Source organism: Dipodomys merriami, unplaced genomic scaffold (genome assembly GCF_024711535.1).
Source record: "Dipodomys merriami isolate MVZ:Mamm:240054 unplaced genomic scaffold, mDipMer1.0.p SCAF_28, whole genome shotgun sequence".
Classification (NCBI taxonomy): domain Eukaryota; kingdom Metazoa; phylum Chordata; class Mammalia; order Rodentia; family Heteromyidae; genus Dipodomys; species Dipodomys merriami.
In genome coordinates, this window is record NW_027204270.1 from 10,761,651 (window position 1) to 10,830,984 (window position 69,334).

Here is a 69,334-nt window from a genome sequence, read left to right on the forward strand (position 1 = left end):
GACTCTTATCTCCAATAAACTATTCAGGAAAGGCCAGAAGTGGAACTGTAGTTCAAGTGGTACAGTGCTAGCCTTGAGCCAAAGAAGCTCAGGGCGGGTCAGCTCCCAGGCCCTGAGTTCAAGCCTAGGACCAGCATATATACACACACACACACACACACACAGAGACATATTTATATGGGCTGTGTAAAATAGGTAGGTTTGATTAGGTAGCTGATGAGGAGAACACCACATGGTATTCAGGCATAAGCCGTGCATGGTGATGGCACACAGGACTCAAGGGTGAGCTGATGACTCACCTGGGTTTAAGTAGGGAAGGGGTGGGGAGAAGGTGTGGCCAGGTAAGGGAAGGTGTGGTCACACTGGATGAGGATGTGACCTGGAGGCCTAGGACCTCACTCCCCCCCCTACCAATGGGAAGTGGGGGGGGGGCCCAGGATGTGACCTCAGAGGAGGGGGAGGTGACTGCTTCCAGGTGTGCCAGTTACCTAGGTGACACAGGTACTGGGCAGAGACTTACTCAAGAGGTGGAGAGGCCAGGGCCTGCATGGCCCTGGGCAGACCTTACAGGCTGTTGATATAGTTCAATAACAGAACACTTGCTTAGCACTCACACGGCCCTTGGTTCAAACCTCAGCAACACACACACACACACACACACACACACACACACACACACACACACACACAGTGGTAATAAAGGCTAGAGATGGGGAGAAATAAATATGAATGAAATGATTTTAAAGCTGGGCACTGGTGACTCACACTTGTCATTCTAGCCACTCAGGAGACTGAAATCTGAATATTGAGATTGGAAGCCAGTGTGCATAACAAAGTCCATGAGATTCTTATTTCCAATTAACCACCAAGAAATCTGGAAGTAGAGCTGTGGCTCAAGTGGTAGAGAACCAGGCTTGAGCAAAAGAGCCAAAGGACAGTGCCCAGACCCTGAGTTCAAACACAAAGAAAAAAAAATTAAAGTTTATTTCTTGGAACATGATTAATACCAAAGATGGGTACTTGGTAGAGGTAGAAGTGGGTTGAGAGTGTGGGTGGGGGTGGAGGAAGAGAGTACAGAAGTGAATCATGCCCAATATCTGGCAGCCAGGATCAAAGAGGCAAAAGAGACAGAAGCAAGTATAAATAGCTCAGGCAGGCAGAGACATCTGAAAATAACTCTGACCAAGTCACAACCAGGCACAAATCTTGCCTGCTTACACTGTTCAGGTTGAGATTGAACATATGACAGGTCATATCTTGGTGTACAAACATATTCTTTAGTTCACTGTGTTTAAAAAAAAAATTAGTTGGCTGGGAATATGGCTTAGTGGTAGAATGCTTGCCTAGCAGCATGAAGCCCTGGGTTCAATTCCTCAGTACCACATAAACTGAAAAGGCTGGAAGTGGTACTGTGGCTCAAGTGGTAGAGTGCTAGCCCTGAGTAAAAGAAACTAAGGGACAGTGCTTAAGGGACAGTGCTCAGGCTCTGAGTTCAAGTCCTACGACTGGAAAAAAAATTAGTAAATTGCTGAAATTTAAAGTTGGGGGATTTTACAAAAGATGTCCAGTTTAAGCCGGGCGCTGGTGGCTCACACCTGTAATCCTAGCTACTAAGGAGGCTGAGATCTGAGGATCTCGGTTCAAAGCCAGCCCGGGCAGGAGAGACCGTGAGACTCCTATCTCCAATAAACCACCAGAAAACCCGAAGTGGCGCTGTAGCTCAAGTGGTAGAGCGCTCGCCTTGAGCTGAAGAGCTGAGGGACAGAGCCCAGACCCAGAGTTCAAGCCCCCGACCGACCAAAAAAAAAAACAAAACAAAACAAAAAGATGTCCAGTTTATGAATTCTCTTAGAAAACAGGGAGATCTAGCAACCCAAGTCTGAATTCTAGGGAACATGAACCACACATAGAAGTTGGGCTTTTCTTCTCCAGGTCTCAGCTACCATAGAGCATAGGCCCAAAGAACTCATTTACATTACTCACCTGGCCCCTGATAGTGACCTGGGTTTGAAATCTCTGGACAAGGTCAAGATTCCTTAACTTGGCATTCAAAGCCCCATGATATCCATAACACCCTAGTTTTCCTTTCTCTGCGTGTGTGTATATGTGTGTGTGTATGTGTGTGTGTGTATGTGTGTGTGTGTATGTGTGTGTGTGTGTGTGTGTGTGTGTGTGTGTGAGAGAGAGAGAGAGAGAGAGAGTAAACCTGCATACACATGAACATTCATTCTTTTCTTTTCTTTCTTTTTTTTGATGCTAGAGATCAAACCCAGAGACTTAAACATGCCAGAAGCACTCTAGCACTGAGCTACATCTCCAGTTCCCTGCTTTCTTCAACTCAGGCTCTCATTGACTGACATATACCCTTACTCAAGGTCAAAGTGTAAGGCAATTACCACATGCGGATTAGAATCAGGGTCTCATTCATTCTCCATGCTCCCTCCTCTGCCTGGGTTACATTTTCCTTTCACCTCCCACTCTGGTACTGGAGCTTGAACTCAAGACCCTGCCACAATTCTGGAACATCTTTTTGCTGGCTTATTGGGGTTGCACTCTGAAGTACTTTTTTCTCTGGGCTATCTTTGAACCATGATTCTTAGATCTCAGCCTCCTGAGTAGCTGGGATTACAGGCCTGAGCTACCAGAGCCCATCTTCCAGGTTCTATCTTTTTTTTTTTTTTGCCTATCATAGGGCCTGAACTCTGGGCCTGGGCGCTGTCCCTCAGCTCTTCAGCTCCAGGCTAGTGCTCTACCACTTGAGCCACAGCACCACTTCTGGCTTTTTCTGCTTACGTGGTGCTGAGGAATCGAACCCAGGGCCTCATGCATGCAAGGCAAGCACTCTACCACTGAGCCACCTACCCAGCCCCCCAGGTTCTCTTTATAATAACTACCTTCTTTGGTAGTTAAAAGATACAGTCAACTGGGTGCCTGTAATCCTAGCTATTCAGGAGGCTGAGATCTCAGGATCACAGTTCAAAGCCAGCCTGGGCAGGAAATTCCCTGAGACTTTTATCTCCAATAAAGCATCAAGAGCTGAGAAGGTGGCTCAGTGATAGAGTGCTTGCCTTGCATGTATGAGGCCCTGTGTTTGATTCCTCAGCACCATGTAAGCAGAAAAAGCCAGAAGTGGCATTATGGCTCAAGTGGTAGAGCACTTGCCTTGAGCTAAAGAGCTGAGGGATAGCGCCCAGACCAGAGTTCAAGCCCCATAACCAGTAAAACAAACAAAAACAAAACAAAACAAAAAACAACAACAACAAAATAAAGTATCAGAAAACTGGAAATGGCACTGCGGTTCAAGTGGTAGACTGCTCACCTTGAGCTGAAGAGCTGAGGGACAGCGCCTAGTTCCAGAGTTCAAGCTCCACAACCAACAAAAAGAAAAGAAAAAGAAAAAGAAACAGTCATTAACTTGCTCTTGCTGTGTTGCCAGGCTGGCTGCTGATGCCTGGCCTCTAGGAATCCTTCAACTAGTCTTCCAATAGTTGGGAGGATATGAGTGTGTGCCATTGTGTCCAGCTCTAACACTTTTTTTTTTGTCAGTTGTGGGGCCTGAACTCTGGGCCTGCGTGTTGTCCCTGAGCTCTTCAGTTCAAGGCTAGCGCCCTACCACTTGAGCCACAGCACCACTTCCGGCCTTTTCTGCTTATGTGGTACTAAGGAATTGAACTCAGGGCCTCATTCATGCAAGGCAAGCACTCTACCACTGAGCACCTTCCCAGTCCCCCCACCCTTTTGTTTTGGTAGGTAGTGGGGCTTGAACTCAGGGCCTGGTCACTGTCCCTCAGCTTTTCAGCTCAAGGTGAGCAGTCTACAACTTGAGCTACAGTGCCACTTCTAGTTTTTTGTTGGTTAATTGGAAATAAGTCTCATGGACTTTCTTGCCTGAGCTGACTTTGAATCGTGATCCTCAGATCTCAGCTTCCTGAGTAGCTAGGATTACAGGCATGAGCCACCAGCACCTGGTGCTCAAACACTTATTAACTTGACTGTTCATTTATTTGGATAAGACTAGGCCAAAGTCAGCTAATTTGCATAACCAATGGACTAGAATGCTCAGAAATAGATATTGTGCTACTAGTTGCACAACCTCTCCTAATAAATCTCATTCATGATTTTTGCTTCATTTTTCTTAGGAAACAGATCTGGCAACACTGAGCTTGAGCTCCAGGGACCTGTGATCCAATGACACTGGTCACTTTACTGTTTCAACAGCTCTTGCTGTTAGACTTCATTGTGAATTGTTCGAGATCTTCAATAGCTCATCTGATTTTATATCTTCCAGGTCTCTCCTTGATCAGCTAACTCTATAAAATGACAACCTTAATAGGTCACATTCTATGCAATGATTTATTTCCTTCTACTTCTGTGTCCCTACATTCGGCTTCATTTGTGTACTAACCTGAGTGCTGACTTATTGACTCTTTCACATTATATAAGCTCAATGAGGACAGGGCTGGGTTTTCTGTTGTAGTCTCTGAATCTAACACAGTGCTTGCTACATAGTAGACATTCAGTAGGCAATTTTTCTTTTCAGTACTGCGATTTGAAATCAGGACATCATGCATGATACCCAAGTGCTCTTATCACTTGAACAATGTCCTTTTTTTTTTCTTTATTTCCATCCTGAAATGGGGATCTTTATCCCTTTTTGCCTGGCCTTGAAGCAAGTTAGATCAGGGGAAAATGAGGCATAGGGAACAGCAGCCAGGAATTCAAAGACAAACAGTGAATGAGATTGTTTGTTTGTTTGTTTGTTTTGTTTGTTTTTGTTTTTTGCATTTTTTTTTTTTTTGTCAGTCATGGGGCTTGAATTCTGGACCTGGGCGCTGTCCCTCAGCTCTTCAGCTCAAGGCTAGGCGTGAGCCACCGGCACCTGGCTTGTCCCTGAGCTTTTTTCTCAATGCTAGTTTTGAGCCACAGCACCATTTTCCATTTTCTAGGGATACATTGGAGATAAGAATTTAACAGATTTTCTTCTCCAGGTTGCTTTGAACTACAATCTTCAGATTTCAGTCTCCAATGTAGCTAGGAGTACAGGTGTGAACCATTGGTGCCTGCCTACAAAACATATTGAGGGAAGAAAATTACCTTGGGGACAAATAGCTGTCTTGGCAGGAGCAAATGATCAAGTCCATTCTGTGTTTGAAGGGTTGCCCAAATATTAATGACTAAGTTTATGAGGACAAGCTCAAAATCTCTGGCTCAATTGACAAAACAGTGGCAACAAGAATGACAAAAAAAAGCTGGGTGCCAGTGGATCACACCTGTAATCCTAGCTACTCAGGAAGCTGAGATCTGAGGATTGTGGTTCAAAGCCAGGCAGCAAGTCCATGAGACTCTTATCTCCCATAAACCACCAGAAAACCAGAAGTGGCTTTGTGGCTCAAGTAGTAGAATACTGGCCTTGAGCTGGAAGAGCTCAGGGTTAGTACCCAGGCCCAGAGTTGAAGCCCACAACTGGCAAAAAAAAAAAAAAAAAAAAAAAGACAAAAAGTTCCAGGTGTGTCACCTCAAAGGCGAGCCCTTACCCTAAGATAAATTTGAGCCACACCTCAAATTTCTCACCATAAATACCTGTGATGCTAGAGCAATCTTTGCACCTGTTACAAGAGGTGCCCAGGTCAGGTCTGGGTGCTGTACTATCTATCCTTCCTTCTCTTTGCTTTACTAATAAATTTTCTTGGCCTTTACCTAGATATGTCCTCAATTTTTATTTATTCATTTTGCAACATGAAGAATTCAGTACTCAAGGGCCAGGCAGAGGCCTGCTGTCTTTTGAAGATCTCCTTGGTGGATCATCATGGGTCACCAATCCAGTAATACTTCCTTGATGACTCTGCAGAGGCAAGTCACTATCATCTGTTCTAGTAACAGCCTGGCTTGAACTCGTCTAGTCACTGTCCCTGAGCTGCTTTTGCTCAAGGTTAGTGCTCTACCACTTGAGCCACAGCTCTGTTTTCAGCTCCTTCAGTAGTTTAGTGGAGAGAAGAGCCAGGTGCTGTTGGCTCATGCCTGTAATCCTAGCTACTAAGGAGGCTGAGATATGAGGATCTTGGTTCAAAGCCAGCCCTGGCAGGAAAGTCTGTGAGACTCTTATCTCCAATGAACCACCAGAAAACTGGAAGTGGTGCTGTGGTTCAAGTGGTAGAGTGCTCGCCTTGAGCTGAAAAGCTGAGGGACAGTGCCCAGGCCCAGAGTTCAAGCCCCATGACCGACCAAAAAGAAAAAAAGAAAAGAAAAGAAAGAAAGAAAGAAAGAAAAAGAGTCTCAAAGACTTCTCTGCCTAGGCTGGCTTTGACTTACAATCCTCAGATGGCAGATTCCTGAGTAGCTAGGATTATAGGCATGAGCCACCATTGCCCAGCAGGCTGGACTTTAACCCATGATTCTTATGCCTCTGACTCCTGAGCAGTTGGAATTACAAGTATGTACTATCTCCCCAGAAAGTTTTATTTAATAATTAAATGAAGACTGGGAATATGGCTTAGTGGTAGAGTGCTTGCCTAGCAGGCATGAAGCCCTAGGTTTGATTCCTTAGTACCACTTATGCAAAAAAAGCTGGAAGTGGTGCTATGGTTCAAGTGATAGAGTATTAGCCTTGGGCAAAAGAAGCTCAGGGACAGTGCCTAGGCCCTGTGTTCAAGCCTCAGGACTGGCACAAAAATAACAAAAAAAATTAAAATGAATAAATGATTATATACATCTAGAAGAGTCATGTCTCCTTTATAGACCAGTGATTTTTAGTGCAATTCATCATTTTATTATTTTGAAAGTTTTAGAAATGATTCATGTTTTAAAATGTATTTATCTATTTTGCCAGTCCTGGAGCTTGAGCCATAGCACCAACTGTAGCTTTTTGTGTTTTGTTTTTATTTTTATTTTATTTTTTTGTTGATCATGGGGCTTGAACTCTGGGCCTGGGTGCTATCCCTGGCTCTTCAGCTCAAGGCCAGCTCTCTACCACTTGAGCCACAGCGTCACTTCCAGTTTTCTGGTAGTTTATTGGAGATAAAAGTCTCATGGATGCCGGGCGCTGGTGGCTCACACCTGTAATCCTAGCTACTCAGGAGGCTGAGATCTGAGGATCGCGGATCAAAGCCAGCCCGGGCAGGAGAGACCGTGAGACTCCTATCTCCAATAAACCACCAGAAAACCAGAAGTGGTGCTGTAGCTCAAGTGGTAGAGTGCTCGCCTTGAGATGAAGAACTGAGGGACAGCGCCCAGGCCCAGAGTTCAAGCCCCGGGCTGGCTTTAAACTGTGATCTTCAGATCTCAGCCTCCTGAATGGCTAGGATTATAGACGTGAGCCACCAGCCTAGCTGGTCTTTTTGTGTTTATTTGGTACTGAATAGAATCCAGAGCTTCATACACAGTAGGCAAGCACTCTACCACTAAGCCATATTCCCAGTCCCCAGTGATTCATTTTAGAATAACAGGATTATAGTAAAAATGGAAAAATGGAGAGGAACATTTTCTGCTCACCATGTGGAAAATAAGAGTTAAAGATTCCTGTATGTCATCTTTCTCCCAAGAGCTAATTAATTTGCTTTCCTGGGCTATCAATGTGGAGAAATCTAGAAGCATCAGCACCAGAATCACTTGATCTCCATTTATTTGGAAGCGAGGAGAAAATACACTGGATCAATTAATTTCTTTGATCTCAGTGTTGACTCTGTGTGTGTGTGTGTGTGTGTGTGTGTGTATGTATGTGAGCCTGTGTGCTACTTCTCAAGTTTGAACTTGTTTTTACTGCTTAAAGTTGGTGGTCTACCAGTTGAACCAAGCCTCCATTTCTTTTTGCTGGTTAATTAGAGGTAGGTCTCATGGACTTTTCTGCGTGAGCTGCTTTTGAATTTTGATTCTCAGATCTTAGCCTCCTGAGTAGCTAGAATTATTGGTGTGAGCCACCAGTACACAATGTGTTGACCTTTTTTTTGTTGTTGTTGTTGGTTGTGGGGCTTGAACCTTCGGCTTGGGCACTGTCCTTGAGCTCTTCAGCTCAAGGAGAGTGCTCTACCACTTGAGCCACAGTGCCACTTCCGGTTTTCTAGTGATTTATTGGAGATCAGAGTCTCATGGACTTTCCTACCCAGGCTGGCTTTGAACTGCGATCCTCAGATCTCAGCCTCCTGAGTAGCTAGGATTACAGGCGTGAGCCACCGGCTCCTGGCAATGTGCTGACTTTTTATCAGATATAAGAGCAGATGACTGGTGGTCACCAGACTGAAAATATCCAGCTCAGGTATGGTGGCCTATACCTGGAGGCAGAGGCAGGAGGATCTCAAGTTCAAGACCTGCCTGCACTACATAGTAAAACCTTGTCTCAAAAAGAAAACTCAAAACAAGCCAGGTGTCAGTGGCTTGATGATCCTATCTTGTACTTCATCTTTGAGTTTATTTTGCTTCTGGCCACTTGAATGGTCTCTGCACTCCCATCAACAGAATTCGAAGTGTTCTTGAGCAAGTAAACTTTTAAATCAGCCATCTGGTACCTGGTCTGCACAGGCTATGTCAGGGACTTCTCCAAGCTTTTGTCATTCAATGGCCCTAAAGGCTTTGAGTAACAGAGTCCAGGAACAATGACTCATAATTCTGGTCAAATGATATGAGCCAGTGAATTGAAAATATTTTGATAATGGCCTAAATGGCACCTTACGTGTTTTGTTGTTGTTGTTTTGCGTTAGAGGATTTACACAACTACTTTGTATAAATTACTTAAATCAGGCTTTCAAATTAAGGAATGGTGGGGAGGGAGATGTAGTTTAGTCAGAGCAACTTATGCTACACAAGGCCTTGGGCTCCCCAGCATCCCTCTCCCACATAAATAAAATAAATCCTAGTGAAAAGACTTGGATACAAGTCTTAACTCCAATGTGCAGAGCAGCTACAGGTAATATTGTATACGATCTATCAGAGTTCTTCAGTGGTATGATGTGTGTGTGTTTTGGTACTGGAGCTTGAACTCAGAGCCTGAGCACTGTTCTTGAGCTTGTTTGCTCAAGGTTAGTGCTCTCTTTGAGCCACAGCTCCACTTCAAGATTTTACTTGGTGGATAACTGGAGATAAGTCTGATGAACTCTCCTGCCTGGACTGGCTTTGATACACAATCCTCAGGTCTCAGTCTCCTAAGTAGTAAGGATTATGGATAGGAGCCACAAGTGCTCAGGCCACTTGTGGCTTTTTGTTGGTTAACTGAAAGGTAAGAATCCATCAGATTTGTCTGTCTAGGCTGACTTTAAAGCTACATCCTCGGATCTCAGTCTCCTGAGTGGTTAGAATTATAGGTGTGAGCTACCACATAGGCATCTGACTTTGTTACTTACTTTTTCTTTTTTCTTTTTTTTTTTGGTCCAGTCATGGGGCTTGAACTCTGGGCCTGGGCACTCAAGGCTAGTGCTCTACCACTTGAGCCACAGCACCACTTCCAGCTTTTTTTTTCTTTTTGCTTATGTGGTGCTGAGGACTCGAACCCAGGGCCTCATGCATGCAAGGCAAGCGCTCTACCACTGAGCCACCTTCCCATCCCCTGTTACTTTCTTAATTTCCTATTTTCCCCCTATAAAGATAGAAACATTTTATTGGATAGTCTACCTATAATAACTGTATGAAATATATATATATGAAATGTGGTCTTTTTTGTTGTTGTTTGTGGGGCTTGAACTCTGGGCCTGGGTACTGTCCCTCAGCTCTTTAGCTCAAGGATAGCACTCTGTCACATAAGCCACAGCATCACTTCCAGTTTTCAAGTAGTTTATTGGGGGTAAGAGGCTCGTGAACTTTCCTGCCTGGGCTGGCTTTGAAACTCCACCCTCAGATCTCAGCCTCCTGAATAGCTAGGATTACAGGTGTGAGCCACAAAATGCAATTTTTTTTGGGGGGGGGTTCCGATCGTGGGGCCTGAACTCTGGGCCTGGGCGCCGTCCCTCAGCTCAAGGCTAGCGCTCTACCACTTGAGCCACAGGGCTACTTTGGCTTTTTTCTTATGTAGTGCTGAGGAATCGAACCCAGGGCCTCAGGCATGCAAGGCAAGCACTCTACCACTGAGTCACCTTCCCAGCCCTGCAATTTAAAAAAAAAATTTTTTTTGTTGGTCATGGGGCTTGAACTCTGGGCCTGAGCACTGTCCCTCAGCTCTTCAGCTCAAGGCTAGCACCCTAACACTTGAGCCACAGCCCCATTTCCAGCTTTTTTATGTGGTACTGAGGAATCAAACCAAGGGCCTCATGCATCTGAGGCAAGTACTCTAACTCTGAGCCACCTTCCCAGCCTCCAGACAAAATGCAATGTTTTTCACCCACCCATCACTGGTGAAATTATAAGTAGTGTCTATCTCTTCATCACCCTTCAGACAGAAGACATCAGACTGTTTGCTGATTGCAATTTATTATGTCAGTAGCACAGAGACCAAGTATTATTTTAACAGGAACTACGTCTACACAGAAGTGGGCAATCATCCATGCCATTTTTTTTTTTTTTGGATCTGTGCATGCTTTTAATGATCTTTTTGTAGTTTTTTGATCATCTTCTTATGCCGTTCAATTTGCTTCTGCAGACGTTCAATCTCTTGCTTATGCTCCTCAATCTCATTTTCATGGTGTTTCCTCAAGGCAGCCAATTGCTCTTTAGTCTTCTCTCTACAAAGACATGGTGGCTTGGGGTTTATTTCCAGTCCTCCATCCCTAAAAGATCTCTAAGCATACCCTGAAGTAGCCAAGGCAAGTAACTGGCATCTCAATCCCATGAGTCCTGCTGGCCATCCCCTTCTATCGTCTAGCCCACCAGTGAAACAATCCCTCCTGTTTTTTCCTTTTTTTTTTTTTTTTTGGTATTGGAATTTGAACTTAGAAGCTTGTATTTGCTAGGTAAGTGCTGTACTGTTTTGGGTCCGGTCGTGGGGCCTGAACTCTGTCCCTCAGCTCTTCAGCTCAAGGCTAACGCTCTACCACTTGAGCCACAGCGCCATTTCCGGCTTTTTTTTTCTTTTTGCTTATGTGGTGCTGAGGAATCGAACCCAGGGCCTCATGCATGCAAGGCAAGTGCTCTACCACTGAGCCACCTTCCCAGCCCAGTGCTATACTGTTTGAGCTATACATCTAGTTCAGAATCCTCTATTAAAAGTATCCATCTTCTGTTTTTTTTTTTTTCTTTTAGGTGCCAGTCATGGGGCTTGAACTCAGGGATTAGGAACTGTCCCTGAACTTGTTTTGCTCAAGTCTAGAGCTTTACCACTTGAGCTACGACTCCACTTCTGCCTTTTTGGTGATTAATCTCAGTGACTTTCCTGCCTGGGGTGTCTAAACCTCGAAAACCTCAGCCTCCTGAATAGCTAGGATTAGTGGTGTGAGCCACTGTTGCCTGGCTTTCTTTTTTCTTTTTTCACAGGCAGAGAAAGGAGATTTATTATGTGACAGACATGGGAAGACAGCACTTTATTTTATTTATTTAATTTTTTGAGGGGTACGGTTGTGGGGTCTGAACTCTGGGCCTAGGTACTGTCCCTCAGCTCTTCAGCTCAAGGCTAGTGCTCTACCACTTGAGTCACAGCACCACTTTCTGGCTTTTTCTGCTTATGTGGTGCTGAGGAATTGAACCCAGGGACTCATGCATGCAAGGCAAGCACTCTACCACTGAGCCACCTTCCGAGCCCCCAGAGCATTAAAAACAAAACAAAACAAAACAAACTTGGTGCAGCCCTAGGGCTTAAACTCAGGGCCTGGACACTGTCCCTGAGCTTTTTTGCTCAAGCACCACTTGAGCCACAGCTCTGCTTCCAGCTTTTTTGGTGATTAACTAGAGGTAAGTCTCAAGGACTTTCCTGCCCAGGCTCGTTTGGAAGTGTGACCCTCAGATCTCAGCTTCCTGAGTAGCTAACTAAGTGTATCAATTATGAGCTCTTCTTTTCAGATTCTTCTTCAAAGTAGAGAAGCCCAGCAAAGTATATTAGTCTCCATACTTTATCAGAGGAATACACTTAAGAAAAATAAAAACAAGCTGGGTGCTGGTGGCTCACGCCTGTAATCCTAGCTACTCAGGAGGCTGAGATCTGAGGATCAAGGTTGAAAGCCAGCCTTATCTCCAATAAACCACCAGAAAACCAGAAATGGCGCTGTGGCTCAAGTGGTAGAGTGCTTGCCTTGAGCTGAAGAGCTGAGGGACATGAGTTCAAGCCCCATATCCAGCAAAAAGCAAAAACAAACAAACAAACAAAAAAAAACAGAGCAGAAGGATAAAGAGATGTGATTAAATAACAAATATCTGTCTCCTACTCCAATTTGCCCAGGTCTTTCTTTGGCTAGAGAAATACATAATCCACTGTGTCGTCTAAAGTAGGTTCCCTTGCATGTGCATTATCACACAGTCACAATGTGTAGGTCAGGTCAACCTTGAACTAAAGTTCTTCAGCTTCAGTCAGCTTCCTTAGTGCTGGAATTAGAGACCTGTGCCATTACCATGCTAAGCTTCTGATAATAAAGGTCTTTTTTTCCCCCCCAGTGCTGTGGATGGCACACAGGGTCCTGTGCATGCACGGTCCTGTGCATGCATGCTAGGCAAACACGCTATCACTAAGCTACACTTGCAGCAGCACCCCATGATAATTCTTAAGAAGATGCACACGCCAAAGGTGAAGCAGAAACAAGATTAGTTTCTTGCTGCTCCCTAGAGTGGGTAGGAGTCAGTTAAAGATAATTCATGACTGAGAATGGTTGCAAGACAGGCCCAGGCCACTCCCAGCTCCTAAACAGAAGAGAGCAATGTACAAGTCCAGGATTTGGGCTGGTTCCAGTAGGGGAAAAGTCTCCAGCACGGTGGAGTCTAACCCTGAGCAGATACTAGCAGCTCCTAGGACACACTCTCGCCGGCATTTGGGAGGTCTACCGATGGTCTTCGCGTCTGAAGAGTCAGGAAATGAGTGTGAGTTTGCGAATCAAAGGCATGTGTGGGAGGAATAAGGGAATAGTCGGTGGGTAAGGGCGGGGGGCGGTCAGGCTCAAGATGTATACAAGTATTGGAGGGTACCGTGTAGTCTCAAGGAATCTGGGGGAGTTTTTCAGGAGTGGGGGGGATTGCCACAGCGAGGAGGCATGGGCTGGGAGTCCTGGTGACCAACACTGAAAATAGCTTGGGTTGGGAGAGCCGGTATTGTTGAGCAAGGAAATGGGAGCATCCTGTAAGAACTATATTTGGTAATAGTCGGGTCTCAATGGTGGAGATCTAATGGGCTCAGGGCCTGTTAGTCCTGCTGGTGGGACCCGGGGGGAGGGAAGGAGGGAATCCCAAGGAACCTGGTAGGGGCTAGGGGCGGGTGGGGCGACTGAAAGCTTAAGGAGGCTTGGCTGGGCGGTCAGGGGCTGGGCAGCCGAGCTGGTGGGCCTCACCGGAAGTATCGATCCTCTTCAGCTTTCTCTCTCATTCCGAAGGCCCCACCACCTTCCCGGATGGCGCCTGCGCTCCGGTCATGATCATCCGACTGAGAGAGAGAGAGCGGGCAGTTAGGACATTGGTACTAGTGCAGAAGGGAAGGTTAAAAAAAAGAAGCGTTCCGGGATGGGGCGATGGATACAATGGCAGAGTACCTGGTCGGAACTGAAGCTTCGGGTTTGCACGGCCCTCCATCCCCAGACGCCGAGCCGCGCTCGAGCCACCAACGCCGAGCCAGCCATCGTGACTAACGCACCTCTCCTGGCTCTCAGCGTGGCCGCTTCTGTGTGCGCGCTCACACCCAGGATGGCTAAGCAGCCAATCTGTTCGGCGTTGGGGCTGTGATGGACGTGGGAGCGACGAATCCGGGCAGAGAGGAGGCGGGGTTTCTGCAGGCATCAGCGAATCGTGAGGGAGGCGGGGCTATTCTTAGCCAACTGCTCCCAAGGGTTTGAGTGTCTGTGGACGGGGAAATACTGATAGGGAAGGTAAGAGGAGACGAGCCTGCGTTGGAAACCGGCCTTTCCCTGCGCGCCACCCAGGAGAAAGAGGCGTGGCCACGTCCACCCTAACCTCCAGGGGACCTTGATGTTACAAACTCAAGGGACCTATACCTCAAACAAACAAAAACCTTAAAGGAGGCGACCCTTCTAGCATCTATACACTAGGAAATGAGAGTTGGGGAAACTATGTTGGTGGACATGTCCGGGATCCCCGGGCTGCAGCGGGCCCACACTTAAACATATAAACTCATCTGTGAGCAGATGTCAAGGTCCTTGCGTTGCATTGACATTTCAGTCTCAAATCTCACCTTACATTCCACCTGAGACATCTTTCCTGACCTTCTCAGTCCTTCTGTCACCTACTGTTTCTCCCTCTTCTGTGCTCTCTGTCTCTCTCCACATTTCACCTTAAGAAGTCATCAAGCCGGGCGCTGGTGGCTCACGCCTGTAATCCTAGCTACTCAGGAGGCTGAGATCTGAGGATCGCAGTTCAAAGCCAGCCCAGGCAGGAAAGTCTGTGAGACTCTTATCTCCAATAAACCATGAGAAAACTGGAAGTGGCGCTGTGGCTCAAGTGATAGAGTGCTAGCCTTGAGTTGAAGAGCTGAGGGACAGCACCCAAGTCCAGTTCAAGCCCCATGACCAACAAAACAAAACAAACCACAGAAGTTATCAAGACCTTTTTATAAGTAAGCTAATATTTGTGAGCTATCATAGTATGTTATCGGACGGACTTGGTAACAGAGCTTTTAGTCATATGGTACAATGGAATGGAAGAGATATCTAGGAGTTTAAGGAAGATCTCACTTCTTCACCCATCTAATAAATGATTTTACTTTCATGAAATCTACAGCCCTTGCCTGTGTCATTTTCTCTCTTCAGGCCCAGGGTTTTTGTTTTCCCTATAGATGGGATGGTTTAGTTATTTTACTCATTATAAAAATACCTTATCCGGCTGGTAGAGTGCTTGCCTTGCATGCATGAGGCCCTGGGTTCGATTCCTCAGCACCACATAAGCAGAAAAAGCCAGAAGTGGGGCTGAGGCTCAAGTGGTAGAACACTAGCCTTCAGCTGAGGGAGAGTGCCCAGGCCCAGAGTTCAAGACCCATAACCGACAAAAAAACAAAAAAACAAAAAAAACTTCTCTTAGCTGGGCGCCAGTGGCTCACACATGTAATCCTAGGTACTCAGGAGGCTGAGATCTGAGGATCGTGGTCCAAAGCCAGCCCAGACAGAAAAGTCCGTGAGACTGTTATCTCCAATAAACCACTAGAAAGCTGGAAGTGGCTCTGTGGGTCAAGCAGTAAAGTGTTGGCCTTGAGCTGAAGAGCACAGGGACAGCGCCCAAGCCCAGAGTTCAAGCCCCATGACCGACCAAAAAAAAGCAAAAACAAAAACAAAATATCTTCTCTTGCAGGGTGTCAGTGGCTCATGTCTGTAATCATCCTAGCTACTCAGGAGGCTGAGATCTGAGGATCCAGGTTCAAAGCCCACCTGGGCAGGAAAGTCTGCAAGACTCTTATCTCCAATAAAACACCAGAAAACCTTAAGTGTCACTGTGGCTCAAGTGGTAGAGTGCTAGCCTTGAGCTGAAGAGCTGAGGGACAGCCCCAGGCCCAGAGTTTAAGCCCCACAACTGACAAAAAAAAAAAAAAATCTTTCTCTTGGGCTGGGAAGGTGGCTCAGTGGTAGATTCCTTGCCTTGCATATATGAGGCCCTGGGTTTGATTCCTCAGCACCACATAAGCAGAAAAAGCCCAAAATGGTGCTGTGGCTCAAGTGGTAGAGCGCTAGCCTTGAGCTGAAGAACTGAGGGACAGTGTCCAGGCCCAGAGTTCAGACACCATGAACTACCCCCCCCCCAAAAAAAAAACCCACCTCAGTTTTCTAGAAATGAGAACTGATTTTTGTTGATCATCTTTTTGGCTAGAAAAATGCCAGTCATAGTTTGTATAACTTAGAGGAATATCTGTTGATATTCTGTTTGAATATCTGTTTGCAGGTATTGGCTATAGAAAACTTGGAAAAACACAAAAGCAGAAAGATGAATATGATAATCTCATAAAACCATTATTGAGTTACACTTTGGTGTGATTTTAGGTGATCTTTACATGTTCCCATTTAGAAACCATTTTGAATGCTCAGATACTTTGCTTGCTAATCATCTCCTAGGTTGAGTATCCAGGAGAAGATAATTTCTCACTTTTTAAAGTTTTAGCAAGGAATTATTTTAGAAATGGAAAAAGAGAGATGTGTCCTGTTTCCTATAAAAGAAATGGGAGTTAGACTTACAGAAATTAGCTTTCATTAATTACATACAGGGAAATTTCACTGTTACATTTCCATACATGTGTACAATAAACTCTAACTTCTTCCATCAGTCCCAATGAAAGTTCTTGCTGAAATTGTGCAAAAGCTCTATGTAGGTATAAAAAATAAATAATGAAGCCGGGTGCTGGTGGCTCATGCCTGTAATCCTAGCTACTGAGGAGGCTGAGATCTGAGGATCATGGTTCAAAGCTAGCCCCGGCAGAAAAGTCTGTGAGACTCTTATCTCCAATTAACCACTAAAAACCAGAAGTAATGCTGTGGCTCAAGCGGTAGAGCTTGCTTTGTGCTGAACAGCTGAGGGACAGCGCCCAAGCCCAGAGTTCAAGCCCCACAATCGACAAAAAATAAAACAAAAAAACGAATAAAAAAGTGAAAATGTTGGTGAGCATGTGGGGAAATTGTAGTCCTCATACACTGCTGGTGGGGATGGACCAGTTGTTGTGGGAAAAAAGCTTGGTGATTGCTCACAAAAATTAAATATAGAATTATCATATAACTGAGTGGGGTGCCGGTGGCTCATGCCTGTAATCCTACTCAGGAGGATGAGATCTGAGGATCATGGTTAAAAGCCAGCCCCAGCAGGAAAGTCGGAGACTCTTATCTACAATAAAACACCAGAAAACCAGAAGTGGTGCTGTGGCTCAAGTAGTAGAGTGCTAGCCTTGAGCTGAAGAGCTGAGGGACAAGCATGCAGGCCCAGAGTTCAAGCCTCATGACCAATAAAAGAGAGAGAGAGAGAGAAAGAGAGAGAGAGAGAGAAGAAGAAGAAGAAGAAGAAGAAGAAGAAGAAGAAGAGCATTATCACAGAACTCAGCAATTCTACTTTTTTTTTTTTTTTGGTCCTAGAGCTTGAACTCTGGGCTGGGCCTGGGAGCTCTCTCTCAGCTCTTCAGCTTAATGCTAGCACTCTACCACTTGAGCCACAGTGCCACTTCTGGTTTTCTGATGGCTTATTGAAGATAAGAGTCTCCTGGACTTTCCTGCCTGGTTGGCTTTGAACCACAATACTTAGATCTCAGCCTCCTGAGAAGCTGGGATTACAGGCTTGAGCCACCAGCACCAGCTTTTTTTGCTCAAGGCTAGCACTCTTATCATTTGCGCCACAGCATCAATTCTGGCTTTTTTTGTGTATGTGGTACTGAGGAATTGAACCCAGGGCTTCATGCATGCTAGGCAAGCACTCTACCACTAAGCCACATTCCCAGCCCTAAAATGTATCTGAGCGGCCGTTTTCAATTGAGAGGAGTGGTAAGTACACATAGAATAGAATTGGTGGGGCTGGGAATGTGGCTTAGTGGTAGAGTGCTTGCCTAGCATGCATAAAGCCCTGGGTTCATTTCCTCAGTACTACATACACAGAAAAAGCCAGAAGTGGTACTGTGGCTCAAGTGGTAGAGTGCTAGCCTTGATCAAAAGAAGCTCAGAGACAGTGCCCAGGCCCTGAGTTCAAGCCCCAGGGCTGGCAAAAATAAACAAAATAACCCTATTTCACAACAGGTAATAGGTAGAAATACCCAAATGTCAATCAACTGATGAATAGAATAAACATGCTACAGTAGAATACAATGCAGCCATAAGACTGAATTAATTCTAAAATATGCTCCACTCTGGATAAACTGATACATGAAAGGAATTAAACACAAAAGGTCACATATCCAATGATTACATGTTTGTAGAATATCCAGAATAGAAAAATTCAGACACTATACATTAGCTGTTTTAGGAACTTGGGTGCTAGATCTCCTTTTGAGGTGACTATTTTGGGAGAAGAGAGAGGTAGCCATGGCACACTGTACTAAAAGTCAATGAAATGACAAATTTTATGTTATTTGTATTGTGTGTGTGTGTTTTCTGTCCTGGACGTCGAACTCATTGCTTTGCATTTGCTAGGCAAGCGTCCCCTTACTTGTTAGGCAAGTTAACGCCCAGTCCATATGGTTTAAACTAAACAACAATGACAATAACCAAGGAAACTTGCAAAGGGTTTCCCAGGGGGCTGCGGGCCCTTTAAGCTCTGCTGAACTGGGAAGGCGGGGCCGCATAGGCGGGCTTGTTAGAGTCACGTGAGGCTGCGCATGCGCCGAACGGTCACGTGGCGGCTAGCCGGGGAAAATGGCGGCTTCGGGGGAAAGCGGGGCTTCGGGTGGCGGCGGCAGCACGGAGGAAGCATTTATGACCTTCTACAGTGAGGTGAACACACCACGAGTACTAGTGGTCCCGGGACAACCCCCCTCGGGCCTGCTTTCCCACTGGGCGGAGGCAGTAGGCCTCCAGGCCTGGACCGTTGGTCAGGCTCCGCCAGCCCGGCCTTTGGAGCAGCGGGGGCTGACGGTCTGTGCGCACCGCCCCCCGATGGCTGCAGGGGGTCCCCACATAACAAGAGAGGGGTCGGGGCGGGGGTGGGGGTGGAGGGGGGCCCGGAGTGCGGCCGGCGGCGTGCCCCGCGGGGTCCCCGCCCGGGGAGTCGCGGGCTGCGGGCGGCCGGGCCCCTCCTGGGGATGACGGGAGTCCAAGCCCGTTCTTCCTCCGCACCGGAGCGCTCTCCTCGGTAGTGCCCTGCGTGCGCCCCGCCGCGCCGCGCCGACGCTCGCCACGGAGCTTCACGACCGGCCGGCCTTACCTCACCCGCGTCGGACCCACGGTGAACCTGGAAGGCGCCGCGGGGTGAAGCCCTTCGGGGGTCTCGCAGCGAGTTACGCCCGGTGTCACGTTAGGACGGGAAGCAAGCTTGCTCCACACGAGATATGCGTTGCGGGGAAATGAATAAAGTAACAGTAAAGTTCTCCATTTGGAGGCAGGCCCCTCACTCCGATTGACCCTCTTGCAGAGCAGTTACTCCTGACTTGGAGGGCCCGGACACTGTCCCTGAGCTTCTTTTGCTCAAGCTAGCACTCTACCACTAGAGCCACAGCGCCACTTCTGATTTTTTCTGTTGATGTGGTACTGAGGAATCGAACCAAGTGCTTCATGTATGCTAGGCAAGCACTCTACCACTAAGCCACATTCCCAGCCCCTGATTTGGAATTTTATGAGGATATTATTATTATTATTATTATTTTGTCAGTCGTGGCCTGTACTCTGGGACTTGAGTCAAGCCCCACTTCTGGTTTTCTGAGTGGTTTATTGGAGATAAGAGTCTCACAGACTTTTCCTACCCGGGCTGGCTTTGAACCGCAATCCTCAGATCTCAGCCTCCTGAGTAGCTAGGATTACAGCTCCTTCCCCCCCCCCCCCCCCCCAGGGTATTCCTTTTGCAGGTCATCAGTGATCATGTCTGTGAAAGGAGAGAGTTAGTATACGAGTTGTTTTTTGTTTTTAATAATTAGGGGTAATTTATAAGAAAGTTTTTTTTTTTTTTAAAGGAAAAACAATAATGTAGCAACAGCTTCTCTCCTAGACTTAAATCGGGGCCAAAGATGGGATCTCTTTAAGTGATTATGGTTTTGAAGAATGAATGTGAGCTGCATCCACTTGAGCTCAGGAGGCTGTGAGCCACTTAGAATTAATAGAATCCTGACTTTTTCATCTTTTTTTATCTACTTGTAACAGTGCTTGCTACATGGTATTTTCATAGTATTAAATTTAAAGGGGAAAATTAGTGCATCCTATGTAGTCTACTCTTTTGCAATTATCACTTGAAAGTGTTGGTTCTCTGGTGCTCAAGTTTATTGGCTTCTAATGACTCAGCAGTTATAGTTGAACTTATTTTTACTTACCTTTTTTTTGGTGTGTGTGTGTGTGTGTCAATACTGGGGCTTGATGTTTCACTTGGCCTTTTCACTCAAGGCTGACACTCTGCTACTTGAGGCACATCTTCACTTCTGGCTTTTTGGTGGTTAATTGGAGATGAGTTTCCTGGATTTTTCCGCCCAGTTGACTTCCAACCTTGGTCCTCATATCTCAGCTCCTAGGATTGCAGGCATAAGCCACCAATGCACAGATCCATCTTTTATTTTATTTTATTTTTTTGTCAGTCCTGGGGCTTGAACTCTGGGCCTGGGCACTGCCCCTCAGTTCTTCAGCTCAAGGCTAGTGCTCTACCACTTGAGCTACAGCGCCACTTCCCGTTTTCTGGTGGTTTATTGGAGATAAGAGTCTCATGGACTTTCCTGCCCCGGCTGGCTTTGAACTGTGATCCTCAGATATCAGCCTCCTGAGTAGCTAGGATTACAGGTCTGGCTTCCATCTTTTAATGAAAACACACACTTTTTTTTTTTTTTTTTTTGGTTGGTTATAGGTCTTGAACTCTGGGCCTGGGGGATATCCCTGAGCTCTTCAGCTCAAGGCTAGAGCTCTACCACTTCAGCTATAGTACCATTAATAGGAGATAAAGAGTCTCAGGGACTTTCCTGAAGGAGCTAGCTTTGAACCGAAATCCTCAGATCTCAGTCTTCTGAGTAGCTAGGTTACTGACAGGAGCCACCGGTCCCTGGCTTCAACCTTTTTTGAATTGGGAGAAAGTTCCTAAGTAAGACTTCAGTCATTACTGGACCAATGTTTATTGAGCACTTAAAATGTTTTCCTGTGGTCTCATGGTACTGGGAATATGGTAGTAAAGTACAGAGGAAAAACTCCCATCTTCAGAAAGTCTGCATTCTATAAAGACAGATAAATCACCACATAATGCCAGGTAGCATCAGGAAGTAGTAAGCCTTATGAAGAAAAGGAAGTCTGGGGAAGAGGGTAAGGGAGTGTTCTGGGAGAGGTCATGCTATTTTAGGAGAGGGAAGATGTTGAGAAGGCATTTTTTTTTGTGTGTGTGTTAATCAAATTCTTTCTAGCCCCATTTTGGCCATCGGTGTAAACATGGTATGTAACATGCTGGAGAGTCATTCAGGATAGCATCCCATCTTGACAGTGGCACCAACCAGGTTTTCCTGGGACTATCTGGTGTTTCTTTTCCTTGCCATTGTCTTCAGGACAGAGTTCCTTTCTTTTTAATTCTAGGGATGGATTTTTGTTTCTGTCTTTTATTTTTTGGCATTGGGCATTGAAACCAGGACTTTGCACTTGCTAGGCAAATGCTTTGCCATTGAGCTACATCCTAGCCCTGTTTTTAATTCTAATATTACAGTTAGATAGTTCACGTTTCAATATGTTTGTGTTTTCTTGTTGAAATTTAAACTTGTATTATTATTATTTTTTTGGGTCCAGTCGTGGGGCCTGAACTCTGGGCCTGGGCGCTGTCCCTCAGCTCTTCAGCTTAAGGCTAGCGCTCTACCACTTGAGCCACAGCGCTACTTCCGGCTTTTTTCTTTTTGCTTAATGTGGTGCTGAGGAATCGAACCCAGGGCCTCATGCATGCAAGGCAAGCACTCTACCACTGAGCCACCTTCCCAGCCCCTAAACTTGTATTATTAAAGTGGAAGCTCTGTGAAGGTAATGATTATTTATTTTGGTCGTGGGCCTTAAACTCAGGGCCTGGGCACTGTCCTGAACTCTTCTGCTCAAGTGATAGCTCTCTACCACTTTAAGCCACAGTACTACTTCCAGTTTTCTGGTGGTTAATTGGAGATAAGAGTCTCATGGACCTTTCTACCTGGACTGATCTTGAACTGTGATCCTCAGATCTCAGTTTCTTGAGTAGCTAGGATTACAGATGTGAGCCATTAGCACCCAGCCTGATCTGTTGATGTCTACTCGGGATAAAAATTCTAGGTTACAATTTAGATAATAAAGACTGTGGATGTAGCTTTATGATAGAACACTTGTCTAATATGCTCAAGATCTGCAAACAAAACAAAAGAAAACAATAAGGAAGTTAGGTAATTGTGAACAAGTCAGTTAATTTCTTTCAATCTGGTAATGAGGATTGAGCGCAGAGCCTTGCACATGTTAGGCAAGTGATTTATTAGCAGTGAGCTATGTTCCCAAAGTCAGGTAATTTTTTTTTTTTTTTCCTAGTTGTAGAGCTTGAACTCTGGGCCTGGGTGCTGAGCTCTTCAGTTCAAGGCAAGCACTCTACCACTTGAGCCACACCACCACTTCTGGTTTTCTGGTGGTTTATTGGAGGTCAGAGTCTCACAGACTTGGACTATCCTGGATTTGGACTTTCTTGTCTGGGCTGGCTATTTTTTTTTGTTGGTCATGGGGGCTGAATTCTGGGCCTGGACTCTGTCTCTCAGCTCTTCAGCTCAAGGCTAGGACCCTACCACTTGAGCCACAGCGCCATATCCAGCTTTTTTTTCTGCTTATGTGGTGCTGAGGAATCAAACCCAGGGCCTCATGCGTACAAGGCAAGCACTTTACCACTGAGCCAACTTCCCAGCCCAGGCTGGCTTTGAACTGTGATCCTCAGATCTGAGCCACCTGAGTAGCTAGGATTATAAGCATGAGCCACCAGTGTCTGGCTCAGTCAATTGCTTTAGACATAATTTTCTTATGGAGACAATAGTAATACCTACCAGATAGGATTTTTGAGGTGAATAAATATATGTAAAGTTTTTAGATTATTAAAACTCATCAAATCTGGCTGGGAAGGTGGCTCAGTGGTAGAGCGCTTGCCTTGCAAGCCTGAGGCCCTGGATTCGATTCCTCAGCACCACATAAGCAAAAAGAAAAAAGGCGGAAGTGGCGCTGTGGCTCAAGTGGTAGAGCGCTAGCCTTGAGCTGAAGAGCTGAGGGACAGCGCCCAGGCACAGAGTTCAAGCCCCACGACCGGACCCCCCCCAAAAAAAAAAAACACAAAAAACAAAAGAAACATCAAATGGTAACTTTAGTGTTTCCCAAATATTTATATTTTTCACATGAGAGATACAAATAATTATTTGCTGAACATGTCCATTAGTAGTATTAGACATTTAGTTTATTATTCAGCTTTACCTAATGATGTTTTTAATCCTCTTAATTTTAGGTAAAACAAATAGAGAAGAGGGATTCCGTTCTAACATCTAAAAATCAGATTGAAAGGTTGACCCGACCTGGCTCATCTTATTTCAATTTGAACCCATTTGAGGTGAGTTAGTTGTTGTTATTATAACACCCTGATGGACAGCCTTTCATGTCTGCAGGGAAATTTATATTTGAACACATAACTAATGGGCATCAGTTGAAATCGAGAAAAATTGTAGACAAAAATAATGGAAGTTGGGCCTGGGTAGGTAGTTCAGTGGTAGAGTGCTTACCTTGCATTCATGAGGCCCTGGGTTCGATTCCTCAGCACCACATAAACAGAAAAATCTGGAAGTGGCGCTGTGGCTCAAGTGGTAGAGCACTATCCTTGAACTGAAAAGCTGAGGGACAATGCCCAGGCCCAGAGTTCAGGCCCCATGACCGACCAAAAAAAAAAAAATAATAAAAGGAATTTGTATAGTAAGCATTTGGTCTTTGAAGTTGGTTTTGTGAGCCTAGTTGGAAAGAAAGTATGAGTGTCAGTGGCTCATGCCTATAATCTTAACTACGCAGGAGGCTGAGATCCAAGGATCATAGTTAAAAGCTAGCCTGGACAGGAAAGTGTGGGACTCCCATTTCTAACCTGCAAAAAGTTGAAAGTGGAGGTGTGGCTCAATAGAGCACCAACCTTGAGAACAAACTTAGGGAAGCCAGGTGCTGGTGGCTCACACATGAAGTCTAGCTACTCAGAGGCTGAGATCTGAAGATCATGGTTCCAAGCCAGCCCAGGCAGTTAAGTCCATGATACTTTTTTTTTTTTTTTTTTTTTGGTCGGTCATGGGTCTTGAACTCTGGGCCTGGGCACTGTCCCTGAGCTCTTCAGCTCAAGGTGACCACTCTACCACTTGAGCTACAGTGTCACTTCTGGTTTTCTGGTGGTTTATTGGAGATAGGAGTCTCACTTTCCTGCTTGGGGCTGGATTTGAACCTCGATCCTCAGATCTCAGCCTCCTGAGTAGCTAGGATTACAGGCATGAGCCACCCGGGCCCAACGAGACTTTTTTTTGTCAGTCGTGGGGCTTGAACTCTGGGCCTTGGCATTGTTTCTCAGCTCTCAGCTCAAGACAGTGCTCTACCACTTGAGCTACAGTGCCACTTCTGCTTTTCTGGTGGTTTATTGGAGGTAAGACTCTCACTTTCCTGCCCATGCTGGCTTTGAACCACAATCCTCAATCTCAGCCTCCTGAGTAGCTGGGTACTTCTTAAATATAAATTACTCAGTCTTTTTTTTTTTTGGTCAGTTATGGAGCTTGAGCTCTAGGCCTGGGCGCTGTCCCTCAGCAATTTTGCTCAAGGCTAGCACTGTACCACTTTGAGCCATTGTGCCATTTCCGGTTTTCTGGTAGATAATTGGAGAAATGAGTTGCACAGACTTTCCTTAAGGCTGTCTTTTTTTTTTTTTTTTTTTTGTCGGTCCTGGTGCTTGAACTCTGGGCCTGGGCACTGTCCCTGGCTTCTGTTGCTCAAGGCTAGCACTCTACCACTTGAGCCACAGCACTACTTAGCTTTTTCTGTGTATGTGGTACTGAGGAATTGAATCCAGGGCTTCATGCATGCAAGGCAAGCACTCTACCACTGAGCTATCTTCCCAGCCCTCAGACTTTCTTTGAAATGTGATTCTCAGGGGCTGGGAAGTTGGCTCAGTGGTAGAGTACTTGCCTCGCATGCATGAGGCCCTGCGTTCGATTCCTTAGCACCACATAAGCAGACAAAGCCGGAAGTGGCGCTGTGGCTCAAATGGTAAAGCGCTAGCTAGCATTGAGCTGAAGAGGTGAGGGACAGCACCCAGGCCCAGAGTTCAGCCCCCATGACCGGATCCAAAAAAAAAAAAAATGTGATTCTCAGATCAGATCTCAGCCTTTGAAATGTGATTCTCAGATCTCAGCCTCCTGAGTAGGTAGGATATTTCTTTTTTTTTTTTTGGTCGGTCATGGGGCTTGAACTCTGGGCCTGGGCGCTGTCCCTCAGCTCTTCAGCTCAAGGCGAGCGCTCTACCACTTGAGCTACAGCGCCACTTCTGGTTTTCTGGTGGTTTATTGGAGATAGGAGTCTCACAGTCTCTCCTGCCCGGGCTGGCTTTGAACCGAGATCCTCAGATCTCAGCCTCCTGAGTAGCTAGGATTACAGGCGTGAGCCACCAGCGCCCGGCGGTAGGATATTTCTTACAGTTTTCATCTTGATTTTTTTTTCAGGTTCTTCAGATTGATCCTGAAGTAACAGATGAAGAAATAAAAAAGAGGTTTCGGCAGGTGCAGTATTGTTTCCTTGTAATAGAGTTGAACCTCTTGATAATTTGTGAAGCATATGATTTTTTTAGGACTTGGTACTTTGGGGCTACAGTCTAACCTCATATCCCATCGTAAGGCTAAGTAATTAAAACCTAATACTGACATAAAATGTCAAGTAACTGCCGGGCGCTGGTGGCTCACGCCTGTAATCCTAGCTACTCAGGAGGCTGAGATCTGAGGATCGCGGTTCAAAGCCAGCCCGGGCAGGAGAGACCGTGAGACTCCTATCTCCAATAAACCACCAGAAAACCGGAAGTGGCGCTGTAGCTCAAGTGGTAGAGCGCTCGCCTTGAGCTGAAGAGCTGAGGGACAGCTCCCAGGCCCAGAGTTCAAGCCCCAGGACCGACAAAAAAAAAAATGTCAAGTAACTTAATTACATAATTTTCTTGTGAAGAGAGTGGCTTTTATAGTCAATAGAATCTCTCTAGTCTTTTGATTAAAGCACCCCCCCCCAAAAAAAAAAACCCACACACAAAAAAAATCTTCATTTCTTTCTTGCCCAGCCTCCTCCTCGTGTGTGTGTGTGTGTGTGTGTGTGTGTGTGTGTGTGTGTGTGTGTGTGTGTGTGTGTGTGTGTGTGTGTGTGTGTGTGTGTGTGTGTGTGTGTGTGTGTGTGTGTGTGTGTGTGTGTATTTTGTGTGTATGCTGGGCCTGGGCTTGAACTCAGGGCCTAGGTTCTGTACCTGAGCTTTTTGTACTCAGTGTTGGGTTGGCGCTATACCACTTGAGTCATAGCTCTACTTCTGGCTTTTTGGTGGTTAATTACATATAAGAATTTAAAAGCTGGGTGCTGGTGGCTTACCCCTATAATACTAGCTACTGAGGCTGAGATCTGAGGATTGCAGTTTAAAGCCAGCCCCACAGGAAAGCTGGTGAAATTTTTTTTTTTTTTTTGTCTTTTTTGGTACTGGGGATCGAACCCAGGACGTTGCGCTTTGCCACTGAGCTACAGCCCAACCCATGAAATTCTTATCTCCAATAAACCACCAGAAAACTGGAAATGGCACTGTGGCTGAAGTGGTAGAATGCTAGCCTTGAGCAGCTCCCAGGTCCATGACCAACAACAACAACAAAAAGAATTTCACAGGGGGGAGGGGGGAGGCTGGGAAGGGATATGAAGGGTAAACAAAGGAGGAGGCTGCAATGCTTGGTAAGAAATGTATGCATTATCCTTCCCACGTAATTGTAACTCCTCTGTACGGTATGTTCACAAATAAAATTAAATTAAATTAAAAAAAAAAAAAGAATTTCACAGATTCTTTTTTTGCATGTGCTGGCTTTGAACCATGATCCTTAGATCTCAGCCTTCTTTTTTTTTTTTTTTGGGTCCAGTCGTGGGCCTGAACTCTAGGCCTGGGCGCTGTCCCTCAGCTCTTCAGCTCAAGGCTAGCGTTCTAACACTTAGCCACAGCGCCACTTCCGGCTTTTTGCTTATGTGGTACTGAGGAATAGAACCCAGGGTCTCATGTATGCAAGGCAAGCACTCTACCACTGAGCCACCTTCCCAGCCCCAGATCTCAGCCCCAGATCTCAGCCTTCTGAGTAGCTGAGATTATAGGTGTGAGGTACTGGTCCCTGTTTTTTTCTTTTTCTTTTTTCTTTTTTTGGTCGATTGTGGGGCTTGAACTCTGGGCCTGGGCGCTGTCCCTCAGCTCTTCGGCTCAAGGCGAGCGCTCTACCACTGAGCTACAGCGCCATTCCCGGTTTTCTGGTGGTTTATTAGAGATAGGAATCTCATGGTCTTTCCTGCCCGGGCTGGCTTTTAACCGTAATCCTCAGGTCTCAGCCTCCTGAGTAGCTAGGATTACAGGCGTAAGACACCTGGGACCGGCTTTTTTTTTTTTTTTTTTTTCTTTGCCAGTCCTGGGGCTTGAACTCATGGACTGGTCACTGCCCCTGAGCCTCTTTGTGCCAAGGCTAGCATTCTACCACGTGCGCCAGTGCCACTTCTGGCTTTTTTTGTTTATGTGGTGCTGAAGAGTTGAACCCAGGGCCTCATGCATGCGTGGCAAGCACTCTTACCACTCAGCCACCTTCTCAGCCCCCAGCCTGGCTTTTTGCTGGTTAATTGGAGATAATCTTGGGGACTTTCTGCTCAAACTACCTTGAAATTATGCTCTTCCAGATCTCAGCCTTCTGAGTAGCCATGATTCCAGGCATGAGTCACTGACATTTTTCTTTCTTTTCTCTCCCATTCTCCTTCTATTATTATCCTTTCTTTTTTTTTTGGTTGGTTGTTGGGCTTGAACTCAGGGCCTATATGCTGTGCCAGGGCTTTTCTACTCAAGGCTAGCACTCGCTGGGAAGATGGCTCAGTGGTAGAGCACTTGCCTTGCATGCCTGAGGCCCTGGGTTCAATTCCTCAGCACCACATAAGCAAAAAGAAAAAAGCTGGAAATGGCACTGTGGCTCAAGTGGTAGAGCGTTAACCTTGAGCTGAAGAGCTGAGGGGCAGCGCCCAGGCCCAGAGTTCAGTCCCCACGACTGGACCCAAAAAAAAAAAAAAAAAAAAAGGGCTAGCACTCTACCACTTTGAGCCAGAAATGTACTTCCAGTTTTTCTGGTGGTTAGTTGGTTATAAGAGTCTCATGGAGCCTGGTGCCCATAATCCTAGCTGCTCAGGAGGATGAGATCTGAGGATCAAAATTCAAAGCCAGTTGGGGCAGGAAAGTCTGTGAGACTCTTATCTCCAATAAACCACTCAGAAAACCAGAAGTGGCACAAGGGCTCAAGTGGTAGAGTGCTAGCCTTAAGCTGAAGTGCTGAGGGACAGCGCCCAGGCCCAAAGTTCAAGCCCCCTGACTGACCAAAAAAAAAAAAAAAGCCTCATGGATTTCTTGCCTAGACTGATTTCAAATCATAATCCTCAAGTCTCAGTCTCCTGAGTAGCTCGGATTATGGTCGTGAGCCACCATTCCCCTGGCTTTTCCTTATTTTATCAGACAGATTTTTTTTTTTTTTTTGTCAGTTGTGGGGCTTGAACTCTGGGCTTGGGCACAGTCTCTGCACTCTTCAGCTCAAGGGGGCACTCTACTGCGTGAGCCACAGCACCACTTCTGGTTTTCTGTTGGTTTATTGGAGATAAGAGTCTCAGAGCCTTTCTTGCCCGGGCTGGCTTTGAACCATGATCCTCAGATTTCAGCCTCCTGGGTAGCTAGGATTACAGGCGTGAGCCACAGCGCCTGGCTCAGACAGAATTTTATTATGTAGCCCAAGCTAGCCTGAAACTGACAACCTTAAGCCGGGCGCTGGTGGCTCACTCCTGTAATCCTAGCTACTCAGGAGGCTGAGATCTGAGGATCGCTGTTCAAAGCCAGCCTGGGCAGGAGAGACCATGAGACTCCTATCTCCAATAACCACCAGAAAACCGGAAGTGGCGCTGTAGCTCAAGTGGTAGAGCGCTCGCCTTGAGCTGAAGAGCTTAGGGACAGCGCCCAGGCCCAGAGTTCAAGCCCCACGACCGACCAAAAACAAAAACAAACAAAAAAAAAAAACTGACAACCTTCCTGCTTATGTGTCCTTTTTCCACGTATTGGATTGCACATGTGAGCCCATGCTGGTCTATTTGTTTTATTTATTTTTTTATTCAAGTTTCATTGTGTAGCAGGTTGGCTTTTTTTTTTTTTTTTTGGTTGGTAGTGGGGCTTGAACTCTGGGCCTCGGCGCTGTCGTTCAGCTCAAGATGACTTCCGGTTTTCTAGTAGTTCATTGGAGATAAGAGTCTCAGGGACTGTCCTGCCTGGGTTAGCTTTGAACCGAGATCCTCAGATCTCAGCCTCCTGAGTAGCTAGGATTACAGGTGTGAGCTACCGCCCCCTCTCCCCCCCCTTTTTTTTTTTTTAACTGCACAGTACCACTTCTGGTTTTTTGTTTTTTAGTTTTTTTTTTTTTTTTTTTGGAGATCAGAGTCTCATGGACTTTCCTGCCTGGGTTGGCTTTCTGCTTTTGGAACTCTTAATTGTCTTGCTTTTGCCTCAAGTACAGGCATTTATTACCATTCCTAGCTCTATATTTTGTATTTTAGTAGATCCTGAATTCAAACCCCAATACTACCAAAAAAAATAACATGAGAATAATATGAATACTTTTTTCAGTCATCCACATCTAAGAAACATCATTAAGGCGCTGGGAAGGTGGCTTAGTTTTAGAGTGCCTGCCTAGCTGCATGAAGCCGTGAGTTCCAATTCCTCAGTTCCATATAGACAGACAAGCCTGAAATGCCACTGTGGCTCACATGGTAGAGTGTTAGCCTTGAGCAAAAGAAGCTCAGGGACAGTGCCCAGGCCCTGAGTTCAAGCCCCAAAGCTGGCCAAAAAACAAAAAAAACATTAACAATTGATGAATCTGACTTTTTTTTTTTACTTTTTGTTTGACTTTTTTTTTTTAAATCGCAGTTATCAATCTTGGTGCATCCTGACAAAAATCAAGATGATGCTGACAGAGCACAAAAGGCTTTTGAAGGTATTTGTAAATTGACCTCCTTTTGAGGAATGTATTTTGAATGCTAGGGACTCACTGTTCCATTACCCTAGATGAAGCAAAGAATGGTCATGCAGAAGATCTGAATTTCAGTATAACAGTTGGTTAAGCAGAAAGAATGTTGCTGTGTAAGAAGTAGATCTGGGGGACTGGGTTGTAGCTCTATGATAGAACACTTGTCTGGCATGCATGACATCTGGATTTGATGCCCAATACTGCAAAAAAAAAGAAAAAAGTAGGTTTTTACGTTGTTCAATTTTTATGTGCCATAAGGTCTTTTTTTCCCTTTTAACATGAAAAATTAGAAATAATGAATCTACAGGTAGTAGATTTAGTTCTGAGTATATAATTTTTTCCATGGTTTTCAAGGTCATTGCTATAGTTGAATGTTTTTCTAAAAAAAAAATTAGCTTAACAAGTGTAAATAATAAAGTAGGGAATGCTTTTAAACAGGGCAAGCCTATCACGCTGCCTGAGTATAGTTCAGACTTTCAGAGGGTGTTTGCAGAAACAGTTAATTTCAATGTTTTGCATTAGCCGTGGACAAAGCTTACAAGTTGCTACTGGATCAGGAACAAAAGAAGAGGGCCCTGGATGTAATTCAGGCAGGAAAAGAATACGTGGAACACACTGTAAGTATTTATAGTACTGCCGTGTTTACAGGAAGTACCAGCAGGCCTTGGGCACCTTGTAGAAGGGTAAATGTAATAGTGCCATGTGCCAGTGTAACTGTGGCCTCCACCGCTTAGCTGTGGTGGGCGTGACTAGTGTTTGTGTAGAGCTCAGCAGGAGGAGTGGCCAGAACACTGCTCCCTTTATCCCTGCCAGTCCTGTGTTGGGACTGAGTGCCATCGTGCTCCTCTCAGCACAGGTCACCATGAAAATGGAGCTCCGTGGTTTTCTTGGCAAACGTTTTGGAATATAAGGTTGAGAAAGATTGGAGAGGGGATATGAGTAAACCACAACAATAAAAATTAGGGCTGAGAAAGACCCAACTGAGAGAAATTTATAGATGGTGTTTTGTTTTTTGCTCATAGGGGAATTACATAAATATCTTAAAGGGTGGGAAATGACTTTTTTGGGGAGGAAAGATTTGTGTGTGTGTGCGCGTGTGTGTGTGTGTGTGTGTGTGTGTGTGTGTGTGTGTGTGTGTGTGTGTGTGTGTGTGTGTGTGTGTGTGTGTGTGTGTTTGGTCGGTCATGGGGCTTGAACTCTGAGCTTGGGCATTATCCCTCAGCTCTTCAGCTCAGGGCCTGCGCTCTACTTCTTGAGCCACAGCGCCACTTCCGGTTTTCTAGTGATTTATTGGAGATAAGAGCCTCACGGACTTTCCTGCCCGGGCTGTCTTTGAACCGTGATCCTCAGATCTCAGCCTTCTGAGTAGCTAGGATTACAGGCGTGAGTCACCAGCGCCTGGCTTTGTGTGTTGCTTTTTGAGACCAGGTTTTTTCTATGTAGTATAGGCTAGTCTTGAATTGGTGACCCTTTTGACTTAGCCTCCTGACTGTAGGGATTACAGATGTGTTCTAGCACATGTGTGGCTAGGAAGCTTTCTATTTTAGTTTTTTCACTTGTGGAGCCAAGAATCTCAAGGCCATTTATAAGAGCTGTTTTTAATAGTGAGTGAATGTAGATACCACCTTTCTTTTCAAGATCTATGGAATCTGAAATAGAAATGTATAACTAAAAATAATAGTGATGAATCAGGTTAGAAAATGAGTAAACACAGGAGGGAGAGGGCCATACTGTGTCTTGGTAGTTGTACAGAAATGGCATTTGGCACAGTCCTTGTCTGGTAGAAACAGGAAAATTCATGACAGATTTCTTAAGTTGTGGTGTTTTGCTTACAAGAATGTCATGCTTCTACATCTTGACCACAAGATGGCAGCAGAGCCTTTCTAAATTTGGAAAGTACTTGGCTTTTTGATGGTGTAATAGATTCTTCAATGGAGTAGTGTCAATCTTGTGTGAATGGTTATATTTATTTTGTAATCTCAGTAGTGGCCAACGTGATAAAAATGTCGGTTAACATGATATTAAAATTTTTTTATTTCAGGGAGTTTCACAATGAAAATGATCAAGAATACAGTTGTAGAAATGTCCAAAAAACATTAATTATACTTACTGTCACAAAGTTTGTAGCCTCTTCTAAAACTTGATAAATATATTTTCTTTGCTATAGGGATGTAACCACAGTCGAGAAAGATAAATGAGTAATCTGTTAACTGCATCTCAGGCTGTTTGGATCTGGCTTGGGGATAAGCCCCACCACTGCTTCCTTCTCCTTCTTCCCAGGAGAGTGGGCTATAGATGAGGTTAGACGAAGGCCCAACACCCATGCTTCCTACTTTCCCTTGGTTGCATTGCTGGGTTGTTTCTTTTCCTTTGGGGGTTGGAGCGCAACAAACTTTCGTTATGCTTGTACCTACAGAAAGTGTGCATATCATGTGTGTGCAAAGTGTGAGTGCTCATCTTTTGATGAAAAAAATTCTTTTTAGGTGAAAGAGCGGAAAAAACAATTAAAGAAGGAGGGAAAACCTACAAACGTGGAGGAGGATGACCCTGAGCTGGTGAGTAAAATAAGAGAAACCACTTTTCCTTGTATAATCTGATCTCTTGGTTGGTGGGTCAAAGAGAGTCCTAAAGAATGAGGAGTACAGGCTGGAAACATGTAAGTGGATGCATTGCAGTCATAAATTGGCATATTGAATTGGAACCCATTTGTGTAACTACTTAAAGATAACAAAAATACAAACAAATATATTTATCATTTTCTTTCTTTCTTTTTGTAGTACTGGGGTTTGAATTCTGCTTGCTTGTTAGGCTACCACTTGAGCCACATCTCCAGCCCTACTTTTTGCTGGTTATGTTAGAGTCCAGTAAACTCTTCTGCCTGGACTGGCCTTTGAGTTACAATCTTCAGATCTCAGCCTCCTGAATAGTTAGGACTACGGCTGTGAGTCATCAGTGCTGGCGCTGATTAATTTTTTTTTTTGTCAGTTGTGGGCTTGAACTCAGGGCCTAGGTGCTGTCCTGGAGCTTTTTCACTTTGAGCCATAACACCACTTTCGGTTTTCTGAGTCCTAGGGCTTGAATTCAGGGTTTGCCCTGGACTCTGTCCCTGAGTTTCTTTTTGCTCAAGGCTAGGACTCTTATCACTTGAGCCACAGCGCCACTTCTGGCTGTTCCTATTTATGTGGTACTGAGGAATTGAACCCAGGGCTTTATGCATGCTAGGCAAGCACTCTAGCACTAAGTAGCATTCACATCTCCTGGCTGGGTTTGAATCATGATCGTCAGATCTCAGCCTCTTGAGTAGCCACTGGTGCCCGACTTTTTTTCCTTTTCTTTTGAATTAGGATCCATGCCAGGCTGGTCTTCATCTCCAAGGGCTCAAATGATCTTCCCACCTCAGTCTCCCAAGCACCTGGGACTCCAGAGGCACATTCATGCACATTCAGGCCTTCTTTTGTTTTTACTAGTGTGCATTAATTGTAGAAAATAGTTTTTTTTTTTTTTTGTCTTGTTGGTTGTGGGGCTTGAACTCTGGGCCTGGGAGCTGTTCCTGAGCTCTTCAGCTCAAGGTGAGTTCTCTACCACTTGAGCCTCTTCCGGTTTTCTGGTGGCTTATTGGAGATAAGTCTCATGGACTTTCCTGCCCAGGCTGGCTTTGAATGGTGATCCTCAGCCTACTGAGTAGCTAGGATTATAGGTATGAGCCACCGATGCCTGACTAGAAAATCTTTTTTTGTTGTTGTTGGACTTGGGTCTTTTTTTTTTTTTTTTTTTTTGGGTCTGGTCATGGGGCCTGAACTCTGGGCCTGGGCACTGTCACTCAGCTCTTCAGCTCAAGGCTAGCGCTCTACCACTTGAGCCACAGCACCACTTCCGGCTTTTTTCTTTTTTCTTATGTGATGCTGAGGAATCGAACCCAGGGCCTCATGCATGCAAGGCAAGCACTCTTCCACTGAGCCACCTTCCCAGCCCATGGACTTGGGTCTTGAACTCTGGGCCTGGGTGCTGACCCTCAGCTCTTCAGCTCAAGGCTAGCGCTCTACCACTTGAGCCACAGCTCCACTTCTGGTTTTCTGGTGGTTTATTGGAGATAAGAGTCTCATGGAAGCCGGGTGCCAGTGACTCAGGCCTGTAATCCTAAGCTACTCAGGAGGCTGAGATCTGAGGATGGAGGTTCAAAGCCAGCTGGGGCAGGAAAGACTGTGAGACTCCTATCTCCAATAAGCCACCAGAAAACCGTAAGTGGTGCTGTAGCTCAAGTGGTACAGCCCTAGCCTTGAGTTGAAGAGCTCAGGCACAGAGCCAAGGCCCAGAGTTCAAATCCCACAGCCGACCAAAAAAAAAAAGAGTCTTATGGACTTTCCTGCCCAGGCTGGCTTTGAACCGTGATCCTCAGATTTCAGCCTCCTGAGTAGCTAGGATTACAGTCATGAGCCGCTGGCACCTGGCTCAGACATCATTCTTTGCTCGGGTATCTCTGCTTTCAGGACATAGGCCCTGCTCTGCCTGAGTAGTGGATTCTTTTCTTTCTTTCTTTTTTTTTTTTTTTTTAATTGTGAAAATATCATACAGAGGGGTTACAATTACATGGGCAAGATATTGAGTACATTTCTTTTTTTTTTTAATATATTTTTATTGTGAAAATACTGTACAGAGGGGTTACAATTACGTGGGTAAGATAATGAGCACATTTCTTATCAAGCATTGTAGCTTCCTGCTTTGTTTCTCCTTCCCGTCCCTTCGTACCCCCCCCTCCCCCTCCAAAGTTGTAAAGTTCATTTTTCGACATAATGATTTGTACATCTCATTGTTGCATGAGTACATTTCTTATCAAGCATGTTGCCTCCTCCTTTGTTTCCCCTTCCCATCCCTTCCCATCCCTTCCCATACTCCCTGGCCTCCCCCCCCCCCCCCCCCCCCCGCCCCCTGGATTATTTTCTGTACTCTCATGTATATGTAACTTTTAGGGAGGAAAAGTTCTAAAGATAAAATGAGAAGATAATCTGTATCTAGATTTTTTTTTTTTTTTTTTGCCAGTCCTGGGGCTTGAACTCAGGGCTTGGGCACTGTCTGTCCCTGATGTTTTTGTTTTTTTTTGTTTTTTATTTTTTTGCTGGTCATGGGGCCTGAACTCTGGGTCTGGGCGCTGTCCCTCAGCTCTTCAGCTCAAGGCGAGCACTCTACCACTTGAGCCACAGTGCCACTTCTATCCTTTTCTGTGTATGTGGTACTGAGGAATCAAACCCAGGGCTTCATGCATGCTAGGCAAGCACTCTGCCACTAAGACATGTTCTCAGCCCCGTAATCTATATTCTTAACTCTGGAAAGAATTAAAGCTAGTGGTAGGGCTAGGGATGTAGCTCAGCTTTGTGGTAGAGCACTTACCTAGGTTTGATGCCCAGGACTATTAAAAAAAAAAAAAAGTAGAACCTAGCAACTAAGAAGGCTCTGTTTCTTCTGTGTTACTTGTTCCTGTTAATGTAGTACATAGAATTTGAACTAAAGTCTATATAGCTGTGACCCAAATGGTAGAGATTTGTTCTCTCTCCTGGAAGAAGGAATAGAAGGAGAGAGGGAAGGAGAGAAGGAGGGAGGCTGGGAGGCTGCTGGTATGGAAGCTCTGTAGCATGTCCTGTCCAGTCCCTTTGACTTCAACAAGGACTCCTCACCGCCCCTAGCGCCCCATACACTAGAAGGAAGAAAGCAGGGCCATGGAGCCATTTCCTCCAGGAGCATCCCAGAGTCATCTGTATCAATTTCTCCTGGGGAAACTTCAATTTCCTGGCCACACTTAGCTGCAGGATGCTTGGAAAGTGGTGGCTGTGTCCTATAGGACTGGAGATTACCGTGGAGGGGACAATTAGGTTTGCCACAGTGGGTACTTTGCTTAGATGAAACTGCTAGTTGGGACTCAGCAGATAAAATGTTTTAAAACCAAGTATTTTGGCTGGGAATGTGGCTTAGCAGTAGAGTGCTTGCCTTGCATGCATGAAGCCCTGGGTTCCATTCCTCAGTACCACATAAACAGAAAAGGCTGGAAGTGACGCTGTGACTCAAGTGGTAGAGTGCTATCTTGAGCACAGAGAGGTTCAAGAACAGTGCCCATGTTCTGAGTTCAAGATCCGGGACTGGCCAAAAATTACCCCACAAAAAAACGAAAAACAAATATTTTGAAATATTTGAAAATATTTTGTCTGTTTACAAGACTGAGATCTGAGGATTGTTGTTTGAAGCCAATCCTACAAATATTTACCTCCATTTAACCAGCAAAAAGCTAGGAGTGGAGATATGGTTCAAGTTATAGAGTGCTGGTCTTGAGTGAAAAAGCCAAGCTAGAACTTCAGGCCTAGAGTTCAAGCCTCTGGACCAGCTGTGAGTGAAAAAGCCAAGCATGAATCCAGAGTTCAAGCCCTGATACTGGCATACACACAATGAAGTGGAGATGAAAGAGAGTACTTTTTTTTCTTTTTCTTTTTCTTTTTTGTGCCAGTTCTGGAGCTTGAACTTGGGCCCTGAGCACTATATCTCAGCTCTTCAGCTCAAGTTGAATGCTCTACCACTTGAGCCACAGCATCACTTCCAGTTTTCTGGTGGTTAATTGGAGATTAGAGTCTCATGGACTTTCCTGCCTGGGCTGGCTTTGAACTGTGATCCTCAGATCTCAGCCTCCTGTAGCTAGGATTACAGATGTGAGCCACTGGCATCTGGCCTGTCCCTCAACTTTTGTGCTCAAGGCTAGTGCTCTGCCACTTTGAGCCACAGTTCCATTTTCAAGCTTTTTGGGGATAGTTAATTGGAGATAAGAGTGTCATAGGCTAGGTGCCAGTGGCTCATGCCTATAATCCTAGCAATTTAGGAGGCTGAGATCTGAGATTCACCTTTTGAAGCCAGCCTTGGCATGAAAGTCTATGAGACTCTTATCACCAATAAACTACCCAGAAAAAGCCAGAAGTGGCACTGTAGCTCAAGTGATAGAGCATTAGCCTTGAGCACAAAGAGGCTCAGTGACAGTGCCCAGGCCCTAAGTTCAAGGCTCAGGACTAGCAAAAGAAAAAAAAGAAAACAAAAAGAGTGTCATGGAATTTATGTCTGGCTGGCTTTGAACCACAGTCCTCAGTAGCCTAGGATAAAGGTATGAGCCACCAGCACCCGGCTGAATTTTTTTCTTTTTCTTTTCACCAGAACTAGGTTGCTGCGTGCCATTTATGTGGGAGAAGAAGCTAGATCTAGTGAGGGAGTGGGTCATTAAGTGGTTTTTAGTGAAGAATATTTTCTTCTGCTTTTGTCTTGGGCTTTAAAGTTCAAATTCAAGTACTTAATTCAAAGTTGCATGCAAATATTTACTTTTCTTTTGTTCTTAATTTTCTTGTAGTTCAAACAGGCAGTATACAAACAGACCATGAAACTCTTTGCTGAGCTGGAAATTAAAAGGAAAGAGAGAGAAGCCAAAGAGATGCACGAAAGGTACACATCTGTATATTACTCTATCTGATTACCTACTGTGGGTCTCTGGGGGTTTCCCTAATGAAGAAATTAGATGGTACGTCATGGAAGAAACTTAAGTTATCTGAAACAGTTGAGCTTTTAAATCACCTGGGTAAGAAGTTTATTTGAGTTTTGGGAAATACTAAATGTATCTGCCTTTAGGGAGTTTATTTATACTCATGAGTACCATGTAATCTGAATTTCTGGGCCCTAACCTTTTGTGAGACTTCTACTTGCAGCTTTGGTGAATAGTATTGCATAATGAATCACTTACAAAATATTATTGTTCCCTTGGTAGTAGTCCCTTGATCAGAGAAAATGAATCTAGTGTGTGGGTGTTGCTAAAGTCCTTGCGTACTTGCCTCAGGGCCCAAGTTCAATCCCTAGTCCCATTACAAAATAAAAGAGACAAAAGAAATACTGAGTTTAGTTTACTTCATTTCTATATTCTGTATTATTTTTGTTGTTGTTTTGCAGCGCTTCGGTTTGAACTCAGGGCCTTGTATTTACTTGCTCAGCTGGTACTCTACCACTTGAGACACACCTCCAACTGCTTTTTGCTAATTGTTTTGGAGTTTTTATCTGCTTGCTTAGGCTTTGAACCTTGATCTCAGTCTTCTGAGTAGCTATGATTTTAGGCATGAGCCACTGGTACTCAACTATATTTTGTACACTGACTGGTATTTAGCAATAAATAGATTTTCCTAGTTGAGTTAATATGCAGCTTTCCTACTTGTACTTTGCTATGTTGCTGAGGATACTGGTGGGTTAGTGACACTGGATCTGGTCATCAAGGGAGATGGCACCTCATACACTTCTTTTTTGGTGCCAGTTCGTGGGGTGTGAACTCTCAGGGCCTCATGCTATATTGCTTGGCCTTTTCATTCAAGGCTAGCACTCTACCACTTGACACACAGCTCCCCCATACTTTTTTTTTGTCGGTCATGGGGCTTGAACGCTGGGCCTGGGTGCTGTTCCTCAGCTCTTCAGCTCAAGGCGAGCGCTGTACCTCTTGAGCCACAGTGCCACTTCCAGTTTTCTAGTGGTTTATTGGAGATAAGAGTCTCACGGATTTTCCTGACAGGGCTGGCTTTGAACTGCAATCTTCAGATCTCAGCCTCCTGAGTAGCTAGGATTACAGGCGTGAGCCACTGGCGCCCAGCTAGCTCCATACTTTTTTTATATGCCAGATTGGCCTTCACCTGTGATTCCCCTAAGCTTTACTTCCCAAGTAGCTGGGATTATAGGCTGAAACTACTATGCCAAATTTTATTTATTTATTTTTGTTTGTTTGTTTTTGCCAGTCCTGGGGCTTAAACTTAGGGGCTAGGCACTGTCCCTGAGCTTCTTTTGCTTAAGACTAGCACTCTACCACTTGAGCCACATTGGCACTTGCTGGCTTTTTCTGTTTATGTAGTACTGAGGCATTGAACCCAGGGCTTCATGCATGCTAGCAGGCACTCTACCACTATGCCACATTCCCAGCCCTATTTATGTTGGTTTTTTTTTTTCTGACAATATTAGGGTTTAAACTAAGGGCTACATGCTTTCTAGTAGGTGTTCTATAGCTGAGCCACACGTCAGCTCTTTTCTTCACTGGTATTTTTGAGGTAGGGTCTAACTTCCTGCCCAGGTACATGCCAGAATAACAGTTTATTTTATTGTATTTTTTTGTTGGTTGTGGGGCTTGAACTCTGGGTCTGGGTGCTGTCCCTCAGCTCTTCAGCTCAAGCCGAGTGCTCTACCACTTGAGCCACAGTGCCACTTCTGGTTTTCTGGTAGTTAATTGAAGATAAAGAGTTTCATGGACTTTCTTGCCCAGGCTGGCTTTGAACCATGATCCTGAGATCTCGGCCTCCTGAGTAGCTAGGTTTACAGGCGTAAGCCACTGGCTCCTGGCTTGAACTAGCAATTCTGCTTCAGTCTCCCAAGTGCTGGGATTACACGTGTGTCCCACTATGTCTTCCATTGAACTTTATATTGTTTGTTCTGTGGGAACATATCTTTATAGCTAACACAGTCTCTGTGATTTAGATAATAAAGCTTGCTTTTTCTCCTAGGAAACGACAAAGGGAAGAGGAAATTGAAGCTCAAGAAAAAGCGAAACGAGAAAGGGAATGGCAGAAAAATTTTGAGGTAAATTGGCAGGGTGGCCAGGGATTCTTCCTCAGAACAAGAGTGTTGGTGTTAGGCTTTCCCAAGGTTGGCAGGGCAGGGAGAGGAAAACAGGACTTACAGCAGAATGGGACTATAGAGGCTGCACCTGAGCCTGCTTCCATCTTCTGTAGACTCCCTTGCCCTGGCAAGAATTTCCTGTGAGGATCCTAGACCCAAATGGTATAGGAATTTTTTTTTGGGGGGGGGAGGGGGGGCCTGAACTCTGGGCCTGGGCGCTGTCCCTCAGCTCTTCAGCTCAAGGCTAGCGCTCTACCACTTGAGCCACAGCGCCACTTCCAGCTTTTTTCTTTTTGCTTATGTGGTGCTGAGGAATCGAACCCAGGGCCTCATGCATGCTAGGCAAGCGCTCTACCACTGAGCCACCTTCCCAGCCCTGGTATAGGAATTGTGGGGAACAACTGCATACTTGATTCAGAAGTGAACTAGTAGCAGTCTCCTTAGAGGACTGCTAGTAGAAACTGAGGCTTTTTTCTTTCTTTTCTTTTCTTTCTTTCTTTCTTTTTTAATGTGGTACTGAGACATTAAACTTAGAGCTTTGTGTTTGCTTAGGTGGGCACTCTGGAATTTTACTTTTTTTTTTTTTTCTCCCCTCGGTTGTGGGGCTTGAACTCTGGGCCTGGACGCTGTCCCTCAGCACTTCAGCTCAAGGTTAGCGTCCTACCACTTGAGTCACAGCACCACTTCTGGTTTTCTGGTGGCTTATTGGAATGAGAGTCTCACAGAGTTTTCCTGCCTGTCCTGGCTTTGAACTGTGATCTTCAGATCTCAGCCTCCTGAGTAGCTAGGATTACAGGCATGAGCCACCAGTGCCCAGCTCTAGCAAACTTTTCTATCTAGGCTGGCTTTTAACCATAATCCTTCAGATTTCAGCCTCCTCAGTGGCTGGGATTACAAGCATAAGCCACTAGTGTCTAGCTCACAGTTGGCTTTGGGCCATCCATCCAACTTTCCAGACACAGGAAGTGTAGTGGAAAGAGCGGCTATCCTGCTGGCTAGCTGTCTGACTGAGAAAATGATTTAATTTCTTTGAACCTCAATATTCTGTCCTTTGGAAATGCTAATTGCAGTAAACATACCCTCTAGCCAGCTTTTCATGAAAGTTAGAAATAACATAGTAGGGTTAGGGTTAGAGATGTAGCTCACTTGCCTAGTACGTATAGGGTTCAGGAGTTGATCCCCAGTACCACAAAGCAAACAAAAGGAGTACTGTGTGCTAAACATCTAGTCTAGAGATGTCCAGCAGATGTTGTAGTATTTCTCATTTTATTCCTTTTCAAACTGGGTTTGAGAGGTGACGTTAAACATTCCTGAGCACCTGGAGGTAGGAGAACAGCTCTGCTCTGCTCTTGGAATGTTCCAGAGCACAGAACTGGGCTGGATTTATAGAGTTGGTAGATGGCCTTTCCTCTTGTTAACCAGCCTCATCTCAAACTTCTTTTGTTCTTTGTTGTCTTTCTTAGGAAAGTCGAGATGGTCGGGTGGACAGCTGGAGAAACTTCCAAGCAAATACAAAGGGGAAGAAAGAGAAGAAAAATCGGACCTTCCTGAGACCACCAAAAGTAAAAATGGAGCAGCGTGAATGACCACCGGGCCCTGCCCCAGCCCTGGCGCTTCCTTCCTGCTTTGAAGGACTCATTCCTCCTTCTCCCTACATTAGAGTAGCATTTGCTTCTTAGTCCATTTTGTTTTCAATACAATTTATTACCGATCAGAGTAATTCTTTTGTACATTGAAAAGAGGGCTTGGTTTTAACACCTTCCCTCCCTCCCTTTCCCCCTCAGAGCACACGGGACAGGAAGTGCCACCGCTGGCGCTGCCTTTTCCTCCACGGCCTGTAACCTAATATTTTGTACTTCACCCAATTGTGATGGCTAGAAAGTTCATGTATAGTTTCTGGAAATCATCCAATTAAACATACTGCTTACAGTGGTGTTGCCGTGACTTCAGAGCCACCTTGGGGAGTCCCTTGCTTCAGGGGTGCCATGGGACAGGAAGGGCAGGCCCTTAGTGGACGCCAGAAGCCCTGTGGGGTCGGCATGCGCCCTTCTGTCCAACTGACCAATCAGTGTGGCACAAGGCTGCGAGCCCCTGAACCCGTTCCCTTTCCAAAGAACGAGCTGTCTTCCAGCCAGCACCATTGTGCCCTCACCTGCCTCCATTAGTGGTAATATTCTTTATGTATAATAAATTTTTATACCCAAACTGTTGGCGTATTCTCCCTGAGGTGCTGTTCCACGTGCATGCTCCTTACTCAGTTGTTGAACCTTAGTTTCTTTACCTATAAAATGGGAATCAAATGACCATGCAAAAGCTGGGGCAGAGCTCAGTGGCAATGCTGATCATTACCACCCCAAAGAAAGGTATTTTGGCAGTTTTTCGGGAAGGTTCGCCACGGCCGGTGTAAGATCGTTAGGGTACTGCTCTCTGGGTGTTTCCAGCATACTGTTGTGGGTAAAATGAAGACACCTGTTACTTGTGGATTCATGTGGTGGTGCATGCTCAGAGCCCTGCTTTTGTAAGAGACAGGATTGGCTTGGGAGAGGGACATAAAGGGAGAAGTAGAAAGGGACACAGAAAAGTATGCGAAATTGGGTGACTTGGAACAACTTTGTGCCTTGTGGATGACTAAACAGGCACCGTGTTTACAGATGGCAGAAGGTCTGGACGCATCAGTCCATCCTGTAGCTCTGATTTGCTTCTCTGTGGGATGGTCTAGAAGCTTGAGTGTCTTAACTGTCTTTCCAGGAACTGCTAAGTGGATCTAACTCACTGGCATTACTGCAAAGCAGTGGGTGTGGCTTTCACTAACACCAGATCTTGGCAGAGGAAGAAAAGTGCTCACTCACCCTCTACAGGGAGCAGCTGGGGGAGGGGGTGCAGGCAGGCTTCCTGCCATGTGTGGGGTACTTACACCAATCTTTCCTTAGAGGGTAGAAGGTGTTATCCAGTCCAGCTATCTATAGGCCCATCTCAAAACGCCGGGCCAGTAACTACAACTGTGCTTAGTCATTGGCCAAAGCTGCTGGTTTGAAGAACAAACCCAGGAGCCTCCTGCTGCCCACCTTAACAGCAGGGCATGCTGGATGACCGCAAAGATAGGGGCTGGCACCATTCACTCCTAGGAAGGGCCCTTCCTTGTTCTAGTTCTTAGCAGCTAGGGGACACAGAGCACCACTTGGAGGAAGTGGTCAGCAGCAGGCTGATTAGGATTCACAGAATGAGGGGGTCCACAGGTGTACTGAAATTGTGTTTTTGTGTGTGTGTGCTGGTACTGGAGCTTGAACTTAAGCCTTCATATACTTGCTGTTTTTTTTTTTTTTTGGGGGGGGGGTCTGGTCGTGGCCTGAACTCTGGGCCTGGGCGCTGTCCCTCAGCTCAAGGCTAACGCTCTACATCTTGAGCCACAGCGCCACTTCCGGCTTTTTTTCTTTTTGCTTATGTGGTGCTGAGGAATCGAACCCAGGGCCTCAGGCATGCAAGGCAAGCGCTCTACCACTGAGCCACCTTCCCGGCCCTACTTGCTGGTCTTTTCTCATGCATGGCTGGCACTCTGCTGTTAGAACTATGCCTCCAGTTCTGTTTTTTCCTTTGTTTCTTTGTTTCTCTTTCTCCCTCTCACTCTCGTTCCCTTCTTCCTTCCTTCCTCCCTCCCTTCTTACCACCATCCCTCCCTTCCTCTGTCTTTTTTTTTTTGGGGGTCCAGTCATGGGTCCTGAACTCTGGGCCTGGGCACTGTCCCTCAGCTCTTCAGCTCAAGGCTAGTGCTCTACCACTTGAGCCACAGCGCCACTTCTGGCTTTTTTCTTTTTGCTTATGTGGTGCTGAGGAATCGAACCCAGGGCCTCAAGCATGCAAGGCAAGCTCTACCACTGAACCAACTTCCCAGCCCCCTCCCTCTGTCTTTCTATCTTTCATCTTGCAAATTTGTCTACCCTGCCTGGGCTTTGAATCTCCATTCTCAGATCTCAGCCTCCTGACTAGCTAGGATTATAGGCCCCACGGAGGGAAGTGTTTTGTTCCTAGAAGTCTGGAGCATGCAGTTTCAGGTATTGTTCCTGGGTTCAGTGATCTCACCGAGGAAGAGGCTCTTGCAGTTCTCTGTTGTCCGCAAGGCTCTGGTCTTCCCTGAAGGAAGGTGGTGGCCGCACCATGAGTTGTAATAATTAAATGAAGGAAGTCATTCAGGAAGCAGCTTGCCACTTGTCACTGCCAGAAAGTGGGTCCTAGGGATACCTCTAATAAGTTTGGCTGGGAAAGCAGCACAGGAGAATAAGCAGGCCACGGATGAGTTTATTGGGGGCTGGGTAGTTACTGTTACCAGTGAAATAGATTTTTTTTTCTCGTTTGTTTTAGTTTTGGTTTATGGCTTTTTTTGGGGGGGGGGGCGGGGGAGGTGAGGTTGGTCCTAGGGCTTGAACTCAGAGCCTGAGCGCTGTCCCTGAGCTCTTTTGCTCAAGGCTAGCACTCTGCCACTTTGAGCCACAGCTCCACTTCTGGTTTTCTAGTGGTTAACTAGAGATAAGAACCTTTGGCGTTCCTGCCAGGGCTGACTTGGAACTATAACCCTCAGATCTCAGCTTCTTGAGTGGCTAGAATTACAGGCCTGAGCCACCAGCTTTTGATTACTTCTTGTTGCTTTTCTATTTATGTGTTTGTTTGTTTTTTCTCTGTATGCTTGGCTGGCTGATTTGAAGCTCACTGTGTAGTCTAGACTGGCCTGGAGCTCATCGATCCTCTTGCCTCTGTTTCCTGAGTGCTGAGTTTACAGATGTGTACCATCATGCCCAGCTCTGAACTGAAAGTTTGTCAGCAAGGAGGAAAAGAAGAATTGGACATGGATGAAGACTGGAGGGCTCTGTTTTAGGAATGGCACGTGCGATGGCCTGGTGGTAAACGCACAGCTCATTCATGGGAATGAACATGCTTTGCTGGACATAGGAATGAGAGAAGGTGAGAAAATTAGGAAGACTAGTAAGATGTTTAGGTTCCAGTTAGGACATCCTATTTTTGTTTGGGTCCGGTCATGGGCCTGAACTCTGGGCCTGGGCGCTGTCCCTCAGCTCTTCAGCTCAAGGCTAGCGCTCTACCACTTGAGCCACAGCGCCACTTCCGGCTTTTTTCTATTTGCTTATGTGGTGCCGAGGAATCGAACCCAGGGCCTCAGGCATGCAAGGCAATTGCTCTACCACTGAGCCACCTTCCCAGCCCCATCCTATTTTTCTAAAAGGGTAAATCCTTCCATTTCCTTGTGGCAGACTCATTGGGAAATCCACAGTGGCCCCCGGCCCTAGTCATAATCCTGTTTAGTGCAGGTTTTTTTTTTCAGTGGTGACCTGGCCAGCAGATATGTTTAGGCACTGAATTGACCAAACATAGTCAAACCAGGCCTCGGGGCTGGGCTGTGGCAGACTGCAACTCTTTCTTTCCTGAAAGGGTTAAGGCAAGCTCTGGGTTGGAGGGATGCCAGGGCCCAGGGAGAAGGAGAGGCCCAAAGAGCCCCGCCCCCGCCCCTTGTGTGGTTTGCAGTAAGTAGTGGAGCAGGAAGCCCACTCCACTCCACACAAATCCCTTGCAGCCACCTCTGGGCCCATGTGACTGGAAGAAGCTGGTCAGGTAAGGTGAGAATCTTGTCATTTGAGCCAGTAATGATGTCAGCTCGGAGCTAGAGCTTCCTTGTGTGGGTAGTGGGATGTGTAGCTTTAAAACAAAATAGAGCCAGACACCAGTAGTTCATGCCTATGATGCTAGCTACTCAGGAGGCTGAGATCTGAGGATCAGGGTTAACAGCTTGCCTGGGCAAGAAAGTCTATGAGGCTCTTATCTCCAATAAACCACTCAGAAAAAGCTGGAAGTGTCACTGTGGCTCAAGTGGTAGAAAGCTAGCCTTGAGCACAAAGAAGCTCAGAAACAGTGCCCAGGCTCTGGAGTTCAGGCCCCATGGCCATAAATAAATGGATAGATAGATAGATAGACAGACAGATAGATAGAAAGATAGAACACTGAGTATCGGTATAAGCAAAAAAGAAAAAAGCCGGAAGTGGCGCTGTAACTCAAGTGGTAGAGCACTAGCCTTGAGCTGAAGAGCTGAGGGACAGCGCCTAGGCCCAGAGTTCAGGCCCCACGGACCCAAAAAAACAAACAGAACACTGAGTATGGATACGTTTGGCAGGACAACACACACACATACTCTCTCTCTCTCTCTCTCTCTTAAGTTGCCCAGGGAACGGAGAAGGAAGTGGCAAATGAGTCTGGGCTTGCTCCAGGATAGAACCTCCTAGAAGCAGGACCTGTCCCTCAGCATTCTCCACCTCTTTAGCTCATCTGCTCCCTTGCTGGAGGTCTTCAGGGCTCCCCACCAATGGAACTGAGGTCTTAGGGCTCTCCAAAGCTGCTGAGGAATGAGACTGTGCATGGGGGTGGGGGCAGGGGCATGGAGTCACCTGACAGTTATCTCTTCTCTACATTTTAGCTGTCTTTTCTTTAGTAAAAGAAGGTTAAAGAAACCTCCCATGAAGTCTAGAGATTCTGTGTATTGGCAAAAAAACCCAAATCCCCATGGAGCTGGGAAGGTGGCTCAGTGGTAGAGCGCTTGCCTTGCATGCCTGAGGCCCTGGGTTCTATTCCTCAGCACCACATAAGCAAAAAGAAAAAAGCCGGAAGTGGCTCTGTGGCTCAAGTGGTAGAGCGCTAGCCTTGAGCTGAAGAGCTGAGGGACAGTGCCCAGGCCCAGAGTTCAGGCCCCATGACCAGACCCCCTCCCCCCCCAAAAAAAAACAACAAAAACAAAAAAACAAATCCCAGGCCAACTAAAGGACCCTAAAGAATGTCTACCCACTGTGGCTCAAGTGGTAGAGCTCTCCCCTTGAGCTGAAAAGCTGAGGGGCAGCACCCAGGCCCAGAGTACCAACAACAACAAAGAAGAGGGGCTGGGAAGGTGGCTCAGTGGTAGAGTGCTTGCATTGTGTGCATGAAGCCCTGGGTTCGATTCTTCAGCACCACATAAGCAGAAAAAGCCGGAAGTGGTACTATGGCTCAAGTGGTAGGCCCTAGGACCACCACCACCACCAACAACAAAAATAATGTCTGCCCGGTTCTTTCCCTGTGACTCTGTCACTCCCTGCTAAGCTGGGTCAGGTGTGTTTTTGTGAGGAGCTGTTGATTGAGGTAACTTTGTTGTTGTTGTTGGTAGTGTGACTTGAACTCTGGGCCTGGGCGCTGTCCCTCAGCTCTTCAGCTCAAGGCCAACACTCTACCGCTTGAGCCACAGCGCCACTTCGTTTTCTGGTGGTTTATTGGAGATAAGAGTCTCACTTTCCTGCCTGGGCTGGCTTTGAACCATGATCCTCAGATCTCAACCTCCTGAGTAGCTAGAATTACAGATATGAGCCACCAGTGCCCGGCTTTGAGGTAACTTTTGATGCAAAATAAGAAAAGCTGGAGCTCCAGGAGAGTAGGCTTTGCAGGATTGTAGGCCTTTGCTTTGGTGTCCACACCTCGTGACAGGAGGCTGTGGGGTAAGCGCTCTGGAAGGCAGAACTTCATTTCCCCACATCCTGGGCATCCCTAGAGCCAGGGCTGTCCTTTTCTTAGTTGGGACACCTGGGGACAAGGCTGTGGCATCTTTTAGACTCTGGTCCTCCATGGGCCCCTCTGGGGTCCTCTGATGTCCCTCACACGCCAGTGTCTTCTGAAAGCAGCTTTGAGTCTTTTTTTCTTTTTTTTTTGGTCGGTCATGGGGCTTGAACTCTGGGCCTGGGCGCTGTCCCTCAGCTCTTCAGCTCAATGGTAGAGCTCTACCAGTTGAGCCACAGCGCCACTTCCAGTTTTCTGGAAGTCTCAGGGACTTTTCCTGCCCGGACTGGCTTTGAACCTCGATCCTCAGATCTCAGCCTCCTGAGTAGCTAGGATTACAGGCATGAGCCACAGGCACTCAGCTTTTTTATTTTTAACCATGAAATGCCCTGATATATGGATGTATCCAGGGAAGCTCAGGGCGCTAACAGTTCCTGGAACTTTCTGTAGGCCAAGTTCTTTTTGCCCTCAGCCCAGAGACCCAGTTCTTCCCTGCTCTGTCACTCCAGGCCCAGCCTTCCTCCTGGGCTCCGCCTCAGCTGGGCCCAGCCCAGTGTTGTTGGCTGAGCCATGTGTAGACTCCCGGTTGCGTATGAGTATTCCTGGTGACCCTAAGGTTGCAGCCCAACTGAGGAACTGGCTTCCTGAGGCGACCTGCACACCCAGCAGATACCCAGCTACTAATGCGTCCTGCTGGATTGGAGGGTAGAATGAAGTGAGTCACACACTTAGGTCTGGGCCTGTTTCCTGCTTCCTCCTCACTCCCTACCTGAGCATTCTGGGCAGCCGTCCAGGCAACGTGCACAGAGGTCCACTACCCGGAGAAACCGCATCACCTCCTGGACTCGCATCTTTACCACTGCTCAGGTAAGAGGCTGGTGGCCTGGGTGGGGGCCTCAGGCTCCTCTGCTTTGCCTGGCTGCCTCTGTGAGGGCTTCAGGTGCTCTGCTCAGGTGGGCAGGGCAGGGAGGGACAGGGCCTGGTCAGTGACACTAGCCTCACTGTCACAGAACCCTGTTCCAGAGGTTTCTGTTGTGTTTCTCCCTGTGTGCTTGGTATGTGAGGGAGGGAGGGAGTGTCCTGCCACAACCGCATCCTTCTTCACACCTTGACTGGCTCTTCTAGGAGCATGTCCTTTCTTTTCTTTTTTTTTTCTTGTCAGTTGTGGGGTTTGAACTCAGGGCCTGAGCGCTGTCCTTGAGCTTTTTTTTTTTTTTTTTTGTCGGTCGTGGGGCTTGAACTCTGGGCCTGGGCGCTGTCCCTCAGCTCTTCAGCTTAAGGCGAGCGCTCTACCACTTGAGCTACAGCGCCACTTCCGGTTTTCTGGTGGTTTATTGGAGATAGGAGTCTCACGGTTTCTCCTGCCCAGGCTGGCTTTGAACGGCGATCCTCAGATCTCAGCCTCCTGAGTAGCTAGGATTACAGGCGTGAGCCACCAGCACCCGGCCTTGAGCTTTTTTTGTGTGTTCAGGGCTAGCGCCCTACCATTTGAGCCAGAGAGCCGCTTCTGAGCTTTGCCTTTTCATTTGGGATGTTCGGGTCAGGTGGTCAAGTTTCTTGGGAAAGTTCTCTTGGGATTTTAGTGGAACAGCTGACTTTCTTAATTAAATTGGAAGGAATTCATCGATTTGTTATTTATTTATTCGGTGTTGGTGATTGAACCCAGGGCCACACACTTTCCCTTAGCTTCTTCACTCAGGGCTGGTGTTTGTTATTTATTTATTTTCTTGGTCAGTCATGGGGCTTGAACTCTGGACCTAGGCACTATCCCGGAGCTTCTTTTGCTCAAGGTAAGTGCTCTACCACTACTTGAGCCACAGAATTACTTCCAGCTCTTTTTTTTTTTTTAAGTAATTTATTGGAAATGAAAGTCTCATGGACTTTCTAGCAGGTTGGCTTTGAACCATGGACCTTTAAATCTCAGCTTCCTGGGTTATGAGTCACAGCTCAAATTTCAAATTTTTACAAGCTTCTTCCAACTTTTGCATGAATCTTTGCCATTGGTATCTTCACGGTGACTGTAGCTCCTTGCCTGTCATTTCATAGTTTCCCAGGTGAGATTATGTCCCTTTGTAATTTTTTTCCAGTCCTGAAGCTTAAACTCAGAGCCTGGGTGCTGTCCTGGCTAATTGGAGATAACCACATAGAGGGAGGGGCTGAAAACGTAGCTTAGTGGTAGAGTGCTTACCTAGCAAGCGTGAAGCCCTGTATTTGATTCCTTAGTATCACATAAACAGAAAAAGTGGTGCTGTGGCTCAAGTGGTAGAGTTCTAGCTTTGAGTAAAAGAAGCTCAGGGACAGTGCCCAAGCCCTGAGTTCAAACCCCAGGACTTGCACAAAAAAAAAAAAAGAATCTCATGGATTTTCCTGCTGACTTTGAACTATGATCCTCAAATAGCTTCCTGAGAGGCTAGGTTTATAGGCATTCCCGGCCAGTGCCCCACCCAGATCTCAGACTTTTGAGTAGCTAGGATTACAGGTATGAGCCACCAAGCAACCAGCTCCTCATTCTCATTTAGCCTATAGTTTTTCTCTTTGTGTTTCTTCTCTCTTAGAACTGACTTGAAGAAACCAGGCTGTCTGCTTGCAGTAATATGCCCTATTATCGAGTTTGTTGACCTATCATCTAAAGTGGTGACTGAAATAGAATATTTCTCTTTGTGAGTTACGAGTGTGCACAAACACACTATTTTTTTTTTTTTTTGTCGGTTTTGGGGCTTGAACTCTGGGTCTAGGTGCTGTCCCTCAGCTCTTCATCTCAAGGCAAGTGCTCTACCACTTGAGCTACAGCGCCACTTCCGGTTTTCTGGTGGTTTATTAGAGATAGGAGTCTCACAGTCTTTCCTGCCCGGGCTGGCTTTGAACCGAGATCCTCAGATCTCAGCCTCCTGAGTAGCTAGGATTACAGGCGTGAGCCACTGGCGCCCGGCTAAATACACTATTTTTTTTTTTTTTTGGTTGGTTGTGGGGCTTGAACTCTGGGCCTGGGCGCTGTCCCTCAGCTCTTCAGTTCAAGGCATGCACTCTACCACTTGAGCCACAGGGCCACTTCCAGTTTTCTGGTGGTTAATTGGAGATATGAATCTCATGGACTTTCCTGCCCAGGCTGGCTTTGAACTGCAATCCTCAGATCTCAGACTTCTGAGTAGCTAGGATTACAGGCGTGAGCCACCAGGGCCTGACTGGACCTACTACCATTGAGGGCACTCTTCAGCCTAGAGCAATACCGTCCCACAGTCCAGAATTACCAATATTTGGCTATACTACTGTTCATCTCTGTGCCCTCCTTTTTCCCTTTCCCTCCCAAACTGTCTCCCTCCCTCCCTTCCTCCCACGTCCCTTCCTCTCCCTGTACCCTCAAGCAGGGTCATAGAACTCAAAGGAATAGGGTGGCGGTCAGGGGAGGACCATGTGACAGGAACTGTGGCCTGGGTTTATCCTCAGTGACCTGGCAGGGAATGAAGATTCCTCTCTCTCTCTTCTTCTTCTTCCTTCCTGCCATGTTTCACCAGTGCTTTGGGCTGTCAGAGCCAACCAGATGCAAGAGAACATTTATGTAGCCCATACAGTCAGCCTCCAGGGACGTCTGGGGTGGAAAAGGGAGGTGGGCTGGGGAGACAAGTTTGAGAAATTTTGTGAAATTGGAATATGGATAGGATCTTAAATGAATCCAATGCATTAGTATTAATTCTATTAAGTGATAGTGGTGTTGTGGTAAGATAATATCTCTCTATATGGAAATCTTTAGGGATGAAATAATACATATTTACTTTATAATAGTACATCAAGGCTGGAATGTGGCCTAGTGGTAGAGTGCTTGCTTGCCTTTTATGTGTGAAGCCTTGGGTTTAATTCCTCAGTACCACATAAACAAAAAAAGCTGGAAGTGGTGCTATGCCTCAAATTGTAGAGTGCTAACCTTAAGCAAAAAGAAGCTCAAGGACAGTGCCTCGGCCCTGAGTTCAGGCCCCAGGACTGGCAAGGAAAAAAAATACTGCAGCAAAAGAAGAGGGTGAGGGGTGTAGCTCAGTGGTAAAACACATGCCCAGCACGCTCAAGGCTCTAGTAAAAGACTCTCATCTCCAAAGGAACTAGCAAGAAGCTAGACTTGAGGCATGGCTCGAGTGATAGAGCACACACAAAAACACATATACACCCTAGGACATCTGGTTCAAGATCTAGGCTGGGTATAGATGGGCATAACACCCTGAGGTTGCTTCTCACAAAGGAAAAAAAAATCCAGGACTCTGTGGCTTGGTCAGTTTTACAATAGCCCTTTATGTGCACACGGGTAACAACTGCCACTTAGTAGGTCTGGGCCTAAGTGCTCTCCCTTTTGCTCTTTTTTGCTCAAGGCTAGCACTCTACCTATTTGAACCACAGTGCCACTTCTGACCTTTTCTGTGATTAACTGGAGATAAGAGTCTCACAGACTTCTCCTGCCCAGGCCGGTTTTGAACCTTGATCCTCAAATCTTACCTTCTGAGTAGCTAAGATTACAGGTGTGAATTGCTGACACCTAGCTATGATGATTTTTTTTTTCTTTTTTTGGTCGGTAGTGGGGCCTGAACACTGGGCCTCGCATTGTCCCTGAGCTTTTCAGCTCAAGGCTAGTGCTCTACCACTTGAGCCACAGTGCCACTTCCGGCTTTTTCTGCTTATGTGGTGCTGAGGAATGGAGCCCAGGTCCTCATGCATGCCAGGAAAGGACTCTACTACCACTGAGCTACCTTCCAAGCTCCTATGATGATTATTTTACAAATGAAGAAACTAAGGTTGATTCTGTTTCTCTTGTGAAAATCAAACCCAGGGCGTTGTGTACACGAGGCAAGCACTCCACCATGAGCCCATCTAGGGTCAGCCTGGATCTTAAACCAACAGAGAGAGAGAGAGAGAGAGAATTTGAGTGTACTTGGTACATACATATGAATGTGTGTGCTCTGAAAGAGCAAGAGTGTAAAGGTAATATGCACAAGTGCTTTGAGTGTGCCTGGGTGTGATAGTTGAGGGGCAGATTTTGGGCTGGACTTCTTCAGGGCTGAATCACATGTTGAAGGCACTCTGACTTCTGGGAGTCATTTTGGCTTTGCTAAAGGGCAGCACTGGGGCCTGGGCAGCAAGAACGGATGTCCTGGACATCCAAGGTGGAACTGAGGCTGGGCTGTGACTAAGGAGCCAGGAGCCCTCATTCCTGGCTCTGCTTTCTTTCTGTGTGTATTTTGGTCGTGGAGCTTGAACTCTGGGCCCAGGGCTGTCCCTCAGCTCTTCAGCTCAAGGCTAGCACTCTACCATTTGAGTCACAGTGCCACTTCTGGTTTTCTGGTGGTTTTAGTGGAGATGAGAGTCTTATAGTCTTTCCTGCCCGGGCTAGCTTTGAACCACAATCCTCAGATCTCAGCCTCCTGAGTAGTTAGGATTACAGGTGTGTGCCACCAGTGCCTGGCCTGGCTCTGCTTTGTCCCTGCCTTGTTGGAGGATTGATGAGATTCAGCTTTCCTTTCTGTGTGGGAAGAGGTTAAATCAGTAAAGCTTGGGGGGCTTTTCCTTAGACAGTATCTACACAGGGCTGCTCAGGAAGTGTGGGTTGGTTGGTTGAAACCAAGGCAAGGAGCCCTGGCTTACCTCTTTTCTTCCCTTGTGCACATAGAAGTCCTCATTCAACTCCCCCTCCTCCCCCTCAGATTCACCTGTGCTCACCCCTTTGCCTGTTCTCCCGCACTCCTGAACTCACCATTGCCCAAGTCCAGTTCAGACATGGAGAAGCCCCCCGCCTCCTTCCCTGAGCCCCACAGCTCTGATCCCAGGGTTGCTCTGCCCAGGATGCTCTGCCCAGCCACGCTGATGACCACAGCTACCTCCTGCCAGGCAGTGGCCGCTCCCTTTCCTCCCCTCCTCCTCTCCCCTCTGTCCCCCCCACCTGCAGACACACAGGCCACAGGCTGCCCGCCCCCCACATCCCTCTGGCACCTCTGATCTCTTGGGTTCCTCGTTTCTCTCATGCTGTACCCCCAGTTCCCATCCATCAGGGTTTTCCCTCCATCTCTCTCCCCGCCCTCTCCTCTCCTTTCTCCCTCCCTCCCGCCCTCCTCCCAACACCACTGACTCATCTTGGCCACTCATTACTTCTCTCTGGTGTGGTGTCCATCCTGAGTATACCTTCTGGAACTTTCCAGCTTTCTCTCTCCCTACAGCCACTACCCACACCCCCTCCCACTTCTCCCCTGCACAGTTTCCAGAGCTGGGCTCTGCTTGGAGGTTCCTGTAGCATCCGCTGGAGGGGGTCCCCCCGCACCCCGCCCCGGTCACTGCGTTTCCTCCCCGGGTGACTTGGCAGTGATACACTGTTTTCTCACTTCTGCAATTGCCAGACACAGGCGCGGAAGCTAGGGCTGGGACCCAGGCGTGGAGGGACACCCAGACCCCGCTGCTGAGCCAGGTAAGGGGGGGGTCCCAGCCATGGCTGGCAAGGGGGAGCTTATACAGATGCCCCCAGGCTGAGTCTCAGCTAGAGGGTGTTTTGGGGTTTTTTTGATTGGTTGTGGGGCTTGAACTCTGGGCCTAGGCACTGTCCCTCGGCTCTACCACTTGAGCCACAGCACCACTTCTGGTTTTCTGGTGGTTCATTGGAGATAAGAGTCTCACAACTTTCGTCCCGGGCTGGCTTTGAACCATGATCCTTTGATCTCAGCCTTCTGAGTAGCTAGGATGACAGGGGTGAGCCACTGGTGCTCACTTGTGGTTTTTGTTTTTTTGTTTTTTATTTATTTTTTTTGTTGGTTGTGGGGCCTGAACTCTGGGCCTGGGCGCTGTCCCTCAGCTCTTCAGCTCAAGGCTAGCGCTCTACCACTTGAGCCACAGCGCCACTTCTGGCCTTTTCTGCTTGTGTGGTACTAAGGAATCAAACCCAGGGCCTCATGCATGCTAGGCACTGAGCCACCTTCCCAGCCCCTGTGGTTTTGTTTTTAAGGAACTTTCTGGCACCTTTCTTGGGCCCAGTCTCATTGTCAGAAAGACTATCTGGTGACCAAGTTTGCCAGGGAGCCCAGCACCTCTCTTGGGTTCTGAGGCCAAGGCAGTGCTGGGGGACCCGCAGAGGCTACCCGAGAGGCCATAGGAGGGATGAAAAACGACCTCTTAGCTCCCAGGGATTACTGCCATCTGCCCTACTAGCTGTGTGATTTTGGGTAAGCTGAGCTCCCTCTCTGTGCAGTTTCCTAAAGAGTTGAATAGGATAATGCTAGCTCTCCAGCAGGACTGTGGGGGTGGTCAAGGGTACTTAGGAACTCACTAGCTGCGGGTCCCGGAGGATGGGGAATGAACCAAGTTATTAGCACAAAGAATGAGGTCCACAACCAGTGTCCCCATAATATCTGCAGCTGGGGACAAAGCCCAGTCTGCCCTTCTCTCTGGCCTTCACTGGCAGGAAGTTAGGTGTGTAGGGCTGCTGAATTGGAGCCACTGGCCAGGTACTGGCTCACCTGTGAAAAGTGAAGGAGGACCCAGCATGCCCCCTGCAAGCACCAAGCAGCTCTGACTCGATGCTTTAGCTGTGGCTGTGCTCCATGTGCTGAACACCTGTGTACGGAAGCTGAGCAAGGGGACTGTCAGAGATGAGATGTCCTTATCTCTGTTAACAGATGGGTGACCCAACAGGGAAAGAAGTCAGTGCTGGAGCCGCTGGCCCTGGGCCCGCAGGACAGCAGGTTTTGTTGTTTATTTCGAGACAAGATCTCATTCTGCAGACCAGGTTGGCTTTGAACTTGAGACCCTCCTGCCTTACTTTCCTGTGTGCTGGGCTTACAGGCTTGGCTTACTAGGGTTGTTTTGGTTTTCTCTCTTGCCTATAAGCCTGGGACCTTGGGTAAGTCAGGAATCTCACGTTTCTCCTTTGTTGACTTGGAATTAAAATACTGACCTAGGGCTGGGAAGGTGGCTCAGTGGTAGAGAGCTTGCCTTGCATGCCTGAGACCCTGGGTTCGATTCCTCAGCACCACATAAGAAAAAAGAAAAAAGCTGGAAGTGGCGCTGTGGCTCAAGTGGTAGAGTGCTAGCCTTGAGCTGAAGAGCTGAGGGACAGCGCCCAGGCCCAGAGTTCAGGCCCCATGACTGGACCCCCCCCCCAAAAAAAAAAAATTGACCTAGCAGGGTGGTGGTGTCTCATGCCTGTAATCCTCGCTAATCAGGAGTCTGAGATCCCAGTTCAAAGCCAACCTGGGTAGGAAAGTCCATGATCTCTTATCTCCAATGAACCACCAAAAAGCCAGACATGGAGCTATGGCTCAAGTAGTAGAGCACTAGCCTTAAGAAAAAAAGCTCAGGGACAGTGCCCTGGTCTTGAGTTTAAGACCAAGGACTGACACACACAAAAATAAAACAATCCTTGCCTTGTGGGTCTGTAGGAGGATGAAGGAAGAGGCTGGGTGGGAAGTGTTTTGTTCATAGTAAAATGGTGTATCAACACAAGCAGCATGGTACTAATGCACAGTAATTCCTTCCTTCCTTCCTTCCTTTCTCATTCCTCTTTCTTCCTTTTCCTTTTTTTGTGTGCCAGTACTGGGGCTTGAACTCTTGGCCTGGGCACTGTCTTTTAGTTCATTCAAAGCTAGTGCTCTACCACTTGAAGCCACACCTCTATTTCTGGTGTGTTCCGTGAAGGATCTGCAGTCCACGGCATTAACAAAATGTACCCCCAGGTCCGAGTAGTGTTGGGGTGGGAGGGGCCTGATCAGAGACAGGGCTATCGTCAGTTAGTTCTGAGACCTCTCCCACCGCTGGCTCTATTGGAGAGGAGGCTGTTCTTATTTTGGGGGGGGCAGGACACTTTCCTTTTCTGTACTGGGAACCGCCTAGTGAGTGGAGAAGTGGACCCAGGAAAGGCAAGAGCTAAGGTGGCCTCGGAACACTTCAGGGGATGGGCGTGGAGCCAGGGCTGGAGGGCAATGCTGGGCCCTGCATACCGGCCTCTCCTATCAGCCTCTCTTGAGTCAATGTCCTCAGCAGCTTGATGAGAGCGGAGAAGCCTCTGTTTCTACATGCACACACACACACACACACACACACACAATGCGTGTGGGTGTCACTCCCCTCTCCCCCCCCCCCCCGCCCCCTGAGGCAGCGTCACAGGCAAAGACAGCTGAGAAGGATGGGGAACTAGAGCCAGGTGCACGCACACGTGTGTGTGTGTGTGTGTGTGTGTGTGTGTGTGAGAGAGAGAGAGAGAGAGAGAGAGAGAGAGAGAGAGAGAGAGAGAGAGAGAGAGAGAGAGAAAGAGAGAGAGAGAGTGTAAGGCAGAATACCTGGGGAAAGAGCACCCTCCTCACTCCCTTAGTTCGATAGCAGAGAGCCCCTCAATGCCCAAGTGTTAGAGTTGAATTCACTTGGCTCATGTGGGAAGTATGTAAAAGAAATTGTGCCAGTCTCTCTCTTTCTCTTTCTCTCTCTCTCTGTCTCTGTCTGTCTCTCTGTCTCTCTCTGTCTCTCTCTCTCTGTCTCTCTCTCTTTTTCTACCTAGGCACTGTCCCTTAGCTTTTCTCTTCAAGCCTGGTACTACTTGAGCCACAGCTCTACCTCAGGGTTCTTCTGGTTGTTGGAGCCAGGGTCTCACGTGTTTGTCTATAAGGGCTTGTAGTTTCCAGCCTCATTTCTTAGCTCTGCAGCCTCTAGCCAGGCTTCTCGTGTAAGCTGCAGTGACTCTCGAGGAGCATTTTCTGGGGGCTGTGGGGAGGATGGCTTCACTGTCACCAGTGTGACCCCTGACTTTTTTTTTTTTGGTCCGGTCGTGGGGCCTGAACTCTGGGCCTGGGCACTGTCCCTCAGCTTTTCAGCTCAAGGCTAGCGCTCTACCACTTGAGCCACAGCGCCACTTCTGGCTTTTTTCTTTTTTGCTTATGTGGTGCTGAGGAATCGAACCCAGGGCCTCATCCATGCAAGGCAAGCGCTCTACCACTGAGCCACCTTCCCAGCCCCAAACCCTGACTTTTTTTTCTTCTTTTGTTTCTGTCAGTCATGGGGCTTCAACTCAGGGCCTGAGCACTGTCCCTGAGTTTTTTCACTCAAGGCTAATGCTAGAGCTACAGCTCTAACTTCAGGTTAATTGGTGGTTACTTGCAGATGAATGACTTTCCTGCCCAGGCTGGCTTTGAACCATGATCCTTAAGTCTCAGCTGCCTGAGTAGTTAGGCTTATAGGCGCGAGCCACTGGTACTTGGCTTGAACCCTGCACTCAATGGTAATCTGTTGTCTGGTCAATCAGAGGCCGCTTGCTGGCCACTCTGATGACAGGCTTTGAGCTTGCTGTCAGGCCATCACACAGTCCCAAGGCCATGTGACCCCCAAATGGCCCTGGGTTCATTGTAACAATACCAATCACACCCACAGAACAGAACTGGACCTGGTGGCTCATACCTGTAATCCTAGCTCCTCAGGAGGCCAAGGTTTGTAGTTCCCAGTTTGAAACCAGCCCTTGCAGACTCATCAGTGAGACTTGTTTTTTTTTTTGGGGGGGGGTCCAGTCGTGGGGCCTGAACTCTGGGCCTGGGCGCTGTCCCTCAGCTCTTCAGCTCAAGGCTAGCGCTCTACCACTTGAGCCACAGCGCCACTTCCGGCTTTTTTTTCTTTTTGCTTATGTGGTGCTGAGGAATCGAACCCAGGGCCTCATGCAGGCAAGGCAAGTGCTCTACCACTGAGCCACCTTCCCAGCCCATCAGTGAGATTCTTATCTCCAATGAACCAGCAAGAAACCTGAAATAGAGGGTGGCTCAAGAGGCGAAGTGCCAGCCTTAAGGGATAAAGCTAAAGGAGAGTTCAAGGCCCTGAGTTCAAGTCTCAGTACTGACATGAAACACCTACCAGCACTCTGAAAGATGTGATCATGTCCAAATTAGAGATGAAAAAGGGGTAGCACCTCGATTCCTAGGAAGTTCCTCCCCTTCCAGTGACAGCTTGAGGCAACAGCCATATCCCACGCCCTCAGGATCCAGGCCACGCCCCAGGCTGCTGGGGACCAAGGTCCCTTAAGAACTGGAGCATGGACTGGGAAGATGGCTCAGTGGCAGAGCACTTGCCTTGCATGCATGAGGCCCTGGGTTTGATTCCTTAGCACCACAGAAGCAAAAAGAAAAAAAACCAGAAGTAGTGCTGTGGCTCAAGTGGTAGAGCGCTAGCCTTGAGCTGAAGAGCTGAGGTACAGTGCCCAGTCCCAGAGTTCAGGCCCACGACCGAACCCTCCCCCCCCCGCCCCCCCCCCCCAAAAAAGAACTAGAGCTCAGCTGGGAGCTGGTGGCTCACACCTGTAATTCTAGCTCCTCAGGAGGCTGAGATCTGAGGATCGAGGTTCAAAGCCAGCCCAGGCAGGAAAGTCTGTGAGACTCTTATCTCCAATTAACCACTAGAAAACTGGAAGTGGTGCTGTGGCTCAAGCGGTAGAGCACTCGCCTTGAGCTGAAGAGCTGAGGGGCAGCACCCACGCCCAGAGTTCAGGCCCCACAACTGACAAAAAAAAAAAGCAAGAACTGGAGCTCACCTGCTCCATTCATCAGCCACCACATGCAATATCCCATCTGTTCCTACAACTGCCTTGTTATTTGTGGTGGGATTAGGAGAAGATCTCGCAATGCCACTTGTGGGGAAGGTTTTGTTGTCACCGCTTTCCAGATGAGGGAAAGGAGTCGGGTGAACCAAGGAGCTGGAAAGAAGCAGAGCCAGGACCAGAGCCAAGGGTACTGGCTCCAGGGCCAGTGTCTGAGGTCCTATGTCCTCCCCTGGGCCGGGCCCTGGGCTGCCTTCCAGGGCACCGGCAGGACCCAGGGCTCCCAAGTAGGGAAGAAGTCCATGCAGTTCCTGGTAGAGCAGAGGCCCGTGCCAGTGCCGGGGCAGGGAGGCCCTGAGAAGCAGGTGCTCCTCATTCCTCCCCTGCCCAGGCCCAACCACAGGGGATGCCTCGGGTCCATCAGTATAATATACATATCAGGGGGCAAGGTAGAGTTCCCGGTGATGAGGAAAACTGGGGAGCTCTGATCTCAAGCCAACCTCATTTCTGGGGGCACTAGAGTCTCCCCAAAGGGTTCCATTCACGCATCAATGAATATGACCAGCATGGTGATGGATTCTATACTGGCAACTGTGGGTGACCTTGCAGAATTCCCCCAAGGACAGGTTACCAGCTCCCTTTGTTTGTCCATCAGTTCCTCTCCCATCTAGGTGAAATAGTAATGAACCTAGTATATGATGATTGTGTGGGGTGGGGGTGGCGCACGCATGCCAGTACTAGGACTTGAACTAAGGGCTTCATATTCTTTTTTTTTTTTTTTGTCGGTCGTGGGGCTTGAACTCTGGGCCTGGGCGCTGTCCCTCAGCTCTTCAGCTCAAGGCGAACACTCTACCACTTGAGCTACAGCACCACTTCCAGTTTTCTGGTGGTTTATTGGAGATAGGAGTCTCACGGTCTCTCCTGCCCAGGCTGGCTTTGAACCACGATCCTCAGATCTCAGCCTCCTGAGTAGCTAGGATTACAGGCGTGAGCCACCAGCGCCCGGCAGGGCTTCATATTCTTTTTTTTTTTTTTTGGGTCCGGTCGTGGAGCCTGAACTCTGGGCCTGGGCGCTGTCCCTCAGCTCTTCAGCTCAAGGCTAGCGCTCTACCACTTGAGCCACAGCGCCACTTCCGGCTTTTTTCTTTTTGCTTATGTGGTGCTGAGGAATCGAACCCAGGGCCTCGAGCATGCAAGGCAAGCGCTCTACCACTGAGCCACCTTCCCAGCCCTAGGGCTTCATATTCTTGATTAGCGTTTTCAGATCAAGGCTAGTACTCTGTCACTGGAGCCACAGCTCCACTTCCAGCTTTATGTTGTTTAGTTGGAGTTGTTTCTTGGATTTATCTGCCTGCACTTGCTTTAAACTGCAATCCTCAGATCTCCTCCTGAGAGTAGCTAGGATTACAGGCATGAGCAACAGGTGCCTGGCTGGATGAGGGATCTCAAGAGTGTGTGGCACAAATGGGAAACCACAAGCGTCAAAATAGGAGATAAAAATGAACTACACAAGGGCTGGGAAGGTGGCTCAGTGGTAGAGCGCTTGCCTTGCATGCCTGAGGCCCTCGGTTCGATTCCTCAGTAACACATAAGCAAAAAGAAAAAAAAAAAGCCAGAAGTGGCGCTGTGGCTCAAGTGGTAGAGCGCTAGCCTTGAGCTGAAGAGCTGAGGGACAGCGCCCAGGCCCAGAGTTCAGGCCCCACGACCGGACCAAAAAAAAAAAAAAAAAAAAAATGAACTACACAACTTATAGATGTGGATAGGAGGGAAAAACTGGGGGAAAGCAAGGAAAGGGGTTGACATTGTCCACAAAGAAATGTACTCTACCTGACTTATGTAACTGAAACCCCTCTGTACATCACCTTTATAATAACATTTTTTTTAAAGAATAGGAGATAACATTTATTGATCAGCTACTGCATGCCAAGTACTTTAGAGGTTTATCTGTCTCAGGTCTATCCTGTGAGGTCAGTGATGATACTTTTCCCATTATATTTATAGGTGAGGAAAATGGGCTAGCTCTCAGGACTCCAGCTCTCAGTTGCTGGGTGAGGCTAATTTATCTACTCAGTGTACATTTCTTGTGTATTTGCTGTGAAGGAAGTCCTGTAATGGGCATTAGTGATTTGCTGATACCTTGTCTCCGGGAGGGGAGAAGTGGGCTGGGGGTGTAGCTCAGAGGTAAATTGCTGGCAGGTTTTTTTGTCTTTTTTTTTTGGTCGGCCGTGGGGCTTGAACACTGGGCCTGGGCGCTGTCCCTCAGCTCTTCAGCTCAAGGCGAGCGTTCTACCACTTGAGCTACAGCGCCACTTCCGGTTTTCTGGTGGTTTATTGGAGATAGGAGTCTCACAGTCTCTCCTGCCCGGGCTGGCTTTGAACCGCGATCCTCAGATCTCAGCCTCCTGAGTAGCTAGGATTACAGGCGTGAGCCACCAGCACCTGGCCTTTTTTTGTCTTTTGTTTGCCAGTCCTGGGTCTTGAACTCTGGGTCTGGGCGCTGTCCCTGGCTTCGATGCTGGGTGAGGCATTGTGCTACGGGCACCCGGGTGGCACCCCTGATTTTCCCGGGGGGAGAGGAGTAATATTAACAGTAGCCAATACTCACTGAACTCTCACTATAGACCAGACATATTTTGTGGTTTGTTTTTGTGTTTTTGAGATAAAGTCTTGCCCAGGCTGGCTTTGAACTTACAATCCTTGTGTCTCAACCTCTTGAGTGCTAGGATTCCAGGCGTGAGCTAGTCTTGGACTACAGGAAGAGGTGGTCATGTGGGCCCTGTGTGCGTTCTACTCACCCCCAACTGCTGGCCCAGGCTCTGAGGGTTTGTGGGGTTGGCAAGGTGCTGCTGGTTGGACACGTGGCCAGACTTGCATGTAGGTCTGACTTATAGCTTATAAATATTTAGACATTCCTACTTCTGATTTCAGCTGTCCCTACAAATGTCAGGGGATGGCCTGCTGATGAACCCAACTTCCCTATCCAGTCTCCATGCTTTCTCCTGTTGCTGGCTCTCAGTCTCCAACCAGTGGCCCCGCCCACCAAGCCATGACCACGCCCCTCCAGCCAGTGGTCCCTCCCCCTACTGGCCAGTGTTCTCCCTCCAGCCTCCCGCAGGGGTTGCGGACGTTCTCAAGGGAGATGGGGACTGAACATTCCCTCCATAGGACAGTGGTGGGAGCTCAGAGGGCAGAAGTCTCTAATTCTATGAATATCTATGGCCCTGCCTCACCCCCAGCCAAGGGCTGGGCCTGGGCCAGCTCCTCGGCTTTGATCCATCAGGGAACTGTGCCCATCCAAGCAGCCTCCTCCTCCCTTCAAATACTCATCCTCTCCTGAGCTTTTGAAAGCTTTGTTGGCAGTGGCCAGAGGCAGAGTCTGGAGCTGGTGGGAGAGGCAGCTCAGGATCAGTGCTACTCATAGTCCAAGTCCTCTGGCTCCAAACAACAGGGGTCATGGGGGTAAGAAGGACTGGCCATTTGTGCCTCATCTTTGGGAGCATTGTTAGGACCGTAGGGTTTTACAAATGAAGAAACAGGATTCAGAGAAGTGAAGTGAACTTGCTCAACGTCACACAGGAAATAAATGATCCAGTTCTGAACCCAGGTCTTTGTGACTTCAGAAGCCTCCTTGCTCTTCCCACCCATTCTACCCTCGGGTGCCTTTTCCAGATATATAGGCATCCTTCCTTCATGCCAGGCTTCTGGGAATGGTTGTCAGGGACTTAGCCTTTTTTTTTTTTTTTTTTTTTTGTCGGTCGTGGGGCTTGAACTCTGGGCCTGGGCTCTGTCCCTCAGCTCTTCAGCTCAAGGCGAGCGCTCTACCACTTGAGCTACAGTGCCACTTCCGGTTTTCTGGTGGTTATTGGAGATAGGAGTCTCACAGTCTTTCCTGCCCGGGCTGGCTTTGAACTGTGATCCTCAGATCTCAGCCTCCTGAGTAGCTAGGATTACAGGCGTGAGCCACCAGCGCCCGGCTGGACTTAGCCATTTTTGAATTTGTTCCCTAGTGCCTGACCCTGGAAATTAAGAGATGAAAAACATCCACTCTCTGCTCTCAAGAAGCTCCTAGCTAGTTGGGCACCAGTGGCTCACGCCTGTAATCCTGGCTACTCAGGAAGCTGAGATCTGAGGCTCAACAGTCCAAAGCCAGCCCAGGCAGGAAAGGCCATGAAACTCTTATCTCCAATAAACCACCAGAAAACCAGAAGAGGTGCTGTAGCCCAAGTGGTAGAGCGCTAGCCTTGAGCTGAAGAGCTCAGGGACAGCTTCCAGGCCTAGAGTTCAAGCCCCACGACCGACAAAAATTAAAATTAAAAAAAGACTCTCAAGGACTTTTCTGCCTGGGAAGGCTTTAAACTGTGATCCTCAGATCTCAGGCTCTTGAGTAGCTAGGATTAAAGGCGTGAGCCACCCACACCCAGACCCCAAAGGCCAACTCTACCATGGTCTAGGAACCATCTAGGGCCAGTTCTGCAGGTATGACAAGCTTATCCCTATATGAGAACATAATGCACTATTTCCACTACAGGACTTTTGTGCATCGTATCTTTTACCTGGAATACCCTTCCTCTAAATCTCCATCCTCATTTTTTTAGATTTTTTAGCCTGGGAGATACAGGAGTGCAGATCCCTAAAGTTAATACAATTTGAGGGCCTGACTTCTAAGAGAAGACACTTAAGTCACAAATAGTAGATGTAGGCCCTAGGGGGAGGTAGAGACTTAAGCATAATTGACTTTATGGTAGAGCTGTTTCTGGTTTCATTTGTTACTTCCTCTGAGAAGCCCCTTGCCCAGTTTGATTGTGCCCTATTCAGATTTCACTGTGATTATTTTAAATTTTCATATATTAAATTGATCACAATTTGAAATGGTCTTTTTTCTATTATTGTTATTGTTGTTATTATTATTATTGAAACTGAGGATCAAGCCCAGAGCCTGGTGCACCCTAGGCATTTACCACTGAATTATACTATCATTTCTCTCATTATTATTAATATTATTATTTTATGCTGGTATTGGGGTTTGAACGAAGGGCACAGTCCCTTAACTTTTTTCCACTCTAGACCAGTGCTCTACCTCTTGAGTCACAGCTTCACTTCCGGCTTTTTGCTAGTTAATTGGAGATAAGAGTTTCTTGGACTTGCCTGACTCGGCTGGCTTCGAACTGCAATTTTCCAGTCTCAGCCTCCTGAGTAGCTAGAATTACAGGCATGAGCCACCTGTGCCCGGCTCTCCTTGGCTTCTTATTTACCACAATCTATGTGTGATCTTCTAGGCTCAGCCAGGGTGCTATGACCCACTGACCCTTCCAGCCCAGAGCAATGGAGCTAAATGACTCCTCCCGGGTGGATTCCGAGTTCCGATACACTCTCTTCCCCATCGTTTATGGCGTCATCTTTGTGCTGGGGGTGATCGCCAATGGCTACGTGCTCTGGGTCTTTGCTCGCCTCTACCCTTCCAAGAAACTAAATGAGATCAAGATCTTCATGGTGAACCTCACAGTCGCCGACCTGCTCTTCTTGATCACCCTGCCACTGTGGATCATCTACTATCACCACCAAGGAAACTGGATTCTACCCAAATTTCTGTGCAATGTGGCCGGCTGCTTCTTCTTTATCAATACCTACTGCTCCGTGGCCTTCTTGGGCGTGATCACCTATAATCGCTTCCAGGCGGTGACCCATCCCATCAAGACAGCTCAGGCCACCACTCGTAAGCGGGGTATCTCTTTGTCCCTGGTCATCTGGGTGGCCATCCTGGCCGCTGCCTCCTACTACCTTGTCCAGGATGAGACCAACTCAGTACCTAATAAGGCCGGCACAGAAAACCTCACCCGCTGCTTTGAGCACTATGAGAAGGGCAACGTGTCAGTCCTGGTGATCCACATCTTCATCGTGTTCGCTTTCTTCCTGGTCTTCCTCATCATCCTGTCCTGCAATGTGGTGATCATCCGCACGCTGCTGGCGCAGCCCGTACAGCAGCACCGGACTGCGGAAGTCAAGCGCCGCGCGCTCTGGATGGTCTGCACTGTCTTGGGGGTCTTTATTATCTGCTTTGTGCCACACCACATGGTACAGCTGCCCTGGACCCTGGCTGAATTGGGCTACTACACCAGTTTCCATCAGGCCATTAATGACGCCCATCAGGTCACCCTCTGCCTTCTTAGCACAAATTGTGTCTTAGACCCCATCATCTACTGCTTCCTCACCAAGAAGTTTCGCAAACACCTCAGCCAAAAGTTGTACAGCATACGCAGCAGCCGCAAATGCTCCCGGGTCACCACGGACACCGATGTGGTCATGAGTCTCCACTAGATGCCTGTTGTTCCCCTCAAAAATTAGTTCCTGATGGTTGGGGTCAGGCCCGGAATCTTCTCTCCCATGGATGTCACTGACTGGGCCTGGGGTAGGGGGGAAGAAGAGAGGGGGTCTGCCGTGATCGCTTCTTCCCTGACTCTAGTGGCCCAGGCTGGTGGTTCAGGCAGGGCTGATGGCTGCACCAGACTGCTGGAAAGGTCTAGAAGTAGGAGGTACTCCTTCACTGGGCACCTACTTTGCTAAAGCTGAGCCTGGCGGAGCTGCTGGAATGAGAAGGAGCAGCAGAGCTGGGGCCTGACTCAGTTCTTCCCACTGGGTCATAGCCTAAGCCTTTGGTAATGACTTCCGAGTGCTCTAGGCGGAGATGCTGGGTAGGGAGCGGAACTCTGCTGCCTTGGCTCATGGAAGGATCTGGAGGCAGCAGTTGGGTCTAGAATAGACCACGTGTTTCCACCTGTAGACACAAGGTGATGGTGACAATTGTCGGGGAGGTGGCTTGGTGGGATCTTTAGGTCACCCCGCAAGCTGTCTGGGAGGTAGACAGACAGACTGACAATAGGGATGGGAACTTGGCCTTCGAGGCAGCTGTTGGTCTGCACAGGCCTCTCCCCTGGCCTGGGGCAGCTCTGAGGGAGCTGAGGGCAGCCCCCCGCTGCTAGGGGGCAAAAGGGGTACAAAGTAGATTTTAGGTTTGTCTAGGCCAAGACGTCTCCCTGGTAATAGGCCCTGGGCTGGATGTGCCTCAGGCTTCCTGGAGACTGCTCCGTCTTTGGGAGACCCTCCTAACCCAGCTTCTAGGATGCAGGGGGATAGGTAGATACACAGCCCCAAAGTGGAAAGTGTTAGTTCCCCTTTACGGTCCCTAGACACCTGCTTGTGACGTTTTATTTTTTATTATTTTTTTAGTTCTGGGATTTGAACTCAGGGCCTTGCTCTAGGCAAGCACTCTACCACTTGAGCCATTGTCCAGCCCGTTTTGATTGAGTTGTTTAGCAGATAAGATCTCACACTTTCGGTCTGAGTTTGGCCTTAGATGGTCGGCCTCCTACCTATGCCTTCCACAGGACTAAGATTAGTCTCTCTGTCTCTCCTGTAGCTGTTATTACAGATGCTTACCACCATGGCTAGCTTGTTTATTGAGATGAAGTCTCATTAACTTTTTTTAGGGGCCTTGAACTACAATCCTTCTGCTCTTTGCTTCCTGAATGGCTGGGATTACAGATGTGAGCCACCATGCCAGGCCCCACATACTTGAGATTGTTGGCAATTATATTCAAATGAGATTCCTCTCTTGTTCTAAGACTAAAAGGCCCGACAGGCTTTTCCTCAGGGGCTGAGAGTTCTCTTCTCTAGCGTTCAGATCCCCATACTCCTGAGAAATCTTCTCTTTTGCAGCCAGTGTCCCCCGTGAATTTGGGGAATGTTTTTCCTGTATGCCAGACTAGCCAATGGCTTTAGTGTCACACAGACCTAAATTGAGGTCTTTGTCATTTGTTCAGGGCTTGGACATTCAATTCTCTACCTCTTACTTGTGAGGTAAAATCTATTGCCTGGGGTTATGAGCAGCAGATGCCCAGTGGTTGGGGTGACTGCTCATTCCCTCCCTTTCCCTCTCCCTCCTTTTCTTTCCTCCTTTCCTCCTTCTCTCTCTCCCTCTCTCTCTCTCTCCCTCTCTCTCCCTCTCTCTCTCTCTCTCCCTCTCTCTCCCTCTCCCTCCCTCCCTCTCTCTCTCTCTCTCTCTCTCTCTCTCTCTCTCTCTCTCTCTCTCTCTCTGTGGGTCATGAGGTTTGAACTCTGGGCCTGAGCTCTGCCCCTCAGCTCAAGACAAGCACTCTACCACTTGAGTCATAGTGCCACTTCTGCTTTTCTGGTGGTTTATTGGAGATAAGAGTCTTACTTTCCTGCCTGGGCTGGCTTTGAACTGCAATCCTCAGATCTCAGCCTCCTGAGTAGCTAGGCTTACAGGTGTGAACACTGATGCCCGACAAGCCTCCCTATTTCTAAGAACTTAGCTCCTCAACCATCTGAGAAGAGCAAAAGAGAGGGACATCTAGGGTTAAGGGGCTTATTAGCGGTGTGCAGACACATCCCCAAAGACACAAATTATGTGAATGTGTCCACCTGTGTGTCAGTCTGTGCATAGGGGTGGCCACCTGCAAGAATGTAGTAGAAGCCCAGGCACCGGTTGCTCATGCCTGTAATCCTAGCTACTCAGGAGGCTGAGATCTGAGCATTTGATTCAAAGCCAGCTAGGGTAGGCAAGTCTGTGAGACTCTGATCTTCAGTTAACCATCAAAAAATGCCAGAAGTGGAGCTGTGGCTCAAGTGATAGATCACTACCCTCGAGCACAAAAGCTTAGGGACAGTGCCCAGACCCCGAGTTCCAGCCCCAGGAGTGGCACACACACACACACACACACACATAAATGTAGGGGAGAAAATGACCCTGCTCTGAGAGTGTATGCAGAGCAAAGTGAAACAAACCCATGGGGGCTGCAGGGAAGAAGGCCCTTGGCTTTGGGGCCGGCTGGCTTTCCTGTAGTCTCCCCAGGGTCCTGGGAGAGGCCCTGATCAAGACACCATCTCTTCTCTTCCTAAGCTGATTCGAATGGCTAGGTATTACTTGCAACCTAAAAAAAAAAAAAAATGCTCTATTTGTCTGACCCACAGCATTCATGAAGGTTGGTCATTTGCATATCCCTTGCCATTTTTACAGTATCCGTGTATTGTGTTTGTTGACTTAATAAATATTTTTTTAATTGAGTCTATTCAAAGATTTATATTTAGCCAAAAGGAAAACTTTAAAATGAAAACAAGTACCACTTACCACAAGTAGAATGTACATATAAGCATGAAAGCATCTCTGTTAAAAATGCCTTGTGGGCTTGAGAAGGTGGCTCAGTGGTAGAGCACTTGCCTTGCATGCATGAGGCCCTGGGTTCGATTCCTCAGCAGCACATAAGCAGAAAAAGCTGGAAGTGGTGCTGTAGCTCAAGTGGTAGAGTGCTCGCCTTGAGCTGAAGAGCTGAGGGATAGCGCCCAGGCCCAGAATTCAAGCCCCATTATAAATAACTAAATTTACAAAAATGCTTCACTACCACCAAAACAAATCCCCCCCACCCCCCCGCAGCTTTGAACTTCTTAGGCTGGAGGTGTAGCTCAAGCAATAGAGCCCCTGCCTAGCAAGTGAGAAGCCCTGAGTTCAAATCCCATATAGTGAAAAACAAAAACAAAACCTTTTTCCCTCTGTGTTCTGTCTGAAGTTACTTCATCTGCTCCAGGGCCCTGCATACAACACCTCAGGTCGTCCTGTTATCATGAGTGTAATGTGCCAATGTCTGCATCTAGTAAGTGCTCAATAAACAGACAGCCAGGCACCCATGATTGTAATCCTAGCTACATAGGAGGTTGAGACCTGAGGATTGCAGTTTGAAGTCAGCCTGGGGAAGGAAAGTCCATAAGGCTCTTCTGTCCAAGTAACCAGCAAAAAGCCAGAAGTGTGGGTATGGCTTAAGTAGTAGAGTACCAGCCTTGAGTGAAAAAGCTAAGAGAGTGTGACTAGGCTCTGAATTCAAGCCTCAGTACCAGTATGGGCAAATATACACATGCACACATACAGATATGCACGGAGTTGAGTGAGGAAAATCCTTTACCCACATGGGATTTTGGTGCATGTGGCTGTTGGGAGGGAGGTAAGGTGACCCAGTGAGCAAAGAATAAGTATCCTTTTTTTATCTTTTTCTTTTTGTCAGTCATGGGCTTGAACTCAAGGCCTGGGTGTTGTCCCTGAGCTTTTTTTGTGCTCAAGGTTATTTCTCTACCACTTTGAACCATAGTTCCACTTCCAGTTTTCTGGGGGTTAACGGGAGATAGGCTTTTCCTGCCTGGGCTGACTTCAAACTGCAATCCTCAGATCTCAGCCTTCTAAGTAAGTAGGATTACAGGTACGAGCCACTGGCACCCAGATACCAGTGTCCTTTTAGTCCACAGATGTTTGCTGGTCTGCCACAGGCTCCAGGGTCAACTCAGGGAGCTGAGGCCGTACCCCATGAATAGCCAAGGGCCCATGTGTGAAATTACAAGAAGTGGTTCTGTTTGCTGTGCGCTGTGCACAGGGCCCGCCGGGTTCCACTGTGAGCATCTGCTTCACCTTTGTCGGCCATGTGGGGAGTGTTCACACCACAGGAATGAGCAAATGCTACAAACTAGGGAGATTATCCTTTGATTCTCAGTTCTGGCTCTGTGTGACCCTGGGCAATCGCTTCATGTTCTGAGACTCGGTTTCCTTCTTTGTAAAATGAGCATAATCCTGTCTGTTCCTT

At 47.3% G+C, this 69,334-nt stretch overlaps 3 protein-coding genes across 3 annotated transcripts; 2 read left to right on the top strand and 1 right to left on the bottom strand.

The window, feature by feature from the left end:
- Positions 1–10,372: 10,372 nt before the first annotated feature.
- Atp5if1 (ATP synthase inhibitory factor subunit 1) lies at positions 10,373–13,716 on the bottom strand. Its single transcript, XM_070037498.1, has 3 exons — positions 13,581–13,716; positions 13,383–13,474; positions 10,373–10,640 (listed from the first exon to the last, which is right to left on the bottom strand). Exons 1-3 carry the CDS (start codon positions 13,665–13,667, stop codon positions 10,499–10,501), a joined length of 321 nt encoding a protein of 106 aa, XP_069893599.1. The 5' UTR covers positions 13,668–13,716; the 3' UTR covers positions 10,373–10,498.
- A 4,632-nt stretch (positions 13,717–18,348) lies between these two features.
- Positions 18,349–41,797, top strand: Dnajc8 (DnaJ heat shock protein family (Hsp40) member C8). The gene is made up of 9 exons (XM_070037497.1): positions 18,349–18,449; positions 23,113–23,214; positions 25,343–25,399; positions 29,833–29,899; positions 30,455–30,549; positions 32,416–32,487; positions 37,305–37,396; positions 39,478–39,553; positions 41,056–41,797. The coding sequence occupies exons 1-9, from the start codon at positions 18,372–18,374 to the stop codon at positions 41,176–41,178; spliced, it is 762 nt and encodes a 253-aa protein (XP_069893598.1). The 5' UTR covers positions 18,349–18,371; the 3' UTR covers positions 41,179–41,797.
- A 6,186-nt stretch (positions 41,798–47,983) lies between these two features.
- On the top strand, positions 47,984–68,077 carry Ptafr (platelet activating factor receptor). The gene is made up of 3 exons (XM_070037499.1): positions 47,984–48,034; positions 53,536–53,603; positions 63,971–68,077. Exon 3 carries the CDS (start codon positions 64,017–64,019, stop codon positions 65,007–65,009), a length of 993 nt encoding a protein of 330 aa, XP_069893600.1. The 5' UTR covers positions 47,984–48,034; positions 53,536–53,603; positions 63,971–64,016; the 3' UTR covers positions 65,010–68,077.
- Positions 68,078–69,334: the final 1,257 nt, after the last annotated feature.

What these genes read in the sequence shown, in the direction of transcription:
- Atp5if1 (XM_070037498.1), bottom strand. Translation starts at nt 13,667, where the DNA reads ATGGCTGGCTCGGCGTTGGTGGCTCGAGCGCGGCTCGGCGTCTGGGGA. An exon ending in GAAGCTTCAGTTCCGACCAG is followed by an intron (nt 13,475 to 13,580) that starts GTACTCTGCCAT and finishes TCTCTCTCTCAG; the next exon opens with TCGGATGATCATGACCGGAG. An exon ending in GAAGAGGATCGATACTTCCG is followed by an intron (nt 10,641 to 13,382) that starts GTGAGGCCCACC and finishes ATGTCTTTGTAG; the next exon opens with AGAGAAGACTAAAGAGCAAT.
- Dnajc8 (XM_070037497.1), top strand. Translation starts at nt 18,372, where the DNA reads ATGGCGGCTTCGGGGGAAAGCGGGGCTTCGGGTGGCGGCGGCAGCACG. An exon ending in TAAAAAAGAGGTTTCGGCAG is followed by an intron (nt 25,400 to 29,832) that starts GTGCAGTATTGT and finishes TTTAAATCGCAG; the next exon opens with TTATCAATCTTGGTGCATCC. An exon ending in AAGAATACGTGGAACACACT is followed by an intron (nt 30,550 to 32,415) that starts GTAAGTATTTAT and finishes AATTCTTTTTAG; the next exon opens with GTGAAAGAGCGGAAAAAACA.
- Ptafr (XM_070037499.1), top strand. Translation starts at nt 64,017, where the DNA reads ATGGAGCTAAATGACTCCTCCCGGGTGGATTCCGAGTTCCGATACACT.